This window comes from Lactuca saligna, chromosome 9 (assembly GCF_052625555.1).
Source record: "Lactuca saligna cultivar CGN05327 chromosome 9, ASM5262555v1, whole genome shotgun sequence".
Taxonomy (NCBI): domain Eukaryota; kingdom Viridiplantae; phylum Streptophyta; class Magnoliopsida; order Asterales; family Asteraceae; genus Lactuca; species Lactuca saligna.
The window spans coordinates 171,673,390-171,745,478 of NC_136425.1; positions in this window are offsets into that span (position 1 = coordinate 171,673,390).

Sequence of the window (72,089 nt, forward strand, 5' to 3'; positions counted from 1 at the left end):
AAACAGTACAATATAAGCCTTACTACATTATTTCATATCTACAGGCCTATATCCGTAATCTCTCATCCAAAACATCACACCTATGCTCATGCGCCACTACCTGTAATGCATAAAACTAAGTGGGTCAGGCTTGGGAGCCTGGTGAGCACATAGGGTTTTCAACCCACAATAAATAAGTTTATTAATTTCATCAATCAACAATAACCCGATTACCCGTTCCCGTTATCCTCACTTTACGTCCCTAAACACCTATCATAAGGGACCTAGCCTAAGGATCATCATCAGGACAAACACTACTGCTAAGGGGATTCCTCAGCAATAAATGTCCTAATAGGCAACCATGTGGGGGATGGAGTACACCGGTGAACACATCGTTCACAACACCTACAGGTTGCGAGCCTGCTAGTGTTCCACTGGACTGTCTAGAAGAGTCCGTGGTCGTCATCTATACTCCGCTAGATGACTGGATCAACAACAACAACATCGAGGCCTCTCATCATTTTATCACACATCACCTATTACATCTACCCATGTTTTACCCCAACATTTTCGTAGATATAAAATACATATACAGTTTAAATCATTGAAAACATGTATAACAACGTTCATCTAACGTAGATAGCAAGTATTCAGATAATATGCACACATAGCACGTAATTTATATAAAATACTTCATATCTATGTGTAGGCTGAAAGTAACTATGCACTCACCGGAAAAGGTGGTGATTCCGAACTCAGACAGCGCTTCGCTTCTTAAAAAGAATTTTTTTCTTCGACGAAACCTAGTATTATTACCACTAGAGTTTAGTTTATTATTCGTCGAGACTAATTAATAGTCTAGCTATTATTATTATTATTATTATTATATAAGCGTCAAAAAAATACTTATATAACCCATAATAATAGCCCAAGTATTTATTATAAGTTCCTAATAACGTTACTATAATTAAATAAAAGTTATATTAAAAATAGCGTAGGCATAGCTCACTTACAGCGGGTTTTATAGAAAACCGGGCTTTGCTTGGAGCAGCGTTCCCGAGCCGAAAAGCTCTTCTTCTCAGAGCCTTCGAGCACTCAGGGGCTTCCGCCTCGTGCTAGGGAGGTTTCCTAGGCTTTTCGGGGGATTTCGGGGCTAGAGAGAGGTTCTAGAGAGAGAGAGAGAGTAAAGAGAAGAAAGAATGGGAAAGGTGTGAAGAAAATGAGGGTGGGAGAGGTGGTATTTATAGGGTGAAATGTGGCTGAACTTGGTGCCACATGTCACCATCTGGTGGCAAGCCTTGGGGAGAAAGCAATGGCCAAGATTATGCCACATCACCCATTTTCGCACAGCACACTTCCGATTTCTAAAATCCGTAACTTTCACATACGACCTCCGTTTTTGACGTTCTTTATATCCACGCGTAGGTAATAATAAGATCTACAACTTTCATTTTGACACCGTCAGCTAATTCTCGACCGATCTTAAATTTAACAGTACAAGGAGATTATACTGTTAAACGTCTGCGTAAAATTAATAACTTCTACATACGGATTCTATTTTTGTCTGTCCTTTTACCGTTGATTTCCTATTAATGAGATCTTCAACTCTCATTTACGTTGCGTAAGCCAAAAACCGCTCGAACTAAAATTCGAGTTTCAGGCCGTGCACTGCTAAGCCAAATCATAGAAAAATCATAACTTCTTCATACGAAGTCAGATTTGGGCGTTCTTTTTATCGATGTTCTTAGTTTAACATATTCTACGACTTTTGTTTAGATTGCTAAGGCTAAAAAGTCTTCTATCGTAAATTCACTATTTACGTCTCCCGGTGTCGTGCCGGTTTTGCCGTAAAACTTCGGCGGACCATAACTTCTTCGTTATAGCTCGGATTTCGGCATTCTTTATATATACGGAAACCTTGAGATATATTCTACAACTTTATGTAGAGATATCGGGATTATCTCACACTTTAATTTTGACGCTCATTTTTATTCTTTATTAATTATACATTTATAATTAAATAATAAACACATAAACACACATAATTCACATAATACTCAAATATTTCATATTTATTACTTCAAAAAGAGTTACAATAGTTGACCTAGACTATTACATTGACAAAAATGCTTAGCCCTGAAAACCCGGGCGTTACAGATTACATTGCACAATATCATAAAAAATTAATATATTGTTCATACGAACTATGTTCATGACGCTCTCAATATCAACGTGTTGGTATTTAAAAGATATCAAATTCTCGTTTAGATTGTTTTGGCTAACAATAAACTCATTTTAATATTGATTTTTGTGTTGCTTACTGCTGCACCGAAACTTCAAAAAATCATAACTTCTTCCTAGGAAGTCAGATTTAGGCGTTTTCTAGATGTACACTTTCATTTTTACAATTACTACGAATTTCATGTTAATTACCTAGGCTAATAAGTGACCGATCTCTAATTCACTTTTTACGATGCACTTTTCCATGTAGGGTTGAACGTGAAACTTTGAAGAATCATAACTTCTTTATGCGAAGTCAGATTTAAGCGTTCCTATATCCCCGAGATCTTCATTACGACTACCTAATCTTTACTTATGATTTATCCTAAATAATCCTCTAATTAAAAAATTATGTATTTCTTTGAACGTTCATGCCAAATAATTCTCCAATTCAAGGATTTGAATTATAAATAATTATCCATAGGCGTGGCCTTCTCTAGCTTGCTGAGCACGACTCCTTACCGAAAATGTGACATGTGGCAGGCAGCGACCGGTGCAGCATCGCAAATCGCAGGTAATTTTCTCAAACTTTGAAAAATCGTATCTCTTTCATACAAGCTCTTATTTCGACGTTCTTGATATCCATACATAGCTATCGATAGGTACTACAATTTTCATTTAGACTCTGTCGGCTAGTTCTCATCATATCTTAAATTTAGCAGTCTATGAAGATTACACTGCAAAAGACCATGCAAAATTCATATCTTGTTAATACAAACTCTTTTCTTGACGCTCTCTATATCAACATGTTGGTATTTACAATATATTGAATTCTCGTTTCGATTGTTTTGTCTAACAATCAATTGATTTTAATTTCAATTTATGTGTTGCATATTGTTGCACTGAAACTTCGAAAATCATAACTTCTTCATAATAAGTCAGATTTCGGCGTTTCTATATGTACGCTTTTGATTTTACAATTACTATGAATTTCATTGTGATTACCTAGGATAATTGAAGGTTTCTATCAATTAGATACACTTCAAGTATAAATAACAAAAGTAAACTAATTTAAGAAAAACAAAGAACAAAAAGTAAATAACACAGAGAGTTCTTCCAATTATTCTTTCACTAAGAAAGGGTTTTGTCTTCACTAAGGAGATAGGTTGTCATAAAGACGATTACAACACCAAGCTGTGTGTTTGTGTGTGTACATTATGGTTTCACTCTAATGTTCAATATATACTAATCTATACAAGTATATCCCTTTGTTGAAGGGATTGTATCTTGTCTATACTAAGAACCGATCTTCATAAAAAAGATATTGGATCTGCTATCTATTCTATACTTATCTATATCAATACCTAATGTACAAAAGATTACATAGAATAACTATACTGAGCGCTGACGTTGATAGGCTTGATATGTTGGTGTTGACAGTATAGATGTTGACACTAATAGATAGCATGTAGGAGTGTTTGACTCATCAGATTATAAGGTGTGACCCTAAACTAATAAGTGAGCAATCTGTAATTCACTTTTTACGATGCAGTTTTTTGTAAAGGGTTGAACATGAAACTTTGAAGAATCATAACTGCTTCATGCGAAGTCATATTTAAGCATTCCTTTTATCCCCAAGATCCTCATTATGACTACCAAATCTTTATTAAAAAAATTTTATCCTAAATAATCCTCGAATTAAAATGTTATGTATTGCTTGTAGGCGTACGCTGAATAATTATCCAATTCGATGATTTTAAGTATAAATAAGTATCACTTATTATATTTTAAATATCTAGTGTAGCACCCTGTTTCGAATCATTTCCCATTTCGGGGTGGTGATTAAGGATTGGGTATTAGCAGACTTAGGACCCTTTAATAATTAAGATTTGGACTCATTTGGGGGTGGAAAATGAAATTTGGATGATTCTGGTATTCAGATTCTGTTTTGGACTCAAAGGGTATTTCGGTAATTAGTCAGCTAGGGCTTTTATGGAAATTCGATGTTTGTTCGGAAAATCTTAAGGCAAGTATAATTTTTTAAAGCATAGAGCTTCTCGTTACCTTTTCATGGATATATGGATCGTCGAAATCATATTTATATCAAGGAAGTTATGGCCTTCGGGATTTGTTAGGGTTTGAGGGGAAACCCTAGTATGCAAGGTGTACCTAGGGAGTGTGCACAGCATATTGATGTGACGGGCATTACATTGGGAATAATGTGGTGTACGCTTAGTATACTACGAAGGTGTAATCATGGATGCAATACCTCGTATGTTGGGCGTACAAGGGGTACGCAGGGCGTACGAGGGTTAAAGGAAAAACCCTAATTTGGAAGTTGTACCCTATATAAACACATTAAGTCTTTTTGGTTGGCCACTTTACCAGCCTCCAAGTCCCCAAAATGCTAGAAATCGACTCTAAGCCTCCATGGTTGTGATTTTGAGCTCATGGTGTGCATTTTGGTGTTTTTGGGTCATTTCCAAGAAGATGGAGTTTGGTGTAAGGTTGGGGATCAAGGAAGAGCTTGTAGATCTTTATTATGTGCTTCATTTCTAGCTTGTTTGAGGTGAACTTTTTTGACCTTGTTCATTGTTAGCTTAGATCTATGTTGTATGAGTTTTGGTTCATTTTGGTCCCAGTAATGAGATCTAGTAGTTTGGTACCACTCCAGGAACTACGAGTTGCCACTCTTGGTGTTTCTGAGGTTCTAGATGCAAAAAGTTGCCTCCTTTATGGTTGGCAATCCCCTATTCATGAGATGGTGTCCGTTTGGTGAAAGTATAATGCTTTATCTTGATGTTTGGTTCTTTTAGGTCATGTAAACTCATCAAGTCAATGACTTTATGGTTCTAGATGTTCATTAACTTGGACTCTTGCTCTTGAGTATTAAGATCTTAAGAAGGGTTTTTGCTTAATAGATGAGTAAGTTGGGTGTACAAGTCTGTACGTGTAGCGTACAAGACAAATAATGAGTATGCTTAACATATAGCTGAGTATGCCCCACATACTCAGTCGGTAGGGATTTTGTATGTTGGGTTTCGGTTTGGGCCATCTTTTTAGCTTAGTTGTCTTGGGCCCTACTGGGCCATCAGGTTTTGGGCTAATAATTATTTTTAGAAGGCCTAGAATGGGTTTGGGCCCAATTTGGAAATTTGGCCATGGATTGGGCTTTGGGTGGTTTTTAGTATCCGGGCCATGTAGAATATATGGTTTGGGACTAAGTCTTGGTCCAAACTAGGTGAGGGGTAAATTGTTCATTTACCCTAGTAAGGGATTTATGAATATGGATTGGGACCCTAATGTTGATTGGGTGTTGTTTTAATTTATTATTTTTTTTATAGTTCAGGAATCGGTTAGCTAGTAGCCAGAGATCTATCTGTAGGATTCAGCAGTCCGAGGTGAGTTTCCTAACTATGTTTAGCGGGTCCAATGCACTAATGTCGGCCCATAGATTGCTATATGTCTGCATGACTCTTGAATGTGTATGTGTTTGTATGCTTACTGCGCGGAGCCCGATGGTTATTTTGCATGCTAGTATCGGGTTATGTATATATGATTTGTATGTGGGTGGGGCCCGATGATTGTTCAGTATGCTACTATCTTTGTGATTTTTGAATATTTTTGAATGTTATATGGTTATAAGTTTAGTGGGCAGGTCCTGTTATGCGAGTGTGGGCGGGGCCCTTGTCTCAGTGTGCAGGGCCCGTTATGTGAGTGTGGGTGGGGCCCGTATCTCAGTGGGCGTGGCCCGTCATGTATGGCATGTGGTATCTTGGGGAAATCACTAAGCTTTGTGCTTACAGTTTTTAGTTTATGTTTCAGCTACTTTGATTTTCAAATGGAAGAGCTCAGGATGGTTGTAGAGCACACCCCACATGTTTTCCTCATTTCTGTGATTTACTCTTATTCGATGATGTTTTGCTAAATCTTGATTACCATGGTTTTACGGAAATCATATGTATTAATTATTTATTTATTTGATAAACGAAAATTTATGTCCTTATTGTGGGGATGTTACATCTAGCTCGAATTTGCAGGCGTTACAACTATCGAATTGGTTGTAGTTTGGAAGTTTTCTCATTGCATTTCTAAAGGATCCGTTTAATCCCTTCATAGTCACATAGAATTCAAGGATTGGTCAGATCGTGAGTGCATAGCAAGTTTCCGTCCGATTATGTCTTCAAGGATGCATCTGTTGTCCTCACAGAAAAAATATGGTGGGAAAGGAACTCATTGTGGTCAATAGTTCCTTTCGGAAGCGCCAGGAATCTTGATAAAGTATTTTTTAAGCCACTCAGGTTGTGCATTATACATCGAGAGAATAGTTATCTTGTTGTATGAATCGGTTATCTTTAGTCAAGTTGGGCAATGGTTTATCTGTTGATCATTAGGTTTAGTTTGTTAGTTCATTTATGATCCATTGGTCATTTCGTTCCTTATCAGCATCTAGTGGTCGTTCGAGAGTTCCGAGCAGTAATAGTTGAAGGTGAAAATGGTGTGTCAACCCTTTATCAATTTTTTTTCCATCTGTATATCAAGGTTTTTGGGTATGTGTACCCTTGGTTGATTGCTTGAGGTATTTTTGTTTCTAGCGAGCTCGGGTTAGGTGGTTGTCTTGGGATCGTGAAAGTGTGGATGTTGCAGCGACATTGTTTCATTTTTCACGACTTGGGCCTATGCAAAGTCTAGTTTTCGCATGTTGCATCGGCGAAGTTGGTATTTGAGTTGATCCGGTAAGGGTTCTAACGACATTTTGGGAGATTTTGGACTTTTTCCACTGAATTTGAGAGTTGTATCAGGTTAGTTGCGCATTGTAGGGATCCGTTGAGTGCCATTTAGGGCATAGGATCTTGTTACAGTTGTTTAGGAGATTGTTTATGTTAATGGTTGAGGTTCATCTGTTAGTTGGATCCATTTGTAATTCATCCTATGGGCAAGGTTGTGATAAATAAGGAACACATTCGACTTGAGGCGTTCTGTTTGTTCCCCGGGTGAGTGAAAAATATTAGAAGTTCAACAAATATTATTGCGAGGGGTATATATGGACTGAATAAGATAGCCTAAGAACACTTGGTACGACTTTAGGGCATACCTCTTGTTTGATTTATTTCTATCGAGTTGGAACAATCATTCAACTATCTATTTTATTTTCTAGTTGCATACGACCATTTATTCATCTGATGTTGCATTGGTAGTCGCCTGGACTGTGGAAGGGTTTTGTGTTACAAAATTGTACCACTCGTGTTGTGTTTGGTATGTGATGAAAGGAATGTTGATTGGGTTCATGCAGGTCGATAGGAGGATGGTTATGTTCCTATAGGCCCATTGAGGCATTAGTCGTGAGTCTTAATGTCCGTGGTGGGATGATGGCAAGAATGGTGTAGAACCGTGACCATCTTATTTCAATGATTGTGTGGTGTCACGACATATTGTGAACCATCATGGATACAATTTATGTGAGTTGGACCCAAAATATGTGTAGTGGAGACGTATATGTTGGCTTGTTAGTCGTTTGGCATAGTTAGGTGTTTGAGTAGTATGGAAATACTAAGGATGGCTCAGTAGTAGCCATGTTTTGAACAAGCATTGTTAGAATGTTGACTTGTTGGAAAATCCATTGTTGTATATCATTAGTTCCTCATTGGGTTTCTTCTTAGTGAACCCTTTTTATTATATAAGAATTGTTCCATATGAGATAAGTCACGAGTGGTGGGGTTTGTTGTAGGTATCCAGAATGATAGGCAGATGTGCACCTATGGGAGTTTAGATGACACACAAAATTTCTCCTTGAGGTTGAGCATTATATGCTTGTAGGGGTAGTATGATACTGATGACAAGTCAGAAGCCAAGTGTGCATTTGAGGTCTTTTAGGCATAATTTCAAGATTTAGGACTGGTTGAAGTTCATGATTAGAATGTTTTGAGAGTTCATTCTGCATGGCTTGGTGGTGTTCCTAGTCAGAGACTAGGGATAGGTATAGCGAATGGATTATCATTAACCTTTAATTATGGTTTATGGAGTTTAGACTGATGGATTCCTGGTCCTTTGAAGTATATTGATGGAGTTGGTTTTTAATTTCGGAATTGAAATTTTCTTTGTTTGATTGGTTTTTGCTATGATTTGCGTAGTAACATTATGGAGAAAGAGGTAGTTGTTGTAGTTTAGTGTTTTCAAGTGACAAGGTTGTTTGTTGCCATCAGTTGGATTCCGATTGGTCTTTCGAATTTTCTTATGAATGCTTTGATTTTATGAAGTGATTGGAGGAAGAATATGGATTGTATTTGGGTTGTTTTCAGAAATTCTAATCGAGACAGATTTTGAGGATGAAATCTAGTTTAAGTGGGGGAGAGTTGTAACATCTAATTTCAGGATGTTTCTATTTTTGGGATAACAGATCGCAATTTGATCAAGTAAAGGTCTTTGGCTACGAGGGAATAAAGTTTAGACCTTTTTGGATGTTGATAATGTTGGTTAAGTGATTTAAGCCCTTGAATTGGATTTGGAGCCAAAAAGGGTAAAATATGAAGAAAAAAAAAGGTGATATTTTAGACGTCTTTGCATGAATTAATGAATTAAGTTTGTTATGCACTAAGTCAAAAGTTATTAAATAAAATTTTAGGGCCTGTTAATACCTTCACGTGCATATAGAGATAATTTGAATTTGGAATGGAAATCTAGGAAACCTGTCACCACAGCGAGGTGAGCTGTGGATTCCAAGCCTATAAACTGAGGGTTTACCTCATGTTTAAGTGGAGGGCCTCCAATTTTTAGATCATTTTCATCCACCATCACATCAAAATCTCTTTGGGAGCAAACCATAGCCTCTATTTTCATAGTTTGAGCTCCTTCTCTCCCCTTGAACCTCGTTTAGTGCATATCTTGGGTGTTTTGGTGAAGAAAGCATGAAAGGTTGTGCTTTGAAGCTTGAGGCTTGTGTATCTATACCATCTCTACTAATATGGACCCTTATAAGTTATATAGATTCTTGATTTATTGCATTTCATCTTTGGATCTAAGATTATTTGGAGTTTCAGTGCTTTATATGCTTGTTGTGGCCCTTTAGACTGGTTTGAGTTGGAGTTTGTACAACTTTAGGTTTTAAGGTCTATCTTTAAGTATTCTAGATCCATTGTGGTGATAAGATCTTGAGTTCATCTTCATTTAAATGGCATGCATGATCTTAGTGAAATTTTTGGTCCCTTTGATAATTAGGGTTAGACATATCAATGGTTGAACCCTTGGAATGAACAAAGTCGAAATCTTTATCCATGAGGATCATCAGACAAATATGATATGAGCTTTTGAGATCTAGGGAATTAATGGTTAAGTGCTTAATCCATTAAGTTTTCATGAACGCTCACCACGACACGATGCGTAGTAGGTCACGGCATAGTGGAAGGTTTCAACCATGTATATTTTGTTGCCTTGTTGCAATGACGCGATCATGGTTTGCCACGACACAGTGGATAAACCGTTGACTTTGTAACCAGTTTGACTTTAGTCAAAATTAGGAGGTTTTGAGTTATAGTCTGGTTTAGCGTGTGATTGATTTATGTGGTTCATATAGTTTATTATTTAGGACTTCGAGTGGTCGGATTTATCTTTTGATTCAGGTGAGTCTTCTCACTATACTATATAATATGCTAGATTTTCTTTGTGACTTTTGCATGAAAGACCATGGGAGGACCATATAAATTGTATGAAAGACTATAGGAGGACCATAAAAATTTTATGAAAGACTATGGGAGGACCGTAGGAATTATATAAAATACTATGGGTGGACCATATCTTAGAAACATTGCAAGATGTCTGCAACAACTATAGTGATTGTAAGACTATGGGAGGACCATAACATTCATTAGTTGAAATAGATCCATTGGCTAAAATATGTTGTAATATTATGAATGTGACATTTATGGTATATGGTATTTTTGGGAACTCAGTAAGCTTTATGCTTACAGTTTTAAGTTTAAATGTTTCAAGTACTTATCATAGCAAAGGGAAAAGCTACGCTTAATTGCATTTCATCCACCAAAGATTTTCGTACTGTTTGTTTTATGTTTTTACCATGATGTTTTAAGACTATATTTTATACTTGTATTATCTTTTGATGGAATGGAATGAATGGTTCTATCTTATATAAATAGAAACTTTTACTCTAAATTTTGGGACGTTACATAATATTTCTTACTAAAATCATTACATATCTTCTTTATATCTTTAATCATGTCAAGAAGGTCTTCAAGATACTTAAGTTATTGTTTTTCCAACTAAATCTCCTCATAATGGTATTTGCAAACAACATCATAGTGAATCAAGTTAGTTGACTCGATCCATCTTCCCTTCCAGTGATGAAGATGATTGGCAATATCAAGCCTTGCTCTAATTGTCTGGACATAAAGTTGTGAGTATACATCATCAATACTTTTGGTGAATGCGAACTTCTCTACTTTAGAAAAGATATCCAAAGAATTGTTATCATTCGAAGAAGATGCCATTTTTTGGTATGAAGTTAATTAAGAATGAAATTCTTAGTAGATGTAGTGTGAGAAAATTTTCTGATATCGCCATATATAATCATACATTTTACCCAATATCTTACTGTTTTTAGCTACATATTGGTCTTAATTAGAGATAAAAGATACTTATTATGTTTATATTTTCGCTGTACAGCAGCAAAGACATACTAGGGATAAAAGGAGTTGAAAGGTGGTGTTGGAAGTTGGATTGTTGAAAAGAATCAAAAACAAGGAAAAATCGTAAAAAAAAGACCACCGTGGCACGGTCAGATACTTTCCACGCCTTGATGAGGTGTCCTAATGGATATGCTTATAAGATAAAATAAATTTCGTGTTTCTTAGAGGGCACACGAAGGATTTGATATCGCAACATGGTCATACACTTGCCACGGTGTGTTGTTGTGATTTTTGGAAATATTATAAATATGAACCTCTTTCATTATATAGAATAGGCTACAATTATTACTCGACTTTTGACGACCAGAGAACCCTCAGAAACCCTAAGGAGACCAGAGATTGATATTAGAGCTAGATACTAATATACCAAGAGTCAAAACATGTTTAATCATTCATTTTGCATTTTTTAATCATGTTTAACAGAGTTTACTTCGTTTTTATCTATCTTTGTTCTTTATTTATGGGATAATAATCATTTACTTTCGTTTAGAGTAGATGAACGTCAATACTATCCATTGATTTCAATAATTCGGATTTATTATTTGTTTAATATTAGTGCTTTATTTATCACTTTACCTCACATGTTAAAGTTATGATTTTTATTGCCTACTGTCGAGTTATGTGTAGTTAAGATGATCAATCTAATTACATTAAGTTGAATCTTAACTGTTTTATGATCATATGTTGTTAGGACTATAGATCGATCTAATCCTTGGGTTAGGTAATAGTAATTGTTAACTTTGATTTTGTTAGAGAATATTATATATCCATTCTATGCCTTAATTGGTTATCCTGACTATTGATAAGAAATCATTATTTCATATAACTCATAATATGAATATATTAAATTAATTATGTGTTCAATAATTACATGACAATTATGCTAGTTGTTCATTAATTATTAGTACTAGTAAATCCAAATAAGGTAACTAGTTATTATAAAACTCGATAACCAAATTATAATATATTACACTATTAATGAAATCAACCAATGGAGAGAGGTGAAATGAATGTAAACGGAAGTACTATTTTAATCTTGATTTTATTTCATTATTTATTTTGTTCGTTTAGCTTAAAGTAATTATTTGCTAGTTTATTTGCTAATAAAGTTAAATTTAGAAGTTTTTGAATTTTAAAATATATTAAAACTCCCTTTTACAGGTATTTTCTTAGATTAATTAGTAATAGATATTTTAGTCTTGAATCATACATGTTCCCCAAGCGTTCAACGACCTATTCTTACCATCATTATATTTTCAAACAAATAGGTACAGTTGCATGCTTGTGTAGTAGTCCCTAATTGTGATTAAGTACATTTTATAAATTTAAAAGTAATAGTAAAATACACATCAAATTTTTGGAACCGTTGTCAGGGAACAGTTTAATTCTAGTTAGAATTACTTGCCATTAGTTATTCAATCCTTTTTGCGGGATTAAATCCATAAAACTTTATTTTATTATCATTTAATATTTTTTGACTTTAAAGTTAGCATGACACATTAGATAGCCTACCGCGATGCAGTTTCTCTATTTCCAGTTTTCATTTTCTTATCGTTTATACGTGTATTTTTTTTGTTTCACTAGTTTATGATCAGAAAATCCACACTAGAGTCAGTACCTCCTTTCAAAGAAACAGAGAAGGAGTTTCAAAAGTGAAAAAGAGAGAATGAAAAATAAGAAGTTTACAACCTTGATTTTTTATTCGAAAGAGAAGAGGACAACATGGATGATATGCCAGACATGACAATGGAGGAATACCAAACTCGTATCAGGGAAGGAGTCAGACTGGGCCTTCTATGATCGACAATCCAAGAAGAAAAAAATTTCAAGTTAAAAGGGCAATTCACATGCTTGTGAACACTCCATTGTACGAAAAAGACAAAGAAGATGCCTACCAACATATCAATGCATTTGAAGAGATCACTAATTATTTCAACATTGTCTGGATGAATAACATGTCTTAAAGCTTAGAATCTTATCAATCACATTCAAGGATGCCGCCGGAAGATGGTTAAATATGTTAACACATGGATTGATCACGAAATGGAATGATTTAAAAGATAAATTTATACAACAATTCAGCCCTCCAAAAAAGGTGGCCAAGTTGAAGACGAACATCCTAAATTTTCAACAACTCACCATGTAATCATTATACGAAACATGGGATAGATACGAGGATATTTTAAGAAATTTCCCGCCACACGATCTTAACGTCCAACAAGAAATGCCAAACTTAACACTATGGATCATAGCATCTATAAGATAAACCTGAATATTCATGTCATTCAACTTAGGTGTAACAATTGTGATGGTCCACATTTGACAAAAGTCTACAACTTGGATGAGAATGGAAACAAGAATGCTTAAGTGTGTTATTCAATTGGTGACAAATATGATGAATATTAGAGTAAACCAAAGAGTTAACATAAACCCTATAACGAATATTAAAAGGAGAAAGCAGAGAAGTAGGCAACAAGGTCGAGGTCTATATAAAAAGAGCAAGTGGTACAAGAGAAGAACCCAAAAATGGAAGAGATCTTAGATCTATTTGTCGAAGCAAGCAAAAATAATAATAATGATACAGATATAGCACTAAGAGAACATCAAGTTACTCTACGAAATCAGCAACCTTCGATCCTCAATATCGAGAAGCAAGTGGGTCAGTTATTTAAAATCCTACATGATCGATTAATAAACACTCTTCTAAACAACATAGAAGTCAACCCAAGTGCTCAGGTATTAGTCGTTATAACTTAATAATATGAAAAGATTTAACCTTTAGTTCTCATACATGCTACCCATCCATCTGATGATCAACAGCTCAAAGAAGAGGTTAAAGAGATTGAAGAAAATAATACCTCGTTACCACAATGTTGTGAGCCCATTTCCATGTCATTGTCATTTGAGTACACTTCTAAATCTCTAGTTGAAAACCTGTACCAACTGCCACCATCATATCCCAGAAGACAGAAGCAATCTCAATAAGAATAAGAGCATAAGAAGTTCATGGAACAAGTCAAAGCACTTTCTATTAATATGCCATTTATAAATGCAATTGCTCAAAAGCCTACATATGTACAATTTCTCAAGGGTCCTCTTAGAAATTGAAAGGAGTTAGAGCAAGCATTAAATGTTTTTCTTAAGGAGCAGTGTTCAGAAGCAATGATGCATAAGCTTCCAAAAAAATGGGAGATTTGGGCAGTCTTACAGTTCCTTGCGAGTTTGGAAATCATACATAGAGAAACACTCTAGCCAATTTTGTAGCCAGTATAAATTTGATGCCATAGTTGCTTTAAAAGAAACTTGAACTGCCATAATTGAAGCTAAAAAAGATGGCTATCCACACAACAAATCATTTTGTCACATATCCTCGAGGCATAATAGAAGACTTAATTGTTAAAATTGGGAAATTCATTTTTTTACATGATTAGTTGTCCTCAATATGGAAGAAGATGGTGATATTCCAATCATTCATGGAAGGCCATTCCTAAGCACCATGAGAGATCGGGTTGATCTTCATGATTCTAAGCAAACACTAAGAGTGGGATCCGATGAAATTACCTTTGGAGTCGATCAAAAAAAAAATCTTTACAATCAAGCGACAAAAAAGTTTGTTTGTTCAAAGATTTTAATCTAAGGAAGAAAGTGCTAAAATATGTGATAAAGTTAGAAATGGTTTCGATGAAAATCTATACCTAACCACATAACTTAACCATTTCTACAGAAACACCAAATGGTATATGGCTAAAGGACATCTTCAGAGATGTAGGAAAAAAAGACACACCAATGTTTGTGTGTTTTCTAGCTATTTTTGATCTTATCAATGAAATGATTAAATAAAGAAAAGTTTTTCTAAAGACACTGTTAAAGGATGTTAAAGGAATGAAGATTGTAACACATGTTTTCCAGGATTGATCAATTTAGTTTTTCAAGGAGTAAAAAGGTTGGGTTTTGGAATAAATAGGATCTCACGACATAATCTCTGAGTGGTCACGATGTGAGGAGGGTGAATATGTAAATTTTGTTCCAGACTGATCTCACAACATGAGGCATATAGGCCCATGACTTGAGATCTGATGTTGCCCAAACCCATGATCTTTTAGGGTTTCCTTCATAATTAACCCCCTCTGGAACCATTTTAGGTTTCATTATCAGCCTCCAAACCCCCTTTCACCTCAGAAACCCCAAGCCTTCATTCCTTGCTTGATTCTTGGCCTTTTTGGAGAATTTCTTAGTTTGAAGAAGAAGAGAAGAAGAAGAAGAAGAAGAAGAAGAAGAAGAAGGTGATCTTTTGGAGGGGCTTGCAAGGAATCATCATCATCATCACCTCATATTATTTCTAGACCCTTGTAAGTCTCAAAGCTTCCTCCTTTATTGTTGTTTCTCGCTAGATCTAAGTTTTGTCCCGCTTTTCTCCTTGATTGAGCAAGTTCGAATGAATGGAAATCATAAAGTTAGCAATTTTATAGGTTATAAGGCACTTTAGAGTGTTATGAAGTTCAAATCTAGTGAATGGTTGGGTTTTGGAACCTTGCATGAAAGTTGGACGCCTCTTTCTTCAATTTTGGCCCCAAATGAGATCTACACATTTATAGGACATTAATGCCCGTAAAGCATTGACTTTTAAGTGTATTATAGAGTTATAAGACCTTCTGGAAAGTTAGAGTAAAAGGCTTAAGGGATTAAGGACTTAAATTGCTGGATTTTTGGCTTCAGATTGTGCTCACGACGTGAGACATAAGGACTTATGATGTAAGGATTAAATTTCCCCATTCCTATTAAGCTTCTTAGGACTCACAACACGAGAGAAGGCTGCTCACGTTGTGAGGTCAGCTCCAGTGACTTTTTATATTTGAGTCGGCTGAGTTGAGTTGAGATGAGTTGGGATCAGACCAAGTAGGCTCTCCCGACTTGACCAAGGGTTGGTCATCACGTCAGGCTGAATATTTGACATTATGGGTTGTTGACTTTGACTATGATCGTTGACTATTGGATTGCATTAAATTTGATGGTTTTTTAGCATAACATACAATCATATGTGTGCATGCAACCCTAATAAGATCTATGTCTTCTCTAATTGAACATATAATATGAACAACATCTTCCAAACCCAATATCTATAGGTAATAATCGAAATTCACATAATAAATAGTTAAGATACATACCTTTGATTGTTATATATTAATAACAATCCAAAACCTTGTAGATCATGAAGCTTGAGAGCAAGTGTCACAAGTGAAACACCTTTAATGAATCATAAACACACTTAGCAAGAGGATGAGATATGAGAGGGAGGAGAATGCTTCAAAATTTTGGCTACAACTCTCTAGGGTTTCCAGTGGCTGAAAATACCAAGGGTGAGGTTCCTTATATAGTGAGGTGACTTAGATCCATAGCTAGGGTTAAGAGTAGGAAACCCTAATTGCTTTGCTTAAGAACCAAGAAAGCCTTAAACATTCCATCTACAAGCCCTTGGACAAAAATTCTAGGGCTTTTCTACAATATTTTCATCCAAGCCTCTTTAGTACGAAACCCGATTTCTAGCCAAGCACTTCAGATGTCGACATTAAATCATCGAGGGGTCTATCTTTTTCCTTTAGGTAAAAGGAACGAATAAACTTCGATTTATATGCTCGTACTATTTACTTATCAAATCACACACAACAATATAGTTTATAACATCAAGTTATGAATGCGTTTACACATTATCAATGCACAACCAACTCGTAAACAACAACTCATATATCTCCTTTTCAAGAATATAAGATATTATCATCTCAATATTACTTGTGATAAAATCCATGAAGTAATTCTTTGAGCGTGGGTTTATCCAATACTCAAAAATCACCATTTTCTAAGTACTCATGAACATTGCAGCAAACAATTGCTATGTCTAATCCCCATAGACAATCTACAATTCAGTTCATGACAGTCTTGATTCATTACTTACTTCCAAAAGTATCATCGATTGTGGATGTTTGAATAATCCAATTATTCGGGAAGTAAAGCATGTGAAGTGAAACACAAGGATAACCTAATTAACTATGGTCTCAAGCTATTAAATATAAATATAACTCTTATTATTAAATCACCATGTTAGTTAGACTTTATTCGTTGTATAATGTTTCAAGTAATCAACTAAACACTTAAATTAAACATCAGTCATGCCATGTTATAAACATGCATACTATGTTTCTCTATGATCCTTCCTTTGTGAACAGATCGATTAGACATTCTTCCAATGATACTCATTTCATAATTTCAAATTCTTGTTACTACTAGAATGTGTTAGAGTTCTACCTTACATGCAATATCCTTTTTGAGATGTCGAGGCTTCAAAGTCACATAGACTTTTCTAACAATATTATAAAATGTTCCACTAAAACAATTCCATGGAAATGAATTCTCAAATTCAAGGTACACATCTCGAACACCTTCCTTTCATTAAAGTTTCTAACTCATATGTAGATTCTAATCATCTCCCATTATGGAAACATTTCCATATTCCCACATGACTATCAACTCTAAAATAGAGTCACCTCCACTTATAATTATGTCAATATGGTCCATCCAAATACTATACTATACTTCTAACTGTCCATAAGCAACCAATCGTCAGTAAACCACAGAGTGTTCTTGACAGTTGTTTGACAGCTTTACTCACACCAAGTTCGAGTCCTTTTTCCTTTTCAATACCCAAGGCATTTGGAAATATTTAGAACAAGTGTAAACTATAGCATATGTAATTAATCCTATATCTGAAGCATATGGTATTCGATACATAATGTCTTACATAAAGGCATGATATCTAATCAGCCTCTTGCTATAATATTTCCATATATCGAATTTCATATGTTAAATCATTTCAACACGATATTCATATATGTTCAATACTAAGTTCCATTAAAACTTCAATCTACACTTTTATATTTGTAACGAAGTATGAGTGCCCTCTCCCCTAAATCCTTTATATGGTGAAACAATTCCCAAGCTTTTCAATTTGAAATTTTGAAATCTTTGTTTCCTACAATTGGTATTGCCAACTTGCAACACTTAGCATAACAATTATGCTCCACCTAGCTTTGACATGTACCAAGAAATAAACTTGACCATTAGAAATCAATACTTTTTGACTTCCTTACTAAAATGTAGATTTCTGATACATGATGCTTCAATAAGTCTCATCTAGACTTCTTAATCTTATACACCTTCATTAGATAGTATATCTATATATGTTTAAACCCTTTCAAAACTTATAGCTATAAATCATGAACGTTCGAATAGTTCCTTGCCATTTCTCACAATTTGAACTATGAAAAGGGATGTCGTAATCATATTGCGAATTTTAAGAATGCAATTAACACAACCACTAACCAAAATGATATTTATCAACCTTTTAAATCTAATAGAAAAAGTATTTCCTCATAATCATTTTCATGCATTAGAGCGAAACCTTTTGCCACCTAGATTTTATGGTATACATGTCCCTATCCATGTAAATCCATCATATCCAACCTACAGTCATAAGACAAGGTTTATGATAAAAAAACAAATTCAAATTTAACTTTCATGGATTGAACTTGTTTTTAATTCCTTGCCTTCTGGTAGCACAAGGGCCCACTGGTGCTTCCATGTTAAGCAGGTCACCCATATTGGTCAATGTCCTATCACTAATCAACATGCTCTGACTTTTGAAGTCAAATGAGAACCATATAACTCATAAGCATTGCCAACCTAACTGTAAGGTGCACAGAAACAAGAATGTGTCAACTTTAATACGATATGTTATTAACCTCACGTCGTGTGCTAGTGATAACTAAAAGGTTAATTCTTGATTGACTCCTGTAACTTTTCAATATCAATAAGACTCCTACTGACTTCTTGACATATAAGTTTCTCTCTCAACGAACATTCCTTGACGACCAACTGTGGATTCCCGATAAGAAAACACTTCATGGAATTGGTATTAGTTCATCCTTTTTTTAACCAAAACGTCACAACTTCCAATTCTAAATGTGCTAGAGTAAGAAAAACATTATTAGTCTATATTTTATAAGGTGTCATAAACCTACTTAGTATGAAATAAGTTTGCAAAATACGACTTGAAGTAACTAGAGTATAACTCTAAAATTTGATTGGATATAAAGTGTGACTCATCCTTTTGATTTAAACCATTTCAACAATAACTTATTCCTCTTCTTAGTCAACCAATTTTACTAAGATGTTCTACGAGGATCAATAATTCCAAAATCATTAAGATGATCATAAAACATGATATTATAGTACTCTCCTTTCCTTTCAGATTGGAGAAACCTTTATCTTTCCGCCTAATAGATTCTTCATATTGCTACTCTTTGAACCTTTTCAAAATATCAAAATTGTGTTTTATCTTATAAACATAACCATATTTACTAGTCCATATCAACATGTACTAGATCCATTAGTCCTTCAATTTGACTCACATAAATATGTGATCAATGAATTAGTCACAATCTTCCAGTGATCAGGATTCGCATACATCACCCAATTCAAATTGCATGATTCCAAGTTTCTATCCAACTAAAACTTGGGTGACTAGAATTCCTTTTTCACTTGGTTAATTATTACCTTACAACAAATGATATAATTAAGAATCAAATCCATATTTAACATTGCTAATAATAGAATTATAACCACCAATTTTCATAAATACCATTACAATGAAATATAAAGTAAATAAATCAAAATTTCACTTTTACTGATAATAAGCGGAAAAATTTGTCCTTACAATGAATATGTATGAAAACTATGCTTCTAGATATTTCCTATGCAATCTATTAATCTATCATAACTCCTAAATTGCAGCTTCCAAAATCTGATCATCAAACCATGCGACCAAAATCCATCTCTCACGATCAGATTCAGCTTACTCTTGTTAAGATTCCTTCTTTCTCTTAGATCCTGCAAAATATCAAAATGTGACTATCACATTATGTATTAAGAATCTATGAATAGGAACTTAACAACATAATGGAGTTTGATAATGGATATACCTGAAGTAGAGTCACATGACTTGACTTTACCATCTCTAAGATCTTTCAGGTAGTCAGGACAGCTTTGCAACCAATTCCCCTCCAAATGGCAATAGAAACATATGGACCTTTTAGGATTAGCACATGAAACTATCTTACAATTAGCCTTTCTCTTTACCACATGGTCAAATGGTTTGACCTTGGCTAATCTCTTTCCATTGGGAAGAGAAAACTTTACTGGACTACCATTGTTGCCATTGTTATTGTCCATGGAAATTTGGGACTCGGATCCTTCAAAACCTTTTGCTTGACTTGTGCTCTTAAGCATTTCTGCTTCAGAAATAATCAACATATGTGTTAGATCAATTAGGGTCAAGCCGTGGTCCCTCATATAGTAGTCTTTAATGAACTAACTATATGACTCAGGAAGCGAAAGTAGAACCAAGTCAATGGCCAACTCCCTTGAGAAAATAACACCCAACATACCTAATCTGTCAATGTGTGATTTCATTTTCAGAACATGCACACACACAAACTTTCCATCTTGATGTTTGCATGCCAACAAGGATTGAGTAACTTTGTATTTTTCAGCTTGAAGGAAACATGACTTAGGGAGAGTCACTAGAAGAGTTGGAGGAAGTCTTGTAGAATTGTGATTTCCAGTTCCACCATTGATTGAAGAAAGGAACATTCTTTCACCTTGATCAACATGTGGAAGATCATCTTTAGATACAGAAGGAAAAACATTTCCATAAGGACAAGGAAGACCATTGTTGTCTGAACTTGACATCTATAAAAAGAGGAAAAATAGTTCAAGTTAGTTGATTTTAATCCTTAATTATTAGCCAAAAAAAATTAATTAAGGCTAAGATCCATATTTTCGATTCGAAATTTGAAGAGAGATGTCGTAATCAAATTCGAATCTATTTTAGATAGGTAAAGCATTTACCAATTTCAATCATATGAAACTCCTAGATTTTTTAGATTCATTGAACTATTCAATGGCACATTTAATCTTGATTATGCTCTCACTTTGTGATGGGGATTCTAAGGATCACAAATGAGATATGAATAACCATGCAAATTAGCTTGGTATTATCGATCTCATTCATCATCTAATCAGTGTGCCAGTTAGGCATACACACTCCATTAATCAATGATAATTTATGAGACACCCATTGCCACCCTTTATTAGTCCATATTAGTGTGTTAGTTAACCACAAACGTTCCACTAACGACTTATATATAGTGCAATATGCAATTTCATGGATTAGCATCAAATTCACATTTTTCCTAAAGTAACTAAGAGTAAGATTTTAGAAAACAGTTTAGTTACTTTGTATCGCGGTAACATTTGGAATTTATAAGGTACTTATCTTGTAATTACTTAGGAGTATTAATTTTAAAAGTTGGACTTGGGCCTTTGGCCTTGTATATTTTGGGCTGATAAGGCACGTACACGGGGAATACCCTCCCATGTACGCCCGGCATACTCAAGGGATTAAAGCACGGAGGTCATACACGTATGCCCAGTGTACCAAAGAGTACGCGTAACATACGCGGGCAGAACCGAAAACCCTAACTTCTAGGGTTTGATCCCTATCTAAAGGACATTATGCCCTTGGACCAGCCTCCCTAACACCCTTAAGCAGTCACCAACAAAACCCTAACCCACTTTGGTGTGTCTTTGTTATTTGGAGGCCAGTTGAGTGCCCTTTGGTGTAATTTTGGTGCTTTAGAAGAGAAAGGAACTTGAAGAAGGAGCTAGGGTACACCAAGAACTTGTAGATCTAGAAGATTAGCACCATTTCTGACCCATTTAAGATATCAAGTTCCAAACTTGGTCATTATATTCTTAGATTGCTTATGGGGGTGTTTAAGGTTACTTTTGGACCCCATTGTTGAGGCTTCTTGCATCTTAACGATTTCGAGCCATAATAACTGTCCTTTTGGACTCTTGGAGGCACTAAGAGTCATAAAAATCTGACCTTGGTGGTTTAGCCACAACCATGCAAGTGTTAATGGGTTTTAAAGTTTGTTAAAAGGACCCAAAACCATGTTTGACCCCAAACATGCATGCAAGCACATAAAGTTCGTGACTTTATGGTTTAGGAGGTCTCAAAAGACCTAGATCTACATTTTGGATGTAAAGGCTTAATGGATTAAGTCATGAATAAGGTCCCAAAGGAAGCTGACCAGTACGTTGGGCATACTCCTTGGTACACCGTGCGTACTAGGTCAACTTCCCGTATGCGGACAAGGCCAGCGTACGCCAGGCATACGTGACAGGTTTGCCGCACGTATGCATGCAGAGTGGATTCATTTGGGCTTTTAGGCCTTAGAGGGTTGTGTCTGGACTGTTGGGCCTCATAGCCCACTGTAAAGCATAATTTGGACCTGGGAATCTGGAATCAAAAGTATTGGGCCCTTGAGGTCATATTGGGGAAATTGGGATTATCTTGTTTTGGGCTAAAGACTTATTGGAAATTGTGAAAAGGCCCATTTGAAGGGTTGGGCCCAATTTGGAAAATTAGGCCATTGATGGACCTTTAGGGGATCTTGATGGACCATGGGTGTGTTGGATTTAATGTGTTGGAGTGGGGTCTTATGAATGTTCCCAAATTGGACCAAAGGGTAAAATGGTTATTTTACCCTAAATAATGTTATAGACTCTGATTTAGTGTTAATATGATCATGATAGCCAGGACTCATCGAATTAGCTGTTAGAGACCACTTTCCGTGTGTTTGGACATGCAGTATCACGAGCTGAGTTACCTTCTAGTAGTGGTGGATCTACGGCCACAATGTTGGTCCACTAGTAGGAGTTGTATGCTAGGTGATTGTCTTGATGCTGTTCATCTAGGTTTTCTATTACCTGATATGCTTGTGCGTTAGCATGATATGTTATATGTGATAGTAGTAGTAAGAGGTGAAATAGTCCTCGTATGTCGGTCGTAAGGACCGACGGGTAAGTCAAGCACCCCAGAACGGCTTGACCTGGGTAGGTCAGGAACCCCGGAACTCCCTGGTAATATATGTGTGTTATATTATTACGTGGTAGTGGTAGGGGTGCAATAGTCCCCGGTAGTTGGGTGAGATAGACCGAAGGGTATGTCAAGCACCCCATAATGGCTTGACCTGGGTAAGTCAGGTGCCCCAGAATTACCTAACAGTATGTTATTGTATGGTGTGTGGTATGATGGGGGAACTCACTAAGCTTTGTGTTTACAATTTTCAGTTTTGTTTCAGGTACCTCTTCAGCGAAGGGGAAAGAGCTGGCGCGGTAGCTACACATCACACGAACATCGGATTTCCGCACTATGTGATTCATGGGATTGTACTCTAATTTGTTACTATTTGATGTTTTGATTTTGAGACATGTTCATGATGGTTTATGGATTGATATGATGTCGACAATGTTTTCAGTAAACGGTTTATAAATTACTTAATTAAAAACAAAAATTTTGGACTCGAAATTTGGAATGTTAATCACATTATACTTATTAATGACATTTAATGTCCTATCAAACCCATTCAGCTAATGACCCTCCATCAATCAAGGAAGCGGTGGGGGAGAGTGGACACCCATTCAACTACTATTTTATAGACAGTTTCCTTATACCCCCTTATAGATTGGTTTCGTGAATGAGGCGTACAAGTGGTTCGATTGACTTTTCTTTTATATATATATATATATATATATATATATATATATATATATATATATATATATATATATATATATATATATATATATATATATATATATATAAGACTTTTAGTGTTACATATAATACATAAGTGTGTATTTTAAAACATTCTAAAATAGCAAGAGTTAAATATTTTAATAAATTACATTTTTAATTTAATTAAATTTAAACCATTTATGGATCTATTAATTCTCCTTTAATTAAACATTTAATTAAATTATTAATAACTTCCATATAGATATTTATAATCACATAAATTCATCATCATCTAATCCATAGTTATTTCCTAACTTTTAGGTCTTATTTAGTTATCTAATATTACCAAAAATCAGATTATAGAAGATTTTATAAAAGATAATTACCAAATAATAACCAAATAAATCAAGTTAGGCAAGAAAATCCGAAAATAAGGATGTGACAGGCCAACACTCTGTGTTGCAGGCTACCACTCCGTGTTGAAGGCCAACACACCATGTTCGAAGAATGTCACAGCGTGTTTGAAGAATAGAATGACGATTCTGTTTTCTCCTCTTTGTTCAAGTTCATATTAGTATCAATTCAGCAGAAAACTAAACCTAGGCTCTAATACCACAGATGGGTTTTGAGCACAACATATAATCCTATGTGTGCATGCAAACCTAATAAGATCTATGTCTTCTCTAATTGAACATACAATATGAACAACAACTTGCAAACCCTAGATCTATAGGTATTAATCGAAATTCACATAATAAAGAGTTAAGATACATACCTTTGATTGTTATGTAGTAATAACAATCCAAAACCTTGTAGATCTTGAAGCTTGAGAGCAAGTGTCACAAGTGTAACACCTCTAATGAATCACAAACACACTTATCCAGAGGATGAGATATGAAACGAAGGAGGATTCTTCAAATTTTTTGCTACAAATCTCTAGGGTTTCTAGTGGCCAAAAATACCAAGGGTAAGGCTCCTTATATAGTGAGGTGACTTAGAGCCAAAGCTAGGGTTAAGAGTACCCTAATTGCTTTGCTTAAGGACCAAGCAAGCATTAAACCTTCCATCTACAAGACCTTGGACGAAAATTCTAGGGCTTCTTTAGAAGATTTTCGTCCAAGCCTCTTTAGGAGGGTTCTAGAGCTTCTTTCCTTAACTATCAATAAATTGGCAAACATCCCTTGCACTTTTAATTAATTTAATTAATCCCAAAATTAATTCCAATTAATTTCTAATTAATTATTAATTAAATAATATGATTTCTAATTAATATATTATTCACATAATACATTAATAAATCATTTATTTCAATTTATTAATCAAATTAATAAATTATTCCTCTTTGTTAATAAATCATATTGTTTAGTTGCTAGTATGAAGGCAACCCACAAGAACTGTGCTACTATCAATTCAAGTATATACCAATTATAGTTATGAGCTTAGACACCTAATCCAACAAACTTTTGGTCAAAATTATATTTTTTAGAATGTAGAATTAGGTTTTACCTTCTGTGAATTGATAAGAGGTGTTAAGCACCCATCATCTGGCAAGAATGTAGTCAGTTGTGGTCGACACGGTATTGAGTTGAGCGTTATCCGACTTTGTGATTCAGGTGGGTCTCCTTACTGTACGCGGGGGGTCGAAGGCATCAATATCAGCCCACTTGTTTATGTTATATAGGAATACCAGGGGGTGGCCCCTGACATTTGTATAAAAGATCTAGACATAGCTCTCGTGAATTTGTATGCAAGACTAGGGTGTGGACCTAGACGGTTATATGTAGAATATTAGTTATCTTTGTGATACTTGTATGGAAGACCAAGTGGTAGCTCTTAGCACTTATTTGTAAGACCCATGGTTTTGTTCCCCAGCCTAGCAAGGAAAGACCATGATATGGCTCATGTCATAATGGCAAGACTATGGTTGGCACATAACAATCTCTATTGTACGTATGGTATGTAGTATTTTGGGGAACTCACTATGCTTTGTGCTTACGGTTTTAAGTTTATGGTTTCAGGTATTTCTAGTACGAAAGGGAATGGGCCTGATGTGTGACTGCACAACATCCCTCATAGTTTTCTGCATTGACAATTTATGATCTTTACACTGATGTTTAAATAATGTATTCATTTTGATCGGTTTTGGAGCAACTTGTTTATATGGTTTATTGTTTTAAAAATGAAAATTTTACTATGATTTTTTAGGACGTTATAAAGATGTTTTATCTTTTATTATTTTTAAGTAAATTTTGTTTTGTAATATAAGAAGTTCATAGCGTTATTAAAATACATTTTGTGATATTTTATTTATGTATGTTTTAATGCAAATACAAACTAAAAAACATGTGAGATGTCATACCTTTCTAATTATATGAACTCTTTCTCATTATATTTTTTTAACATTTTCAAAATGGAACTTATCCTCACCAATGCAAGGACATTTTACTAGTGTATATATATAAAGTTAGGTTAATGTGTTTCTTACATTTATTGTGTGCCACAATGTACCAATAGAAATTTAGTAAAATAAAATAATTATTCAATTAAATAAAGATAGATATTAAATTATTTTCATAATTGTATATATATATATATATATTAAAGGATATCTATAATTTTAATTCTCTTTTTAGGAAAGCTAATTAAATTCGTCATTAATGTAAAAATATTATTCTTTCAGAATCAATATTTTTATGTATGGATTCGTGTTTTGTTTCCGGACACATTCACATAAAATATAATAAAGTTGCATTGAATATAAAGAACGAGAGTGTATTCTACTATAATGCACTCTCATTCTGCTAGAATATAACCTAATTCATAATGAATTCATTCTGAAAGAATATTATTGCTGACATTAATGACGAATTTAATTACTTTCTATAAAAATGAATTATAATTATAGATATCATTTAATATTATGGAAATCATTTAATATATATCTTTATTTATTTTAATAATAATTTATTTAGTACTAAATTCTTATTGATGTATTCTACCACCTAATAGATTTGAGAAACATTTGAACCTACCAACATATATAAAACTGATTTATAAAAAAAATAAAAAAAATAATAAATTAATAAAATTGATTTTTTTTTTGTTTTTTAAATTTAAATAAATAAAAATAATAAACTAATGAGATTTAATTAGGAAATTTTGAAATAAGAAGGTAAATCCATTAATGAAATTGTATTCATTTATTACTACATTTATTATAATTATTATATTAAAGTATTATGTGGAATTTATTAAACAGAAAAACCTATAAAATGACATGTGGAAAAAATATTAGTTCAAAATAACCACAAAATTTGGCAAATGAATGAGAGTGTGACATGTGATAAAAAAAATCCTTCATTTATTAGAGTAGATATTATACGAAATTTATTAAAATAGAAAAATCCATATAAAGACATGTGGAAAAGAAATTAATTCAAAATAACCACAAAATTATATTTGACAAATTGAATGAGAGTGTGACACGTGATTAAAAAAAAAAAACTTTCATTTATTAGAGTACTAGGTGTAAGACCCATGTATTATATGGGTTAATTAAAAAAAATAAATATAAATATCTAAATATTTAAGAACTTTGGATTTATAAAAAAAAATAGAAAAATAATAAATTATTAAAATTGATTTTTTATCTTTTAAATTTAAATAAATAAACAAAATAAACTAATTAACTTTAATTTTGAAATTTTGAAATAAGAAAGTAAGTTCATTAATTAAATTGATATTTATTTATTACTACATTTATTGTAATTATTACATTAAAGTATTATGTGAAATTTATTATAATAGAAAAACCTATAAAATGACATGTAAAAAAATATTAATTCAAAATAACCATAAAACGACATATGGGAAATTGAATGAGGGTGTGACATGTGGAAAAAAAAAACATTCATTTATTAGACTAGATTTATTGTAATTATTACATTAAAGTATTATGTGGAATTTATTAAAATAGAAAAACCTATAAAATGACATGTGGAAAAAATATTAATTAAAAATAACCACAAAATGACATTTGATAAATTGAATGAGAGTGTGACATGTGACAAAAAAACATTCATTTAATAGAGTATATTAGGTGTCAGACTCATCTATCAAATATGTTAATTATATATATATATATATATATATATATATATATATATATATATATATATATATAAGAACTTTGGATTTATAAATAAATAAAAAAAATAAACCAATGAGCTTTAATTTGGAAATTTTGAAATAAGAAGGTAAGTCCATTAATGATATTATATTCATTTATTACTACATTTATTATAATTATTATATTAAAGTAATATGTGTAATTTATTAAATAGAAAAACCTATAAAATGACATGTGGAAAAAATATTAGTTCAAAATAACCACAAAATTTGGCAAATGAATGAGAGTGTAACATGTGACAAAAAAATCCCTTCATTTATTAGAGTAGATATTATATGAAATTTATTAAAATAGAAAAATCCATAAAAATACATGTGGAAAAGAAATTAATTCAAAATAACCACACAATTATATTTGACAAATTGAATGAGAGTGTGATACGTGGCAAAAAAAACTTTCATTTATTAGAGTAGTAGGTGTAAGACCCATGTATTATATGGGTTAATTAAAAAATTTAAATATAAATGTCAAAATATTTAAGAACTTTGGATTTATAAAAAAAATTAGAAAAATAATAAATTATTAAAATTGATTTTTTTATTTTTTAAATTTAAATAAATAAACAAAATAAACTGATGAACTTTAATTTTGAAATTTGAAATAAGAAAGTAAGTTCATTAATGAAATTGATATTTATTGATTACTACATTTATTGTAATTATTACATTAAAGTATTATGTGGAATTTATTAAAATAGAAAAACCTATAAAATGACATGTAAAAAATATTAATTCAAAATAACCATAAAACGACATTTGGAAAATTGAATGAGGATGTGACATGTGACAAGAAAAAACCTTCATTTATTAGTGTAGATTTATTGTAATTATTACATTAAAGTATTATGTGGAATTTACTAAAATAGAAAAACCTATAAAATGACATGTGGAAAAAATATTAATTCAAAATAACCATAAAATGACATTTGACAAATTGAATGAGAGTGTGACATGTGACAAAAAAAAACCTTCATTTAATAGAGTATACTAGGTGTAAAACTCATCTATTACATATGTTAATTATATATATATATATATATATATATATATATATATATATATATATATATATATATTTAAGAACTTTGGATTTATAAAAAAAATATAAAAAATAATAAATTAATAAAATTGATTTTTTTTAAATTTAAATAAATAAATAAAATAAACTAATGAGATTTAATTAGAAAATTTTAAAATAAGAAGGTAAGTCCATTAATGAAATTATATTCATTTATTACGACATTGATTATAATTATTATATTAAAGTATTATGTGAAATTTATTAAATAGAAAAACCTATAAAATGTCATGTGGAAAAAATATCAGTTCAAAATAACCACAAAATTTGGCAAATGAATGAGAGTGTGACATGTGACAAAAAAATAACCATTCATTTATTATAGTAGATATTATATGAAAATTATTAAAATAGAAAAATCCATAAAAATACATGTGGAAAAGAAATTAATTAAAAATAACCACAAAATGATATTTGACAAATTGAATGAGAGTGTGATACGTGGCAAAAAAAAAAAAAAAAAAAAACTTTCATTTATTAGAGTACTAGGTGTAAGACCCATGTATTATATGGGTTAATTAAAAAAATTTAAATATAAATGTCAAAATATTTAAGAACTTTGGATTTATAAAAAAAAATTAGAAAAATAATAAATTATTAAAATTGATTTTTTTTATTTTTTAAATTTAAATAAATAAACAAAATAAACTAATGAACTTTAATTTTGAAATTTTGAAATAAGAAAGTAAGTTATTGATATTTATTTATTATTACATTTATTGTAATTATTACATTAAAGTATTATGTGGAATTTATTAAAATAGAAAAACCTATAAAATGACATGTAAAAAAATATTAATTCAAAATAACCATAAAACGACATTTGGAAAATTGAATGAAGGTGTGATATGTATAAAAAAACTTTCATTTATTAGAGTAGATTTATTGTAATTATTACATTAAAGTATTATGTTGAATGTATTAAATAGAAAAACCTATAAAATAACATGTGAAAAAAATATTAATTCAAAATAACCACAAAATGACATTTGACAAATTGAAATAGAGTGTGACATTTGATAAATAAACCTTTATTTAATAGAGTATACTAGGTATAAGTCATGTATTACATATGTTAATTATATATATATATATATATATATATATATATATAAGAACTCTAGATTTCTAAAAAAAAAATATAAAAAATAATAAATTATTAAGATTGATTTTTTTTAAATTTAAATAAATAAAGAAAATAAACTAATGTGCTTTAATTTGGAAAATTTGAAATAAGAAGGTAGGTCCATTAATGAAATTATATTCATTTATTATTACATTTATTATAATTATTATATTAAAGTATTATGTGGAATTTATTAAATAGAAAAACCTATAAAATGACATGTGAAAAAATATTAATTCAAAATAACCACAAAATGACATTTGACAAATAAGTGAGAGTGTGACATGTAACAAAAAAAATCCTTCATTTATTAGAATAGATTTATTGTAATTATTACATTAAAGTATTATGTGGAATTTATTAAAATAGAGAAACCTATAAAATGATATGTGGAAAAAATATTAATTCAAAATAACTACAAAATGATATTTGGCAAATTGAATGAATATGTAACATGTAGCAAAAAAAATATTAATTTAAAATAACCATAAAATGATATTTAGCAAACTGAATGAGAGTATGATATTTGAAAAAAATAAAAAAAAACTTTCTCTCTCTCTCTCTCTCTCTCTCTCTCTATATATATATATATATATATATATATATATATATATATATATATATATATATATATATATATATATATATATGTTCAGGTTAATTTGAGACCATTCTAATTTTGTGAGACCGTGAAACCAAATCTAAAAATAATTTTAAAATGCAAAATAAATGGAAAAATCCAAAAATTCTTTTTTTAAATATTATTTTCGGAACTTGAATTAACTAAAAAAAATATAAAAAAATTATAAAAAAAAAAAAATTCCGTTTTTTTTTTTTTTTGAAAAATACGTGAAATATTCTAAATAGAATATTACACTGACATATTCTAAAAAATAATTTTAAAATGCAAAATAAATGGAAAAATCTAAAAATTCTTTTTTTAAATATTATTTTCTGAACTTGAATTAACTAAAAAAAATAAAAAAAATAAAAAAAAATTCTATTTTTTTTGAAAAATACGTGAAATATTCTAAATAGAATATTACACTGTACATATTCTAAAAATAATTTTAAAATGCAAAATAAATGGAAAAATCAAAAAATTCTTTTTTTAAATATTATTTTCGGAACATGAATTAACTAAAAAAAAATTTTAAAAAATAAAATAAATAAAATAAAATAAAAAAATGCATCTCACGGTCTCACAAAATATAGGTGGTCTCAAATGAACCTAACCTTATATATATATATATATATATATATATATATATATATATATATATATATATATATATATATATATATATATATATATATATATATGAAAAAGCAGTTAATAATAATAATAATAATAATAATAATAATAAAAAAAAGAAGAAAAGACTAGTACATCTATTTGAACGGTAAATATTTGTTTATATGAAAGAGAAGAAAGGCAGAAAGTAACAAACAAAGTACGTGGCGCATAGGTCTCGGACTAATAACAAAATACAAAAAAACAATCCCACAACAGCATATTCTACGAATGTTCTCCTCATCATCCTTCCTTTTCGAAAAGCATCAACACTCGTATCATGCAAAAAGTATAAGAAAATTGGTCAATAATTTTATTTTAAAATTAAAAAATTAAAAAAAAAAAAAATAGATATAAACTTAATTTACTTATATTTCATTATTTTGGACATGTACACGGGGTAAGACAGCTAAGGTAATAAACTAAAATCATGTGAAATATAAGTGAGTAAATTTCGATACGCGTATGGTCGAATATTATGTAAATCGATGTTTAAGTAATTCTTAAAATATTTTACCGTTAATGACATATAATGTAAATCGACTTAATTTATTCAAAATTATTAACTTAAATTTGAATTTTAGTTAAAAATATCGTTTGTAATTAATTATAATATTTCAAAATCTAATATTAAAATAATTAAATAAAAAATTAAGTAATTTTCATTTTAATAAAAGATTAAGTAATTTTCATCATCAAAAAGTTGTATGGAAAGTTCGTTTTTATAAGCTTTCGACTTTCGCAATCAAAAGCATTAAATCCCACTAATACAACATTAGTGATCAGGAAAGCATACTTCATGCCTAGCCTAGATAATACTCTATAAAATATTTAGAATTATACAAATTAAAAAAGGAATAACCATACAAAAACCGAAACCGACATAGATCAATCACTAGTTCTTTTTTTTCTTCCTTTCATCAATTAGGAACACCAATCCCATTGAAGGTATATGATTTTTTAAATTAAAGAGATTAACCCTTTATTCTTGGAATGGTCAAAGTTATTAAAATTAACTAATTCAAAGGTGAATGAATATACGCGAAGATTTGTTTGCTTGAAAAGTCACGTCACCAATATATTCGTTCTTTTCCAAAAGAATTTAAAGAAAATATGCTTCAAGTGACGAGTCTTTTACTATGGATTAAGCTGATGGATATGAGTCATATTTTTCACACCATATTTTGTTATCTTCACACCATTTGATATTTTGCTACACACCACACCATTTTAATTTCTATGTGGTTGGTTAGGGGAATGAATAGATAGTTGAAAGTCAAAGTGGGTAGGGTATATTTCTTTCTCACTTGTGTTGCCCGATGGTGTATCCTTCAAGAACTACAACCATGTTTTTGTGATAACTCTAATTAAAATAAATATATAAATATATGATCTAAATGTATTATTATAATTATGATTAAAGAATCAATGAGGAATAAATAGAGAAATTATGAAATTTTAATTCTAAAACTCGTCACTTTGATTAGAATCATAAATTTGGACTTTTGGATTAACTAGAAAGGTTACAAACTTAAGTATTATAAAAGGCATTGGGAATAGAATGCCCATAAAAATTGCAAGAAAGGTTGTACAAACAAAATAGAAATTAGGGTTTGAAGTTCGTGAAGGTTTTCGGAGCTATTTTAGAAATTAAGGTATGTCTCTTCGATTTGAGCTTAATTAAGTTGTTTAAGTATGTAACGACCCAAAAATTTAAATAAAATTTTCACTTTTAATTAATAAAACATAAATGTAAAAACCATGAAATTCCACATAATTGTTTTCAAATCAACGATTCACTACAACTTATTCAAAACATCAGTGTCCCCAATTCCTAATAGTAAAAAAGAGAGATAGAGTACACGCCGCACTCTTGCCATTGAGCTCAAATGTACCTGAAACAAATCAACAACCTGTAAGCGAAATGTTTAGTGAGTTCCCCAGAGCATACTATACACCACACATGCACATATCATGCTAGCTAATTAAAGCTACACACATATCACATAAACTATGCATACATAAAACCTATAATAGTGTCATGCGCTACCCCCACATGGTCTTTACCTAGGACTGCCATGGGTTACCCCACATGGTCTTACATCAAATGTCATGGACTACCCCACATGGTCTTTACCTAGAACTGCCATGAGCAACCCCACATGGTCTTACATCCAATGGCACGGGCACCCCTCGGGGTCTTCATGCAAAACACATAATCACATATCATATAAAAGCACATAATAGCTAACAATTATATTATAAACACATAATGGGCCAGCCTTGGTGCCTCGGACCCATGGGTATGGTGAGAAGACTCACCTCAATCTGCTGAATACAAACACTGCCCTCCTAACAGTCTGCAATCCCCCGAGCTGGACAATAATAGAGGTAATATAATCGATATTAGAACTTTAAATCAACCAAGGGGGAAACCAACCTCTAAACCCCTCCCCACGGCCTAAATACCCTTTTCTTACTAATGGGCCCCAAGTCCAAGTCCAATATCCTTCATGGGCCTCTTGACCCAATAAGGCCTAACCATTGCATCCATGGCCCATACAGGTGAAGAAGTCCATAATTCACAGAATACGACCAAGCCCTAAACCCAAATGAGGCCCACAGGCTTGAAGGCCCAAAACAGATTAAGGCCCAACTGCTGTTGCGTACGCCCAACGTACCATCTTGATTCGTGCAGCGTGCTGGGGGTTTGTGGCTACGCATCACGTATAACTGGTTACGCCCAACGCACACCCAGTTTAAGCACTTTCTCCATTAAGTGCTTAATGCTTGGTTTCCTCACGACCAAAAGTCAGATCTATGTCTGTTAAAACGTCCTAAGGCATAAAATTGCCAACTTTATGCCCTTGCATGCCTCAAAATCGTCCAACACCTCCATTAAGACCTTTTCAAGGTTCTTAATCCATGCATGAGGCCTAAACATCCATCAAGATCCCATTTTTATGCTTCTAAACAACCAAGGGACCTCAGATCTATCATCCTCATCTTATGGAGTTGCTTAACTCACCAAAAGAGGTCCAAAACCAACCAAATGGGCAAAACTAGAAAACCCTAGCTAGATCTAAGGATTTAGATGGAAAGGTGCAATATTTTTACCTCTAGAAGCTCTGTAAGGTGATTTTAGTATAGGATCTTGAGGCACCTATATGATCCAAGCTTGCTTGACCACTTTTTCTTATTGCAATGAACACTAAAAGGTCACAAATACACTCTTTCAAGCTTAAGAATGACCTCACAAGGTTCTTTAGGGGTACAAGGACGCTCTAGGGTTATGGAGGCTCTATGGGGTTAAGTCCAAGGGGCTTAAGGTTGTTTAAATAGGCCTCAAGTCTGAAGATTAGGGTTTTGGCTCTCTGACGCGTACGCCCAGCGTACGTGAGGCTCCTTTGCGATCAATTATGCAGAATACACTAAGCGTACTCCTAGGTATGCCCAGCATAGTTGAGGGACCAAATACACTCATAAATGAAATCTTAAGGGTTTCCAAGACATAACAAATTAGGGTGTTACAGAGTAGGTTTATATGAACCCATTACGTATTTTGGTTCAGTCATATGTCTCTCTTCGGCCAAGGAATAACCAAATTTGGTGAAAAAAAATGTTAATTTTTGCTAAAAGAAATGGTGAATTTTAAACCAGCTTTAAAAATAAAAGAAAATTAGTAGTCTCATTTGTCGATGGTAGTGGCAGTACCAAGGTCTATAGTTCGATACGTTTGGCATAATGCATCACTTATCTTTTCTTTTTCAAATGCGACGTACAAACCCACCTCATTTTCTTTTAATTAAAGTGGTATTTATATGAGTAGTCCCTATTGTTTTTGATAAGCTGTCATTTCTAATTTTCTACCAAAAGGTGTATAACAAATTTCAGATGATATTAAAAGTTACGAAAGTGATCCCTATAGTTTATATGATTTTTCAGTTTCCATTTTTCCTAAACTAAACTCATGTTTTCTTTTAAACGTGGAAACATAAACTACATAAACATCCCCAATTGTTTTCAAATCTTCTAATTAATAGTATTTTTAATTATTGTTATTTTGTGATTTATTTGTTTTAAGATTTGAGTATTAGTTTATAAATCTAAAATCTTATCAATATGAGGATTTTAAAAAATGAAATATTTTTATAAAAATTATTATGAATATTGCAATTATTGTAATTGAATGATTATTAGTTGGCCAAATGAGACACGTGGATAGTTGAACCAAAATTAACTCATAGGATGTTTTCTAGGAGGTTGTTTTAGAAATATTTGTTGGTGGAATGTAGGGTACAGGTTAGCAACAAAGCTTTGGTTAGAACTTATCAGTTACGAGGTGAGTTTCTCGTGTTCAGTGGTTGCTCGCACGTAAATGTTTATCATGCGATTTATATGCGGTCTTCAATTATTTATTCACAGTATATTTTATGATAAGTATGGTTGTGTGCAAATGTTATTTTGAGTTGTTTATCTATTGTGCGTTTTTTTTGGTGACATGTTTAGTGGGAACGAGTGGGGTGTTTAATCGCCATGAGCATGATGGATGCGTGTGATCGGCGGGGATGGGAATTGAGATTTATACTTATTTCCTTGGATATTTAAAATACTTGAGTACAATAGATGATGAGTTGTATCAAGGAGAATGGAAATGAACATTTGGTTCTTTCTCTGGACAATTAATTGTTTCCCTAAATTATGTCATCGGGTGATATATTTGTTATATGATTTATTGAATATATATGACAAAACAATTTTTTTGTAAGTGTTGGACATGTATGTGTAATACGAACTCACTATGCTCTAGGCTTACTCATTTAGAAACTTTAAATGTACTCAACCCGGGAAACTATTTAGCTAGTGGAAGTAGGAAGGCCAAGGAGAAGGATTTATCAACAAGACAACAAAGGAGTTCCGCAAAGACGTAACACCCAAAGTTGTTCAATTGAAGATTTTATTTTATTTTATTTTGCTTCTATTGTAGTTTAGTCTATAAGTAAGTTTAGAATTGGTCTTGGAAGATGTTGGAACGATTATTTGTCATTTAATCGATATTAGAAAATTAGGATGTTACAGTTTTGCCCTATGGCAGTGTTCCTGTGTGGATCATGATGTGGAGGGAGATCACCTCAGCCTTGTCAGAGACGTTTAGGACCCATGCCTACTGTTAGGTACATTTCATACATTTATTTTGTAGTTTTATTTCATAAAATTGCATTGCATTTAGGCTTAAGCGCATGAATTTTATATGTTTTTCGGGATTTTCCATGATATTATTTCACTCGCACACTTTTATGATTTTTCAGGGAATCTTGAAGGTGAGATATTTCTTAAAGAGGTGAATAAAAGGAACAGACAAGATTTCAGAACTTTCGTAGCATCGAGAAGGAAGATTTGAGGATTGCGGCCATTCAGGGACTTACATGGCTGTGTAAACTATAGCCATGAGTTTACGTGGGCAATGTAATCGAGCATACTTTAGCAACGTACTTTGAAGATCCAAACAATTTGAGCAGTCTACTTATTTCATTTACACGGGCCATGTAAACATCAGTGCAAATTTACACAGGCCGTCTAAACGTGGACGTAAGTTTAAAAACAGTTTCCCATCTTTGTGATTCTTATTGGCCATTTGAATTAGGGTTAGATCATTCAAGTTATCTAATTGCAATATCTGTAATTTTTTTTGTAGATTGCACTAGGTAACAAGCACTAAAATGATTTTTATCGAATAAATTTAGTGTAAATATTATTCACACATGCTTGTGCTCCCGAGCTTGTGAGGAGTATTGAATGTTGTTGGGAGCATTCACATAAATCCTATTGTAACCTTTTGATTTCTATCTAAGTGCTTGTGTAGACTTAAATTAGAAGGTTAGGTTATTTTCAAAGAGCTTGTGTTGAATTTGACAATTTGGTGAATGAGAAATGTTAGAGCTTGTTAACACTTTCAAGTACTGACTTAGGTAGAATTGAGTAGATATCATATCATCCTTGGAAACGCATTGCTAAATTGTCTTCCATAGAGTTGGAGTTCTCACAAATCTTGAATTTATTTCATTTAATCGATCATTTACTCATAGCTTTAGCTTCTTATTTAAATCATTACACACAACCCCCCCTCTTTATGTGACTATTATTGTACCTTTGTTCCGTGTCTATGGATCGACCCTACTTACCTTGTATGACATTTTTAGTGCAAAGTAGCAGTGTTTTTGGAGTCATTTTGTACCCCTTTATTTGTTGGGTTTTACAGTCCTAATGCCTACCCGCCTTATCAACATATATATACTGGTATCAATATTATTAGTATCTTTCAGAGTGTGAATTGAAATTTGGTGATCCAAGTAAATAATACGATTTATGGCGAAGTATATAAGCCTGAATGACGATTTCACAGGGATACGTATTTGAAGTAGGTTGAAGGTTTGTTTTGTTAATCTGGATTATATTTATATGGGCTCGACGCAACAAATGTAATAGTTTTTCGATTATACGTATTCATATCTAGATTTTCCTATGTATCATTTTTGAAACAACTGAGTAATCAAAGAGATATATATGATTCATATCTGTGAACGTGTAACATCCAGTTTCAGGACGTTTCTTATTTTGGGATTTCAGGTCGTAATGTGATTAAGTAAAGGTCTTGGGCTTCAATGGAATAGATCTTAGACCCTATCGAATATTGATAACCAAGATCCAATCTTTTTGTTTTCTTGTTGCTAGGTCTAAGGTTTTATGCATGTTTACCCATGGCTTTAAGAGTTAAAGTCTTGGGACTCCATAAAGTTAGCAACTTTATGGGGTCCTTAGGGTCCCTTAGTGATTATATGTTATGGATCTAATGTTTGGATGATGTTTAAGTTCATGCTTGAGTTTTGATCTCCTTTTTCTTCATGAATTCCCTAGTTTGAGCTCAAGTATTTTATTGGACATAAAAGACCTTAAAGCATTGATTTTTATGATCCTTGGAGTGTTAGGAAGCCTCCTGGAAAAGATGGATTTGTGGCTTAATGAATTAAGAAGTTTTTGGATCAAAATGGAATTTCGACCGATCTCACGATGTGAGGATATGCCTATCACGTAGTGAGGATTATGAGACTCGTCTATTTTGTCATGTAGTAGCTCACAACGTGAGCCATAGATGGTCACATCATGAGGGGCTATTGACTGTTTACTTTCATTGATCGTTGACTTTTTGACCAGTATGACTTTAGGTCAAACTTGAAGGATTTGGGCTGTTGATTAAGATTCTTACATGTTTTGGTGTTAGAGGGCTCTAAGGAGAAAACAATATAGAAAGGGAGAGTGTTGTAGTGTTTTTGGGTTCTTTGATTGAGGTGAGTTTTCCTCATTGTACCCATGGGTCAAAGGCACCAATGTCATCTCACAAGTTTTCGTTATCATTTATTAGAAGGGTGCCCTAGGGGCTATATGTGGCCATGTAGAATAGACTGAGGACTCTTGATATAGGCTTTCTTGCCTGTTCCTTGTTTGATTTTGGCTCTAGAGTAGGATCACCTATCCGGGTGTCTATCTCACCTTTGGATACATGTAGTTACACATTCTTTATAAAGTTGGATATTTATCCTTGTGTATAAGATGTTGCTATGATGTAGTGATCTACTAGATTTATATATATTCCCTAGTGTAGTAGGGTGCAATAGTAGTGGTATGATTGTTAGAGTACCAGTTGGCTGGTTATCGTCTAGTGGAGTTCCCTAGAGGTTGTATGTAGTCATATAGGATAGCCTGAGAACTCTTGATCTAGGATTTCTTACATGTTCCTTATTTGGTCTTGGCTCTAGAGTAGGATCATCTGTTCAGGTGGTTATCTCGCCTCTGGTTACTTATGGTTACGCATTCCATGGAGGTTAGGTGGTAGTGGAGTAGTGTACTGTGAGAGATCTAGTAGGCGGTAGTGAGCAGTATGATTGATAATTGCATGTATTATGTGCCTACTTGATCCTTGAATGTTTATATGTCGATATACGGTAGTGGATGGGGTTGAGGTGGTCCCGCTATGTGTTGTAGGTTAAGATACCACGTACAGGCCGATAGTAAGTCGTAGGTATGGAGGCTCGGGAAGAACGGTTGGGTTGAGGCGACAATCCAAAAAACCTGGGGTATTCCAGTCTGATGACTAATTGGGCTTGTTGCATGTATGACAATCCAACTGGGAGGTTGTGGGCCAGAGTAATCCAACTGGAAGGTTGTGGACCCATCATGTAATGTGTATATTTATTTTTTGTGTGTGGTATTTTGGGGAAACTCACTAAGCTTTATGATTACCTAATTGTTTATGTTTTAGGTTCTATAAGTGATCGTGGGAAGGCAAAAGCAAGACTGTACACATGCATCAACAACGTTGAGGATTTCACATTATTTATATTACTCTGTTTCGATAAATATAGTTCAGAATAAATGGTTTTCTTAAAATGCATTTATAATTGGAAAGTATTACCTTAATAAAAATTAAAATGTTTGGGTGTAAAAATGGGACGTTATAGTACGCAAGGGTAAAGCACAAGATAGAGACAGTGGAAGATACATATGATGACTAGTTTTATAGAAACTTAGATGTTGAACACATACGCTTCTCATCATATGAATTTTTCTTAAACGATTTACTTGTTTCTTTTAAGGAATGTAATGATAAGGTAAAACTGGGAGATGATAGGATACATGGTCATATTCAAAGGCAGGAAAACATGGTAAAAAATCTAGATTTCTAGTATGTTATGGGTCTCCAATATAATTTAATTTCTCTTCGATCTTTAGCAAATAGGGACTCAAGTACACCAGTGAAGATGATGGGGGTAAAGGTCTCAAAGGGTGCTCTCATGGTAAAGAAATGGAAACTACAACATGTAATTCATTTTCTAAACGAAAGTTAGGTGTCATGAAAGGTGGTTGTATCTCAGTCTTTGGAGTGACGTGATGACAAAATAGATTGATGGCATCGTCAACGGTTATGAAATGCATATTTCTAGGGTATGCCATTGAAGTTAAAGGATATCAATGTGATGTAAAGAAGAAGGAAAAACTCCAAAATTTATTATTAGCATATATATTACCCAAGATGAATTTTCTATGTATGACCAAAGATGAGAGAATTTGGTTTTTATTAAGAAAAATGATTATGATGCTAACAAGAAGTTGGTGTTGAAACACGAACTATGTACAAAGTTGCGATAGATGAAGAATATCAATTGAATGATGTACATTCTACATGAGATGTGTCTCAAGAAAACATGTAGAGGAAGAGCATAAGGATGATGATGTTGTGGTTTAGAAAAACAGATCATAATCTGTAGCAAGAAGGAAGCCAAAGAGGAGTACTTAGATGCTTGCCAAGTATGTTGGTTGTGTTAGTACTTGTGACATTATTTTAGTTCCATATATATTTGCAATTGGAATAATGGAACATTGGATCTAGTACCGTTACCAAGGAGAAAAAAACATATAGAATGCAAATGGATATTTTACAGGAAAGATTGAATTCTTGGGGTTAAATCAATAAAATTAAAGCATATATGGTGGCAAAAGGGATCTTACAAAATGAATGGATCGATTATCACGAAATTGTCTCACATATTGTGATGTATAAAACGATTCAAGTTCTATTAGCCATGGTGAATGCAATTAATCTGGAGCTTGAGTAGTCTAATGTCAAAATTGCATTATTAAATGGTAATTTAGAAGAGAATATCTATATGCATCAGCTATTGGGGTTCCTTGATGCTAAGGAAGATCATGTATGACTGTAAAAGAACTATCTCTATTGTTTAAAACAGTCTTTAAGACAATTATACAACAGGTATGTTTCATTTATGATTTCTCATGGCTATCATCAAACAAATTTGATAATTGTGTCTACTTGAAGAAATTATGTGGGTTTGCTTACATATATTTGTTTATATACGTACATATTAATTACATCTACGAATATGTGGGTTTTCTACGAATATGACTGAACTTAATAATTTAAAAGTTTTACTAAAAAATTAGTTCGAGATGAAGGTTTGGGTGTATTGGGTGGAGATTTGGAGGCAAATGGTATTGTAAAATTTTACATGACTTATACTCACATATCAAAATATAGTTTAACAAAAATCTAAAGTATTTAAAAGTTTTACAACTTTCTTGGTGTTACAAATCAACATCACAACAATAGTTGAATGATAACCTTCATAAAAGCTAAGTCCCAAGAGTAAATCTTCTTGGAAGTTTGCTTATCCCTTTTTTTTTTTGTCATGGTCTCGAGTACATATAATTTAAAATAATAAATACATAAGAAAATATGTCTCATAAGTTACATGGGTTTTAGACTCAACAAGTAATAAAATTTTAAAATAATATATCAACTGGCTCATGTTTAAATCGTCTGATAAAAGTATTACATATTTCCATCCTTAGGAAAGAAAGTATGAAACACAATGTATAATCTTAACTTTCACAAGAACTTTATTCAAAACAACTTATGCAAGGAATAACAAAATTGCAATGCCTTAAAAAAAATTTCAATGAATTCACTCAAATCAAACCTCAAACTTTTAATAAAACTTCACTCAAATCAAAATTCAAACTTTCAATAAAACTTTACTAATAAAACAATCACATGAAATTATAACTCCAAGTTACAGTCCACCTTCGTAACCAACTAACCATAATAGAGAGGACAAGTCCACTCTGTTAAGGTAAATTACCAAAGACTGAAGAAATGAATCCAACATATCAAGTTAAACACTGGTTACCCAAAATAAGAAGGAATAAATTCAACGCATTAAGGTAAACATTAGCTAGATATCTACTTCACAATGAGAGGAGCCATCCCATTATAGTGTTCGGTCACCTCAATTTACGGATTAACTTTTTCTAGACATATAAACTATGAATGCATTCATGACTTGAACTCAAACTTGATCAAAACATTACTTTGCCAAACTCAATAAGAATCAACTAGCGTGCTATGTACTTTTATACAATAACTCATAGTCATGCTTCAAACTATTAATATAAGACAAATTCATATTTTAAGTTGAAAATTGACCATGAATCTTATTAAGGTTCCATAAATAAACCAAAAGAACAAATATAACTCAAGTTCACAAAAACTCAATTCCATAAGAAATCCTAAAACCTTGAAATTCAATAAATTTGTAAGCGTTTCAACTTGAATATAAATAAAAAAAATATCTTATAAATTTTATAACAATAAAGCATAACTAAAATTAAGAAAAAAAACCAAAATGGAAACTCAATTAATATTACGTAAATTCTCAAAACCAGCTATAAACACTTTTCATGTTTGCTAAGTTCCTAACATAAAGCAACAAGCTTAACTCTTTTTTTGTAAAGCTTGGTTACCTGGTACGCATTTAATTTATTTATTTATTTATTTCGAAAGAAGGAATCAACAAGTTTGTGGCCCTAACTCGTCGAGTAGAGGGCAGCCTATGCGCGGGGTTTAAGTTAGCGACTCGGCGAGTAGCCGGGCCAGGGTGAAAACCTAATTTCGGGGTTTTGCACCCTATTTAAGCATCATAATCCCCACCCCTTGGCCTTATTTATAGTCTCCTTGTCCCAAACCCTCATCCATAAAACCATAAAGTGTTCTTTGAGTGTGAGAGCCATTTTGAGTGTTCTTTGTGTCTTTTGAAGCTTGTGAAAGAAGAGGAAGGTGGATGGCTCAAGAGAGAAGGAGTAGATCCAGAAGCTTCATCCCTTCAGCTATATTTTTTGGTAATAAAGCCGCAAAATTGATCATTCGTTTCTTAGATCTATTCATTTCCATTTTATGTGGGTTTTTAGTCCAAGTTTGGTAGTTTTTGGCAAAGGATCAATCCAGGTGGGTATTCTTCCAGATCTAGTGTCTAGAGGGGCTATAAGGACATAAAGGTGCAAACTTTATTCCCTTAGAGTCCCCATGCAAGTGCTAAGGACGTTATAATGGTTTTTTGAGCTTAAAAAGGCCATGCATGGAAGCAAGCTTGAGACTTTTGGTGGTTAATGGGTACCTAGGCCCAAGATCTAGGTTTGCATGTTTTGGTTTGAGTTGCTAAGGCTTTTTGGACAAGATCTATGTCCGAAAGGAATTAGGGTTTTGTCTAAACACTTTAAGAAGAGCTATCAACGGGTAAAGTTGGAAACTTTACCCTTAGAAAGATCATTTCAGTGAACAGATGAGCTATGGACCTGGATTCTAGAAAATAAGGGGTTAATCTGTTAAGATGGCTAATTCAGACAAAAGGACTCGTTGAGTCCATGAAGGAAGTCGACGAGTCGGGTCGTGTTGTCTCATTCTAGTTTATGGTAGAACTCGATGAGCTAATTCGCCAAGTCGTGATAATGAGCAGCTCGATAGGACTTGACAAGTTGGAGGACGACTCAGCGAGATGCGTCGCGATTCCAGGATTTTTGAGTTATAGAACTCGGCAAGTTGGTTAAGCCAGAATGTTGACTTTGACCAGAGCGACTTTGACCAGGGTTAAAGTGGTCATTTTTCCCTTAGATGGATTTTTAGTTTTCTAAATAAGTATTATTGTATATAGTTAGTCGGGGAGTAGCGGGACCAGTCATCAGAGATTCCTCACGCACGAGATCAGCATCCAGTTTGAAAGGTGATTTTTTCTTCAGTAGGAATGGGTCAAAGGCACCAATGTTGGCCCGTTTATGTATGTTAGTATCTTTCGGGCTTCAGTCAGATGTCGGGGCTAGCCCGATGTAGAGTATGTGTTCCGGACTTCGGTTCAATGTCAGGGCGGTCCTGAGAAGTAGTTATGTATGCTTGATGTTTTTATGGTTCATGCATGTTATGTGATATGTGTTTCGGGCCCAAGTCTAATGTCGGGGTAAGCCCAATGCATGTTAGTTTATATGTTATGTGTTATGTGTTCCGAGATTCAGTCCCATGTCGGGGCGAGCCCGATTTATGTTAAGTGTTTATGATATATGTTATGCAATGTGTATGTCGGGGTAAGCCCATGCCGGACATGGTCTGATGCCTGGGTGAGCCTGGTGCTAGACAGGAGTCTGATGTCAAGTAACCGGATGTCGGGTTCGTCTCGATGCAGCTGGTCGTAGTCCTAAATTATGTTATGTTATATGTTATGTGTATGGTATGTGGTAATTTGAGGGAGCTCACTAAGTTTCATGCTTACAGTTTTCAGTTTTGGTTTCAACTACTTCTACTAGTAAAGGGAAGGGCTTGGGATGATCGCATGGCACACACCACAATTTTATAGCCTGAGATATTTTACTCTAATATTTGAGATGATACTTTGATATTTTGACAGTTGATATGATGTTTTTGAGATACACTTTTTATGATGTTCATTTGATGATGTTATTTATGGTTTTATCAATGAATTAAAAATGAAATTTTTGGACTGTATTTTTGGGATGTTTCAAGTTGGTATTAGAGCTTTGGTTTGAGGGATTTGGGCACACTTTTGGGTGTGTCTGAACTCAAACTAAGGAATTGGTATAGAATTTTCAAAAGAAAACCATTTTTCTAAAAGGGTTTTTGAGAAAAGAAAATAATTTTAACAAAAGCAAAAAAGAAAAGGATTTTGAAAAAGAGAAAAGGGTGTGGTGCATGCAATCAGCCGAGCTCAAGTAAGTACTCCCAAACTACCCACGCAAGTTTATGTTATTATATGTTTATTAGTTTTATGAGAACTACATGCTAGATTAGGACTAAGGATCTAAGTAGGATGGCTTATGTGCATGGTATATGTGTATCAGCTATATAAGAAATGCATGTTAGTACAGAGCAGTCAGTATGATGGCCTGATTAGAATATGCTTGATTATGTGTACTCAAAGCTCGAATGCTGCTTGATTTGTGCCTTTAGGAGTTCTAGTTGTCTTTTTACTAAATACTAATACATAATTTCAAAAGGTTAGGTTTAGCCTTATTTCACAGCTCTGGTTTGAGTCTAACGGTAGTAGGGTAGAACTTCTCATTTGAAGAATTATCTAGTCTTAGTGATATGTTATGGTATTCACGAGCTAGTTATGGGAAGATAGCAGGGACTTCTTATGCAGTTGATGGCGGAGAGTTGGTTGGTGATTACCCTAGGGCAAGCCTAGGATGAGAGTAGCGCATGAAGCAATAGTAGTAGAAGGGACTTGGTGAAGTAGAGGTAGTTCTTGAGGAAAGTATGAATAGATGTGAAAGGTAGTATGGGCCCGTACTACTGAAAGCAGAGGGTACGTACTCGAGTCAAGGAAGGCTGAGATGAATCCAAGGAACTTGTAGTGTATGTGATCCCTCGAGAATTGATTAGTATTATGATGTTTGCTATGATGTGTTTTTTAGAATAGCCATTTTACACAGCAGACCGGTCGGCAGTTCAGGCATCGGTGAGGGATCAAGCTCAGGCTTGGGAGTCATGCAACTAGATGACTAGACTAGGGAGTTCATCTCCTCTAAGATCACGCGTAGTATCCTGGATCAGACTCTTGTGATCTTTGACACAATCAAGGAGGGAATTCTTGAGCTTTTGGATGAGAGGTTGAGTGCTTTTTACACTGAGGTGGCGGCCATGATGGGGTCGTGCACACCGACTTTCAGGGAGTTTAGGGCTTATAGAGCTCCCGACTACCATAGGACTTGGGACCCCATCGCAAGTACTAGATGATTGTCAAATTTTGCCAACGCATTCCACACCAGCAGATGTCCCGAGGGGGACAAGGTTAGACTTGTGTCCTGAATTCTGAAAGACAGGACACATGGCTGGTGGGAGGAGGTCAGACATGCCATGGGTGATGATGCAACTCTTGATGCCATGACAACGAGTGGATTTACGACCCGGTTCAGGGCCGGGTTTGCACCCGTGATAGAGGTGCAACAGCTTGCCAAAGAGTTTCAGGATCTTGAGTAGATGACAGAGACAGTGGCAGAGATCACCGCCAACTTTAGGGAGAGGGCCCTTATCGTTCCGCAATATGTGGAAGACGTGGAGATAAAAAGGCCTGGTATCATGAGATGTTGCGGAGTGATATCCACCAGTTTGTGAGCTGCTCCAGCTGCAAGACGCTGGAGACATGAGTGTTAGGGCTCGAGAGAGAGAGAAAAGAGAGAGAGAGAGAGAGATAGAGAGAGAGAGGTAAAGAGAGAGAGAGAGAGAGAAAGAAAGAAAGAGAGAGGGAGAGAGAGAGAGAGAGAGAGAGTTGGATTTAGAGATGGAGAGGAAGAGGAAAACAGAGGTGGGTCAGTTAGGGAATTCAGGTAAGAATCCCACTCGGATCCAACAGAGCCACGACCATTATGGCAAATGCTGAAGGATGCACGAGGGAACGTGCAAGGCAGGAGTTCGGGCTACTACAAGTGCGGCCGAACTGGTCATATGTGTTGAGATTGCACAACCACTACCACCACCATGACAACATCATATCTGGTTTGCTTTCAGAGAAATCAGAGGGGACACAAGCGGTCCCAGTGCCCGAGTGTAACAATAGCAGGGAAGGTGGCAACACCTTCACTTGCCACATTGAGGATTACAGATGGCCTACAGGGCTGGGTTGAGGCACCTACAACATGGAGCAGGGCTTTTCAGCTTACTGCAGTGGAGGCATGAGTAGCTCCTGATGTGGTGACGGGTATGTATATTTCTCTTATTTCGTTATTGATATTGTTTTTTACATATGTTTATAAGTTTTGTTATAGGATCGTTCTTAGTGAACGATATATCATCTTTGGTACCGTTTGATTCGGGTGTCACCCGATCTTTTGTGTCGCTCGAGCTCAGCAAGCAATTTGTAGGAGCTCCAGGGGAGCTGGATTGCCCAATGGATGTGGAGATAGCAGATAACAGGACTGTCAGGGTTATGAGGGTTCATAGAGGATGTACACTACAGTTATTCAATCAGCAGCTTTCAGCAAACCTGGTTCCTATTCCCATGCGTAGGAACAAGGTTATAGTACATATGGATTGGTTGAGCCCCAATGGGGAGGTGATTGATTGTGAGAATAAGCTAGTAAGGGTTTTCACTCCTAGTGGGGGAGGGTTAGTGATCCAGGGCGAGAGGCCACAGCATGGATCGGTGTTCTATTTAGCAGCGAGGGCGAAACACCACCTTCAGTAGGGTTGTGCAAGATACGTCGCCTATGTCATGGATACCCGAGATAAGGGTAAGGTGATAGTTGATGATGTACTGGTAGTGCGAGAGTAATCGGATGTATTCTCGGAAGATTTACCTGGGATACCCCCGGAGATACAGGTTGATTTTAGGATTGACCTGGTCCGTGGTGCGGCTCCAATAGCCAAGGCACCTTATTGGTTGGCTCCTCCCAAGATGCAGTAGATGTCTATGCAACTGCAAGATCTACTAGAGAAGGTTTTATCAGGCCGAGTAGTTCACCATGGGGAGCCCCAGTCCTGTTTGTGAAGAAGAAGGATGGGTCACATCGCATGTGCATAGACTACCGGGAGCTGAACAAGGTAACAGTGAAGAACCGTTACCCACTTCTGAGGATAGATGATTTGTTTGATCAGCTTCAAGGAGCATCTTGGTTCTCCAAGATTGATCTACAGTCAGGGTATCACCAGATGCGAGTCAGGGATGATGATGTGCAGAAGACAACTTTTAGGACTTGCTATGGTCATTATGAGTTTGTGGTGATGCCGTTTGGGCTCACCAATGCTCCAGCCGAGTTCATGGACCTGATGAACCATGTGTGCACACCAATGATGGATCGAACTGTAGTAGTCTTTCTTGATAACATATTGGTTTACTCCAAGACTCAGGAGCAACATGAGGAGCACCTGATGGAGGTACTAGAGACACCAATGAGGGAGAGACTTTTTGCGAAGTTCTCCAAGTGCGAGTTGTGTTTGCACGAGGTGCAGTTCCTTTGGCATCTTGTCAGCCATAAGGGTATTCTGGTCGATCCGAACAAGATAGAGGTTGTGATGCAGTGGGAGATTTCGAGGTCTCCAAGTGAGATTGAGAGTTTCCTGGGTCTGGCAGGGTATTACAAGAGTTTTATTCAGGACATCTCCAAGATTGCGGTTCCTTTGACCTGACTGACCAAGAAGTCGGTGGCTTTTTGTTGGGGACCTGAGCAGCAGACAACCTTCGAGACACTTAGGCAACGGTTGTGCAAGGCTCTAATTCTCACTTTGCCAGAGGAGGTAGATGATTTCGTAGTTTACTATGATGCTTCGATCAAAGGCATGGGAGCAGTGTTGTTGCACTAGGGTCATGTGATAGTTTATGCTTCGAGACAGCTAAAGCCTCACGAGGCTAACTATTCGACACATGACTTAGAGCTGGGGTTTGTGGTATTTTCCCTCAAGATTTGGCGGCATTACCTCTACGGGGTCCGTTGTACCATTTACACGGACCATAAGAGTTTGATGTACCTCATGGATCAGCCGAATCTGAACATGAGGTAGCGTCGGTGGTTAGATGTGGTGAAGGATTGCGAATGTGAGATCCTTGACCACTCGTGCAAGGCCGATGTAGTGGTTGACGGCCTGAGCCGCAAGGGAGTAACGGCCCCAATCCAAGACATCTAATTAAGGATGACAGTGATTACTCCATTTCTGGAGGAGATCCGGGAGGTGCAGGTCGAGGTCCTGAATGAAGAGCGCCAGAAGTGCGAGCGGATCATAGGCCAGGTGGCCTCCTTTGATTACGAAAGCCGTGGATTTTTGACCCTACATGGAAGGGTCTGGGTGCCGTACTAGGGTGGAGTATGAATGATATTGGTGGATGCAACCCACAAGTCCAGGTTCTCAATCCATCTCGGTGTGAAAAAGATGTACAGAGATCTTCGACCCGACTACTGGTGTCCCTGCATGAAGCAGGATGTAGCATGGTATGTGGAGAGATGCCTGACCTGCAGGAAGGTCAAGATAGAGCACCAGAGGCCTCACGGAAAGACGCAACTGTTAGACATCCCCGTATGGAAGTTGGAGGACATTACTATGGATTTTCTCACTAAGCTTTCCACGACCACACGTGGGGTCGATTCGATATGGGTCATAGTAGATCAGTTGACCAAGAGTTCTCACTTTATCCTGGTCCAGGAGAGTATATGTAACATCCATAAATTTTACTCCAAATTTAAACTTTTTAATCGTAAATAAAAACCAAATAGCATTGTTTACAAAAATGTTTTCAAAGCATTATCCGTTAGAGTGTCCCAAAAATCATAACATAAGGATGAGGAACGGTACAGTCATGCCTTCGACTTCCCATGATCTCCTGAAGTACCTGAAACAAAAAACTGAAAACTGTAAGCTCGAGAGCTTAGTGAGCTACCCCCAAAATACCAAATACCACACTAACAATACCATATCAGTAATAATCAATCAATCAACATGCATACTGGGCCATCGGCCTGAGTGGACCGCCCTACAGGGCCTACAATCTATCTGGATCTATCCCAAGCCTTCGGCATGACTGGTCCGCCACGTGGGCCTACAGTCTCCCCGGACCGCTCATAGGGTGTGTTGGCCTACCACACAAAGCAGGGCCTCCTCAACCCAACCAACAAGCAATACTATGTGCACATAACTATCATATACTAGCATATGTAAACATCAAGCATATATATCACTGGTCATCAATCATAGAATTCTCTCGCAACTAGAGTACCGACCTAGCAGGTCACCTAGATACCAATCCCTACGGATCATAAGAGCATAGGATACTTTCTACCCTGATATAGCATACCATAACAATAACAACTAAAAGGCCAACCTTGGTGCCGTAGACCCTATCGATATAGTGAGGATAACTCACCTCGCAGATGTCGACTCGGAAGGTAAGCTCCAACTCTCGGATCACTTAACACAGGCTCCACCACCTATACCACAATATGCTCGTAAGTCCTTAACCTTATAAGGTACTCCATAATCTACTAGTCAACCCCTGATCAAAGTCAAAGTCCTCAGTCAAGGTCAACATTCTATGTTGACCTCGACTCGCCGAGTTCCTTGAAGTACATTCCAACTCGCCGAGTCATTAGGGTGACTTGTCAAGTTCCTTCGATTCTTGATCAAACTTTAAGGCCACCCATCGAGTTCCCTCTGTGAAACTCAACGGATACACACATATACATATCCAGGAGAAAACTCATCCGACTCACCGAGTTGTTCTTCAACTCGTCAAGTCTATGGCAATCATCATCGGACTCGCTGAGTTGTTCATCCAACTCATCGAGTTCACGGTCATCTTCATGTGACTCGCCGAGTTAACCTTGCGACTCGCCGAGTCCATTCAATCTTGTTTCCATACAGACCTATTTTGAGCCATGAAGTGACTCCAAATCACAGATCCAAGATTCTAGGGCATGCTTTTCACGTAAAGTTGCAAACTTTACTTGCATGCATAGCTACAAAGGTTCTAAATGCCAAATCCAATCTCTTAATGGGGTCTCATGCCCAAGGAGGGCCTCATTGACAACCAAATACAACAACTTTATGATTCTAAAACTTAAGGAGGGTCTAGATCTGAAGTTACAACTTCAGATCTAGCCCATAGCCCACCTTATCAACCTCAAAATCCATAAAAACCTCCAGAAAACTCAACAAAAGGAAAAAAAGAAGTAAGGATGGCAACTTGATACCTCCAAGGGATGCTAGCTGAGGTAAATTCTGCTTCCCATACCTTCCTTGCTTCAATTCCTTTTCACTTCTAGCTTTTCTCTTCTAGCTAACCTTCTTTCCAAGCTTAAGACACACCAAAATGGAATACCACATGAATTAGGGTTTTAAGGAGCTTTCAAAGACTGTAAAGAGGCCAAAGGAGGCTGAGGCTCCTTTAAAAAGGGGTGCAAACCCTGGGATTTTAGGGTTTCATCTGCCAGCTCCTACTTTCCGAGTCCCAATATGGACTCGTCGAGTAGGTCAATTAACACGCGATCCCACCCCATTGCTACTCGACGAGTAGGGCAGTTAACTCATCGAGTAGAGCTTAACCCAATACATCTTATTTAAAAAAAACCTGAGAATCGAGGTGTTACAACATATCGACCGAGAAGTTGGTCGAGATTTATGTGCGAGAGGTAGTGGCATGTCATGGAGTGCCTATCTCAGTAGTGTCAGACCGAGATGTCTATTTTACTTCCAGATTTTGGAAGCGGTTCACGATGAGATGGGTACTCGTCTCCACTTTAGCACCGCTTTCCATCCCCGGACAGATGGACAGTGCGAGAGGATGATTCATATTCTCGGGGACATGCTTCGTGCATGTGTTTTGGATTTCAGTGGAAGTTGGGATACATATCTTCTGTTAGAGGAATTGTCATATAACAATAGTTACCACACCAATATAGACTAGCCTCCCTTCGAGATGCTCTATGGGAGGAAGTATAGGACCCCAATTTGTTGAGGTGAGGTCGGTCAGAGGGTCATCGGAGTACAGAGGTAGTACTCAAGACTATAGAGCGGATCCAGTAGGTCAGGAGCAGGCTCCAGGCTACTCATAGTTGGCAGAAGAGTTACGTCGAAAAGCAGTGTTCAGACTTGGAGTTATAGGTGGGCGATATGGTCCTCCTAAAGGTGTCACCCTGGAAGGGTGTTATCAGGTTTCGGAAGCGGGGCAAGCTGGTCCCCATGTATATTGGCTCTTTTAGAGTCATTGCCTAGGCAGGCAGGGTAGCGTATCGATTGGATCTTCCTACAGAGCTCAGCCAGATTCACAACACTTTTGATGTTTCCCAGCTATGGAGGTGCATAGTGGATGACACAACAGTTGCACCCTTGGAGGATATTTAGCTTGATGACAGCCTGAATTACTTGGAGAGACCAGCAACGATTTTGAATCACAAGATGAAGGAGTTGAGGAACAAGAGGTTCGAGCTAGTGAAGGTGTAGTGGTAGCACCGTAAGGGTTTGGAGTAGACATGGGAGCCTGAGGAGGAGATGAATGAGCACTACCCGGAGTTGTTTCCTAATGCATCAGACTTCGAGGACAAAGTCTAAGACAAGTGGGGGAGAATTGTAATGCCTGGATCCCTAGTACGTATTTAATATAATTATTTATTTATTTTTAAAGATGAACTCGACTAGTTGGTGGCCCTAACTTGTCGAGTTGAGGGCAGCCTATACGCGGGGTTTAAGTTATCGACTCGGCGAGTTGTGTCCCTGACTCGATGAGTAGCCTGGCTAGGGTGAAACCCTAATTTCGGGGTTTTCACCCTATTTAAGCATCCTAATCCCCACCCCTTGGCCTCATTTACAACCTCTTTGTCCCAAATCCTCATCCACAAAACCCTAGAGTGTTCTTTGAGTGTGAGATCCATTTTGAGTGTTCATTGTGTCTTTTGAAGCTTGTAAAAGAAGAAGAAGGTAAATGACTCAAGAGAGAAGGAGTAGATCCAGAAGATTCATCCCTTTAGCTGCAGTTTCTGGTAATACAGCCTCAAAATTGATCATTCGTTTCTTAGATCTATTCATTTCCATTTTATGTGGGTTTTTAGTCCAAGTTTGGTAGTTTTTGGCAAAGGATCGATCCTGGTGGGTATTCTTCCAGATCTAGTGTCTAGAGGGGCTACAAGGACATAAAGGTGAAAACTTTATTCCCTTAGAGTCCCCATGCAAGTGCTAAGGATGTTATAATGGCTTTTTGAGCTTAAAAAGGCCATACATGGAAGCAAGCTTGAGACTTTTGGTGGTTAATAGGTACCTAGGCCATAGATATAGGTTTGCATTTTTGGTTTGCGATGCTAAGGATTTTTGGACAATATGTATGTCCTAAAGGAATTAGGATTTTGTCTAAACCCTTCAAGAAGAGCTACTAATGGGTAAAGTTGGAAACTTTACCCTTAGAAAGATCATTTCAGTGAACAGACGAGCTATGGACCTAGAATCTAGAAAATAAGGGCTTAATCTGTTAAGATGGCCAATTTAGACAGAAGGACTCGTCGAGTCCATGAAGGAACTCAACGAGTAGGTTCGCTTTTATCCCATTCTAGTTTATGGTAGAACTCGACGAGTCTGTAGTGGGACTCGATGAGCTAATTCGCCAAGTCGCGATTATGAGCAGCTTGATAGGACTCGACGAGTTGGAGGATGACTCGGCGAGATGAGTCGTGATTCCAGGATTTTTGAGTTATAAAACTTCGCGAGTTAAAAGGTTGACTTGGTGTGTTGGTCAACCCAGAATGTTGACTTTGACCAGAGCATTGACTTTGGCCAGGGGTAAAATGGTCATTTTAACCTTAGATGGATTTTTAGTTTTCTAACTAAGTATAATTATATAGATTTTGCCAGAGAGTAGTGGGAGCAGCCAGCAGAGATTCCTCATGCACGAGATCAACATCCAGTTTGAAAGGTGAGTTTTTATTCAATAGAAACTGGTCGAAGGAACCAATGTCGTCCCGTTTATGTATGTTAGTATGTGATGGGCTTCACTCCGATGCCCGGGCTAGCCCGATGTAGAGTATGTGTTCCGGACATTGGTTCGATGTCGGGGTGGTCCCGAGAAGTAGTTATGTATGCTTGATAACTTTGTTATTCATACATGTTATGTGTTATGTGTTTAGGGCCTAGGTCTGATGTCGGGGTAAGCCCAATGTATGTTAGTTTATATGTTATGTGTTTTATGTTCCAAGCTTTAGTCCGATGTCGGGGCAAGCCCGATGTATGTTATGTGTTTATGTTATGTAGTGTGTATGTCGAGGTAAGCCCGATGTTGGAGCAAGCATGATGCTAGACATGGTATGATGTGGGGGTGAGCCCGATGCTGGACTGGAGTCCGATGCCGAGTAAGCCGATGTCGGTTTCATCCCGATGCAACTGGGCATAGTCCCAACGTTATGTTATGTTATATGTTATGTGTATGGTATGTGGTAGTTTGGGGGAGCTCACTAAGCTTCGTGCTTACAGTTTTCAGTTTTTGTTTCATGTACTTCCGCGATTAAAGGGAAGGGCTCGGGATGATCGCATTCAACACACCACAGTTTTATAGCCTGTGATATTTTACTCTGATATTTGAGATGATAGTTTGGTATTTCGACAGTTGATATGATGTTTTTGAGATACACTGTAACATCCGAGATTCGCAGGTATTAATATTATTTATTTTATTGAATAATGGGTTGTTGTTGGTTTGGGCCTTAATTTTTGGATGCGAAAGGCATTATGTGGGGTGTACTATGCCAAGTATGTGCAGCATACTCAAAAGGATGGGGGGGGGGGGGGGGAGGCCATGCATGTACGCCAAGCGTACCAAAGAGTGCGCTTAGGTTCTAAAACCCTGCCTTTTACGGTTTTATCCCTATTTAAAGGACCTTATTCCTTTGGTCCAGCCTCCCTCTCACCCTTATACAGCCTCCATGAAAACCCTAACCCCTGTTTGTGTGTCCTTGTGATTTGGAAGCCATTTGAGAGTGCCTTGGTGTAGTTTTGGTGCTTTGGAAGAGAAAGGAGATTCAAAAAGAAGCAAGGATCCACCAAGAGCTTGTAGATCCAGGAGATTGGCATCATTTCTGACTCTTTTGAGGTATCAAGTTCCATACTTGACTATTATATGCTTAGATTTGTTTATGGGGGTGTTTAAGGTCACTTTTGGACTCCATTGTTGAGGCTTCTTGCATCTTTATGATTTCAGACCATAATAGCTGTCCTTTTGGTCTCTTAGAGGCACTAAGAGTCATAAAAATCAGGCCTTGATGGTTAAGCCACAACCATGCAATTGTTAGTTGCTGTTAAAGATTGTTACAAGGACCAAAATCATGTTTTGACCCCAACCATGCATGCAAGAACATAAAGTTTGTGATTTTATGGTTTAGGAGGTCTTAAAGGACCTGGATCTACATTTTAGATGTAAAGACTTAATGGATTAAGTCATAAATGAAGTCCCAAGAAAGATGGCCAGTACGCTAAGCGTACACCCTAGTACGCTGCGCGTACTGGGTCAACTCCTCGTTTTCGTCAAGGCTAGCATATATTGGGCGTACATGCCAGGTACGTTGCGCGTACGCATGAAGAGTGGCTATATTAGGCTTTTGGGGTTTAAGGGACTGGGCTTGGACTGTTAGGCCTCGTGGCCCACTACAGGGTATAGTTTTCGACCTTGAAAATAGAATTAGAAGCATTGGGCCTTTTGGGCCATATTGGGCCACTCAAGATTATTTAATTTTGGGCTAAGGACTTATGTAAATTGTGAAAAGGCCCATTTGAAGGGTTGGGCCCAATTTAGAAAATTGGGCCATTAGTGGTCCCTTAGGGAGCCTTGATGGGCCATGGGTGCATTGGATATAATAAGATAGAATTGGACCTTAAGATTATTTTAAGTTATGCCAAGGGGATAAAATGGTCATTTTACCCTAAGTAATGTTATAAATTCTGATTGAGTGTTATTATGATTAAAGTAGCCGTGAGTCATCGGAGCAGCTGTTAGAGATTACTTTGTGTGAGATTCGACACTCAAGTTTACGAGATGAGTTACATTCCAGTAGAAGTGGGTTAAAGGCACCAATGCCGACCCTCTAGTAGTTGATTGTAATTTAGATAATTGTCTTCGTCATAATTGTCTTGTTTTCCGTTGTCTGTTATGTTTATGTGTTAGTATGATATGATGTATGTGATAGTGGTGGTAAGGGGACTAGTCCCCTTATCCGGTCAATAGGGCCAATGGGTAGGTCAGACACCCCAGTATGTCTGATAGGGGTAGGTTAGGCTCCCCGGTATGCCTGTCATAGGTAGGTTGAGCACCGCGGTATGCTCAGCACGGTAGGTCGGGCACCCAGATATGCCTGGCAGTATGTGTATTGTATGGTATGTGGTATTATGGGGAAAATCACTAGGCTTCGTGCTTATAGTTTTCAGTTTTGTTTTAGGTACCTCTTTAGCAAAGTGGAAGGAGTCGGCGTGGTAGTTGCACATCACACACACACACACACACACACCAGATTTCCGCATCATGAGATTCTTGGATTGTACTCTTGCATTTTTATTATTCCACAACATGTTTTATGACTTTTGTCTTATGGGATTATGGATTGATATGATATTGATGATGTTTTTCAATATACTGTTTTACGAGTAACATAATTAAAACAAAATTTTTGGCCTTGAAAATTGGGATGTTACAAGTTTGTATCAGAGCCTTCGTTTAAGGGATTCGGACACACCTTCGGGGGTATCTGGACTCAAATCGATGGTTTGAAAGATTTTTTTCACAAGAAAATGGTTTTCCTAAAGTTGAAGTAAACAGTTTGAGAAAGAACAGGGTGTATGATGTGCGCGACCGTCCGAGCTCAAGTAAGTTTTCCCCAAGATACCCATACATTTTATGTTATAATATGATTATGAGAACTGCATGCTGGAATAAGGTTAAGGATCTAGGGAAGATGCTTGATATGCTTGTTGTATGTGCTTTTTGAGCTACATGATAGTACTGATTAAACAGTAATATGATAGCCTGAATATGATATACTTGGCTTGGGTTAATCGATGCCTGAATGCTGCTTGCTTTGTGCTATTAGGTGTCCTATTTGTCTTTAAATAACTAGTAAAGGAATACGTTAAGTTACATATTACGAGGACTAAATAATTTCAAATTTTAGGTTAAGCCCTATTTCGCAGCTCTCGTTTGAGTCTAACCGTTGTAGGGAGAGACCTCTCATTCGAAAATTATCTGGTCTTAGTAATATGTAATAGTGTTCGCAAGCTAGTTAGGGAGAGATGAAAGGGACTTCTTGTGCAGTTGATGGCGGAGAGTGGGTTGGTGTGACAACCCGGAATTTCCATTCGGTCAAACCCAAAAAGTCAACCACTTCGTGTCATAAGTCAATGTCATTATTTCTTTTTTTAAGAAAAATAATGTTCGTTTGATTATTTAATATTATTTTTAAGCGAACGGGTGTAAGAAAGTGTTGTCTCGAGTTTTGATTTTTGAAAACCGCAAACACTTCGCGTATTAGAAACACCCGACCAAACTTTTATGTTTGGGTCGAAAAATCATCCAAAAATCCGTAAACTCATGCTTATACATGAGTTTACTCCCCATTTGTGTTTACTCCCTATTTATCAAAAGAGTAAACTCCAAAATATCCTCTCAAGTATCATCCAAGATTTAATTCCAAATCATCAATCTTGTAAGTGTTTTAACCCTTTCAAGTTAGTAAAACACTTAATCTAGTGTTTGTGCATCTATTCATCCATTCATTTCCGGTTTTTGTTTAGATTTTCCAAAACACCAAGAACACACACTAAGTGTTCTTGGCCTTTTAGCTCAATTCAAGCTTCCTTATGTAAGTACTTCTATCCTAGAGTCATTTAAAGCTAGCTATGCATGAAAATACCAAGGAAAAATGTCAAGAACACAAGGTTGGAGGTGTTCACGGTCCAAGAATGTTCTTGGGCCGTAAACACCATAAAGAGGCACCAAAGTGTGCCTAAGTCCCAAATCTAAGCCCTAGTTGATGTATAGAACATCCTTGACATGTTTAAACCCTTCCTTCTTGTGTTTAAGCCTTGAAAAAGCACCAAAACCCCCAATTTTATGTGTTTATGGTTTAGGGATGTTCCAAAATCGTAAACACCCCAAAAGGTGGGTAAATGTCCATTTAAAGTCCCATAGTTGGTTCTTATGGCTAAATCTAACCTAGACTAGTGCCATCATTGAACTAAGGACTTGAAAACCCCAAATACCATAAACTTAGGAGTTTAAGGTAGTAAACTCATGAGTTTAAGGTAGTAAACTCATGAGAAATGGTCCTTAGACCGTAAACTCCATTGAGGAGTGTTTTGATGCCACACAACACTTCCTAAGGCTAATTTGTGAAGTAGGAATGCTTGGAATAGCCTAGAAGACTTCAAATCACCAAATGGTCAAAAGATTAGGAGTTTACGGCCATAAACTCAAGAGTTTATGACCGTAAACTCAAGGGGTGTTGATCCTTAGGGAGTAAACTCATTTAAAGAGTTACCCTTGAACCCCAAACACACTAGCCTTTCCCTACAACACTTAGATGCAACCCTTGAGACTTTTAACACTTGTATAAAGTGTTTAGCATGTCTTAGAGTGTTTTAACTTTGTTTATTAGTTGTTTAAAGACTAATTGAGTATATACATATATCCTTATATGTTATTAGGATCTTTGTGCGTGTCTAAGTCTTCACTTGACACCAAGCACTTATCCGACACTTCCTTCCGATCCACTTACTACAGGTGAGTTCATACCCCTTAACTAATGTTTTAAATGTTTTTAAATGTTTTATGGGGGGGGGGATACAAGTAGAATCATGCTAATTATTTTATCAATCACAAGTGATTAATAAGTAGAATCATGCTAGTTATTATATCAATCACATGTGATTAATATGCAACATTCAAATGATTCACTTCACTTTAACCATTCTTACCAAACAGGTTCCTTAAATGATTTTCTTAAATGTTTTATATGTTTAAAAATCCTTATTAAATGGTTCATTACACACTGTATGATCCTATTTCAAACCATTTTACTCCGATCTGTTTTACTCCAAGCTGTTATCAAAACGTTTTACTTCAAACTACTTTTACTTCAAACTGTCTTACTTCAAACTGTTTTTACTTCAAATTGTTTTATAGATTGACATCAAGTCGATCTTTTCTTAAGATAATAATTATGTTCAAAGGTTTTACAAAACTTACTTTATGCTTTTATATTATAAATCGCATGCCTATATATGTATAGTTATATTAGAAATGTTTAAAAGACTTACGAAGGCTATCCACCCTATTTCCTTTTTGCGCTTGAGATGTGGTCTGGTGGGATATCGGGTATCCGTCCGAAGGTCGTTTAAATATTAGTTATATATTATATGTACATATATAGTCATAAAGGCCCTTCCAGTTCATCCAATGCCCTTGGGTAGCAAGGGTATACATCCATGTTCATACGTACCAGTTATATTACTAGTAAGCTACCATATGGGTAGTTTAGGAAGATACTAGAACTATTACTAGAACACAATATCATACTATGAGTCAGTTCATTCATGAGTCAATACTCACTACTATGAGAACATATACAACAATACTAGAGAAGAACATATACAACTATACTAGAGAAGAACATATACAACTATACTAGAGAAGAACATATACAACTATACTAGAGGAGAACATATACAACTATACTAGAGAAGAACATATACAACGATACTAGAACGAGTACATTACTATACATGCTAGATAGAGAGAGATCACACCTTACAGTTATCACACGTGGAATATTACAGTACAATAATATACTATTACATAGATATGTTTACATGATCACATGTACATGAGTACACTTACAGGAATTACTAGTACATGTTATATGTACAGATTCTGTTATATAATCCTCATTCTTATCTTTACCTTGTGATTCAATCACACAATCAACGAGATAGATTGGGATCAATATCCTAGTACCCAAGGATACATTGCGGGACTGACCATTCCTAGAATCTCTATTAGCTACAGAGGTAAAAGCACATCCACGGATGTCAACGGTTGATACCATTACAGGTATACTTTTGGGGACTGACTATTCCTATACCCAGCTGTTAGCAACAGAGGTAAATGTACATCTACGGATGTCTTCAGTTAACATTGTTAGTTTCCCTTGTTCCAAAGGGTAATACTAATGCAGCTTGGTCTTGGTAGAAGACTACATTCAGAACAGTTAGGTCTTGGTAGAAGACTACATTCAGAATAGTTAGGTCTTGGTAGAAGACTACATTCATAATAGTTAGGTCTTGATAGAAGACTACATTGAGAACGGTTAAGTCTTGGTACAAGACTCCTTTTATTACTAATAGGAATCATAGGGATTTCTAGGGTTTTTCAAACGTTTATAGTTGTTTTACAAACCTCTTCATACTTACAGTTCATATACAAATTCTTACATATAAATACTTACGTAAAAATTAAGACACTAAATACTTATGATCTCACCAGCTTTAAAGCTGATACTCGCTTTCAAAATTACTTGTATCCTCAGGTCATCATAGACAGGTACCGATGCAAGGAGAAAGGAAGATGGAGCTTGTTCAAGACTCATCTTTCATTTTGATTTATGCTTTTGTGTTTATCAAAATTTGACAGGACACTTGTATAATAATTATATTATTAATGCAATGGATGATGTTGTTGCTTGTTTACTACTTTTCATTGTTGTGATACTGTACATGACGTCCTCCGCCCCAGAACGTTTCCACCGTTCTTGGTTTTGGGGTGTGACAGTTGGAGAGTTAACCTAGGGTAATCCTAGGATGAGATTAGTGTAGTGAGCAGTAATAGTAGAAGGAACTTGGTGAGGTATAAGCAACCCTTGAGGAAAGTACAGATAGATGTGGAAGGTAGTATGGGCCCACACTACTTAAAGAAAAGGATCTGTACTCGAGTCAAGGAGGGCTGAGAAAGAACCAGGGAACCTATAGAATGTATGAGACCTCTTAAGGTTATATTTGGTCCTGACGATTATGTGTTTTGTTTTAGAATGGTGATGATTACACGTCACGGAGTAGGAGGATCGGGATCAGGATCAGTATCAGGATCGGGTTCAGGTTCGGGATCCAAACCAATTGATGAGTGACTGCGTGAGTTCATTACGCGAGTTCATCCTTGAGGCGACCCCCAGTGATTTTCGGATTGATCAAGGAGGGGATTGCCGAGTTGATGGAGAACCTCCTCAGGGCGTTCAGGAGTCACATGGCACCCATCTAGTCAGGATCGACATGGCACCCAGCCAGTCAGGATCGCACACATTGTCCTTCAATGAATTCAGGGGGTGTGGTGTGCCTGAATTTCGCGGGGCGAATGAACCCATCATTGCCAGGAGATGGATTGCAAACATGGATTCTGCTCAGTTGACTAGCTTCTTCCCTGAGGGGTCGAAGGTTCGGTATGCGGTTGGATGTTTGAGAGATAGAGCCAGAGATTGGTGGGAGTTAGTGGTGACTCTCTAGGAGCCTCAACCATTGAGCCTATGACTTGGTCGGATTTTGTGACTAGGTTTAGGGCAGAATTTACACCGACTGTGGAGCTCAAACAGCTGGCTAGAGAGTTCCTTGACATGAGACAGACGATAGAGACAGTGGCAGAGATTACCGCCAAGTTACGGGAGAGTGCCTTGTTGGTGCCTCAGTATGTGGGAGATGAGGACATGCGGAAGACTCGCTATCACGACATATTGAGAGCTGATATTCGGGAGCATGTCAGCTACTCGGCAGACCCGAATCTGGATTCTATGATTGCCAGGGTGAGGGAGAGGGAGATTGACTTGGAGCACACAAGAAAGAGGAAGGTGGAAGAGGGGCAGGTGACTGGGGTTTCTGGTAAGAAACCCAAGGGATCCAATGTTAGGTCAAATGTCCATTAGGGTCAGAGTCGCTACAAGAAATGCAGCAAGCCACATGATAGGGTGTGTAGACTAGGGTCATCGGGCTACTATAAGTGCGGCAGGACTGGGCACTTTTGCAAGGATTGTACTGCTACCACCCCACATTCCAGTCATTAGACCTGATTTTCTTCCATTTCAATTAGAAGGGCCATATAAAGGCCGATTGCACGAGATTGGCAGCAGCAGCAGCGCCAGCCCCAACGACCTTGCAGATTACTGATGGCCGGCAGGGCAAGAAAGAGGCTCCTGTAGTTAGGAGTTGAGCCATCCAGTTAACTACCAAGGAGGCACGCGCCGCACCCAATGTGGTGATAGGTATGTTTTCTTCTCCCTAGCTCTTATTTTATGTTGCTTACGGTATTTATATATATGTTTGATGTGTTGTTTAGGATCGTTCCATGTGAACGGTATTCCAGTTCAGGTGTTGTTTGATCCGGGGGCTACCCGATCATTTGTCTCTCTTGGCTTTAGCAAGAGGTTCCCTGAGTCTTCGGGCATGTTGGATTGCCCTATGGAGGTCGAGATTGCAGACGATCGGTTAGTACGAGCATCAAAGGTTTTTTATGAGGCTGTATGAGGAGCGTTACCTGGTAGACTTGGTTCCCATTCGGTTGTGTGGGAACAAGGTTATTATATTCATGGATTGGTTGAGCCCCAACGGGTTAGTGATCGACTGCATGTAACAGTTCGTCTGAGTCAAGACCCCTAGTGGGGGAGAGCTGGTGATTCAGTACGAGAGACCACAGCAAGGACCGACCCTTTGCTCAATAGCGAGGGCTAGACGTTACCTACAACAGGGTTACGTAGGGTATGTCACCTATGTTATGGATACCCGGGAGGCGGGTAAGGCGACTGTGAATAATGTGCTAGTGGTGCGAGAGCTTATATGTCAAGTTCTCCAAGTGTGAGTTCTGGTTGCACGAGGTGTAGTTTCTTGGGGACCTTGTCAACCAAAATGGTATTTTGGTCGACCCGGCCAAAGTGGAGGCCGTGATGAGGTAGCAGGTTCCGAAGTCTCCATCTGAGAATTAGAGTTTCCTGGGATTGGCAGGCTACTACTGGAGGTTCATTCAGGACTTCTCCAAGATAGTCGTGCCCTTGACCCGACTGACAAACCAAGTCGTTGTATTTCACTGGGGGCTTGAGCAGCAGACATCATTTGAGACTTTGAGGCGGAGATTATACGAGGCGCCGATTATAGGCCTGCCAGATGGCGCGGAGGATTTTGTAGTATACTGCGATCCGTCCATTTCGGGCTTGGGTACAGTGTTGATGTAGAGAGTGCATGTCATTGCCTACGCCTCGAGGCAGCTGAAGCCTCGCGAGGCGAATTACCCGACGCATGATTTGGAGTTGGCGGCAGTTGTCTTCGCCGTCAAGATTTGGCGACACTGCCTCTATAGGGTCCGATGTACCATTTACACGGACAACAAGAGTTTGAGGTACCTCATGGATTAGCTGAATCGAAACATGAGGTAGCGTCGGTGGCTAGATGTGGTGAAGGATAACGATTGTGAGATCCTCTACCACCCGGGGAAGGCCAACGTTGTGGCCGATGCGCTTACTCACAAGGCAGCCCCGATATGAGCCATTTGCTAGACAATGACGGTAGTGACTCCGTTGTTGGAGCGTATCCGAGAGGTGGAGGTCGAGGGTTTGAAGGAGGAGCGCTGGAAATGCAAGCGGATCATAGGTCAGGTGGCCTCGTTTGATTATGACAGCTGCAAGCTACTGATCCTGCATGGGAGGGTCTGGGTCCCATACTGGGGAGGAGTATGGCAGGTTTTGATCGATGAGGCCCACAAATCCAGGTTCTTTATCCATCCGGGGGCGATGAAGATGGACAAAGATCTTCGTCCTGACTACTGGTGGCCCTTCATGAAGCGGGATATAGCCTGATATGTAGAGAGGTTCCGAACCTGCAAGAAGGTCAAGGCGGAGCATCAACAGCCTCACGACAAGACGCAACCATTGGATATCCCCATGTGGAAATGGGAATATACTCCCATGGATTTCATCACCAAGCTTCCCTGGACCACATGGGGGGGGGGGGGGGGGGCTGGATTCCATATGGGTCATCGTGGATCGGTTGACCAAGAGTGCCCATTTCATACCCATCCATGAGAGCATTTTGGCCGAGAAGGTGGCCGATATCTATATTCGAGAGTTTGTAGCTCGATACAGAGTGCCAGTCTCTATGATTTCTGACAGAGACATGCGCTTTACTTCCAGATTCTGGAAGAAATTTCATGACGATTTGGGTACTCATCTGCACTTTAGCACTGTGTTTCACCCGTAGACAGATGGTCAGAGTGAGCGGACCATCCAGACCTTGGAGGATATGTTGCAAGCGTGTGTCGTATATTTCAGTGGTAGTTGGGATACCTACCTCCCATTGGCTGATTCTCCTACAACAATAGCTACCATGCGAGTATCGATCGACCTCCCTTCGAGATGTTGTACAGGAGAAAGTGCAAGACCCCAATATGCTGGGATGAGGTTGGGAAGAGAGTTATGGGGAGTACCGAAGTGGTACTTAAGACGACGGAGAGGATCCAGCAAGTCAGGAGCAAGCTTCAGACTGCTTAGAGTTGGCAGAAAAGTTGTGCCGACAAGCGCCGTTCGAACATGGAATTCCAGGTCGGGGATATGGTTCTCCTGAAGTGTCACGTTGGAAATTTGTCATACGATTCAGGAAACAGGGAAAGTTGGGACCCATGTACATTGGTCCTTACAGAGTTGCAGCCCAGGTGGGCAAGGTGTCATATAGGTTGAATCTGCTATCCGAGCTTAGCCCGATTCACAGTACTTTCCACGTCTCCTAACTACGAAAGTGACTAGTAGATGACTCTACGGTGGTGTCTCTCGAGGATATTCAGGTGGATGACAACTTGAACTACGTCGAGCGACCTATAGCCATTCTAGATAGGAAGACGAAGGCACTGAGGAACAACGAGGTAGAGCAGGTGAAGGTGCAGTGGTAGGACCGATGGACGTGGGAGTTGGGGGATGAGATGAAGCAGAACTACCGCGAGTTATTTTCAATGATAGCAACGGACTCTGAGGACGAAGTCTAATTCAAGTGGGGAGATTTGTAACATCCGGGATTTGTAGGTATTAATATTATTTATTTTATTGAATAATGGGCCATTGTTGGTTTGGGCCAAGATAGTTGCAGGTATTAATATTATTTATTTCAGACCATCATAGATTTCCTTTTGGTTTCTTAGAGGCACTAAGATTCATAAAAATCAGGCCTTGATGGTTAAGCCACAACCATGCAATTGTTAGTTGCTGTTAAAGATTGTTAAAAGGACCAAAATCATATTTTGACCCCAACCATGCATGCAAGAACATAAAGTTTGTGATTTTATGGTTTAGGAGGTCTTAAAGGACCTGGATCTACATTTTAGACATAAATACTTAATGTATTATGTTATAAATGAAGTCCCAAGAAAGATGGCCAGTACGCTAAGCGTACACCCTAGTACGCTGCGCGTACTGGGTCAACTCCTCGTTTTCGTCAAGGCTATTGTATGTTGGGCGTATGTGTGAGGTACACCGCGCGTATGCATGGAGAGTGGCTATATTGGGATTTTGGGCCTTAAGGGACTGGACCTGGACTGTTAGGCCCCGTGCCCACTGTAGGGTATAGTTTTGGGCATGGAAATTAGAATTAGAAGCATTGGGCCTTTTGGGCCATATTGGGCCGCTCAAGATTATTTCATTTTGGTCTAAGGACTTATACGAATTGTGAAAAGGCCCACATGAAGTGTTGGGCCCAATTTCAAAACTTGGGCCATTAGTGAGCCCTTAGGGAGCCTTAATAGGTCATGGGTGCATTGGATTTAATAAGATAGAATTGGACCTTAAGAATATTTTAAGTTATGCCAAGGGGATAAAATGGTCATTTTACCCTAAGTAATGATATAAATTTTGATTGAGTGTTGTTATGATTACGCTATATGGGAGGCATCGGAGAAGCTGTTAGAGATTACTTTCCATGAGATTCGATACTCAGCTTTACGAGGTGAGTTACCTTCCAGTAGAAGTGGGTCGAAGGCACCAATGCCAGCCCACTAGTTGTTGATTGTAGTTGAGATAATTGTCTTCGTGATAATTATCTGGTTTGTCACTATCTGTTATGTTTATGTGCTAGTATGATATGATGTATGTGATAGTGGTAGTAAGGGGAATAGTCCCCATATCCGGTCAATAGGGCCAAGGGGTAGGTCGGACCAGTGTTGTAAAACTCGCCGAGTTGGCCGATTACTCCTCCGAGTACTCGCTACTCCCCCCTTGCTGAGGTGAGTTACATAATCCCGAGTACTCCCCGATTGGCCACTTACGAACTAAGTAGTCTTGTGAAATTCGGTCAACTCGGTGATTAATATGTATAATATACTTAATGATTTATTATTTAACACACACACACATGTGATTATTACTACATATTTATCTTATATTTTCAGTAATTATTCACAAAGTGAGACCATTATGTGTTTTTCATTTTTTGTGTATTCACATGTATCCAATTTTGTTATATATTTCAATCAACTTATGATTTTATCTTATGATTTTGACATATATAATATACCTAAAAATATTTCTACACAAATTTCCAAATCCGAGTACTCCCCGAGTACTCCCGAGCACTCGCTGCTCGATAGTCGGCCAAACAGGTACTGAGTAAAGAGTTCTACAACCTTGGGTCGGACACCCCGGTATGTCTGACAGGGGTAGGTTAGGCACCCCGGTATGCCTAGCAGGGGTAGGTTGAGCACCCCGATATGCTCAGTAAGGTAGGTCGGGAACCTAGATATGCCTGGTAGTATGTGTATTGTATGGTATGTGGTATGATAGGGAAACTCACTAAGCTTCGTGCCTACAGTTTTTAGTTTTGTTTTCGGTACCTCTTCAGCAAAGGGGAAGGAGTCGGTGCGGTAGCAACACATCACACGCACACCAGATTTCCGCATCATGAGATTCTTGGGATTGTACTCTAACATTTTTATTATTCCTCGGCATGTTTTATGACATTTGTCTTATGGGATTATGGATTGATATGATATTGATGATGTTTTTCAGTAAACTGTTTTATGAGTAACATAATTAAAACAAAATTTTTAGCCTTGAAAATTGGGATGTTGCATACACGTTTTATGATGTTCACTTGATGATGTTATTTATGGTTTTATCAATGAAGTAAAACATAATTTTTGGACTGTATTTTTGGGATGTTTCATTTTTACAAACATTCATATTTATATGCAAAAATTAACATTTTATTTATAGAAAATAACTGGTTTAGCCATATATCCCAAGATACAAGTCCACATCTACCCACCTTAGTAATATACAAAACTTCATTTCTTCATTACTTTTGATCATTGATTTGATCTTTGATTCTTTCATCTTCAATTCCTACAGAATTGATAGTAAGTTAATCATTCAACTTATTATCACAAAACTCATGCTTATATCATGTCTATACCCACAGTATGTAACCGACTCCTTATTTTACAATTAACTCAATTCTTTTCTTTTTTGTCACTTTATATGTTATCAACATTGTGGTTATCAACATAAACCTTTTCGACTATGCTTATAAGTTCTATGAGCTCATATATCACATATCAATTTATTTCAACATTTGTATAGTTGTCCCATTATTTTCGTATCAATACCATTCCAGTTATCATTTTCTATCTTTAATATATCTACATAATCAAACCTTAAAAATAGGGTTCATGAGATAAGCTAGGGTTCACAAATTTATCCCATGATTTTTAACTTTTAATGCATACAAAGGAAAGGGTTTCTAACAGGAGGATTTCCAGGTATATTATTTTATTTAATTATTTTGGAGTTTGTGGAGGAAATCGGTGAGTTGGAGCCAAGACTCACCGAGTAGGGTCACGGATGTTCATCCGGGTTCACGTCCGGACTCGGTGAGTCCACGCTGTTTAATGAAACCCTAATCCCTCACGTTTGGAGCTTATTTAAGGGCACTTATAGCCTCTCATTTCGGCTACCAATCCCTTGAGAGAACCCTAAGTGAGCCAAATCGTTGTGAGGAAGAAGAAGTCACTTTTGATCCTTGTACCTTTGGTTTAGCAAGAAGGAGGTGAACAAGAGCAAAGGGGAGGTGCGATTCTAGCAGTTCCAGAGTTCAGAGACTTCAGTTTGAGGTAATAGTTCAAACCTCCTTCAGTTTTGGTGTTGATCATTAGAGTTAGGGTTTTCTAACCCCTTTGGAGAGTGATTATGTGGAGCAAATGGTCCCTCTTCAAGTTTGTGCCTTGGATCTAGACTCAAAGAGATCCAGAGACCTTAACCCTTGGAGCTTTATGAATCAGTTTGGGGTTATTGGACTTAGGTTGCCATTTTGGGACTAAATCTCCTTTTGATGCCTTGTTATTGTTATACAAGCATCAAGTTTCGAACTTTACGTAACATTCATGCTTGGGAAGGCCAGATCTTTGATTTAGGGAAACAGATATGACCTTAGGAGGCCAGTAGAGTTTGTGCATGGCATGAACTCGTCGAGTTGTTCCTGAGACTCGGTGAGTAGGGTTAGGGTTTCACGTAAATTGTTCAGTGAGTAGACTTGTCGAGTTGGGGGATGACTCAGTGAGTCAGAAGGGAGTTAGAGGACTGGAGTTCAAGGCGGTACTCGCCGAGTTGTTCTTGAGATTCGGCGAGTTGAGTCGTGGTGGCCCCGCGATTGATGCCTAGTATGACTTGTCAAGCATAGGGAGGGACTCGGCGTGCCAAGCGGGACAAAGTGTTAGAGAGCATGTGTGAACTCGCCAAGTCACCAGGGTGCACTCGGCGAGTAGGGTCAAAGTGTGACCGTTGACTTTTAGGGTTTGGTCAATGGAGTACTTGTGTCGAGAGGGGGTAAAATAGCCTTTTACCCTCCTAAGGGTGCCAATGGTAGGACGAGTCTAGTTTCGAGAGTTATATTTATAAGAGTATTTACTTTATGTGAATAGGGGGAGACTAGGCAATATTTCTACCGAGTCAGAGATTTACCGAGACGCCTGAGGTGAGTCTTCTCACTATACTTTACCTAGTATGGTAACGGAGTTATGTGATAGAGTATTTTAGAGTTATATGCCAGTGTAATTGCATGTTATTTATGTGCTATGATATATAGTGATATGTGCTATGTATGATTTAGAGTTAGGACCTTCGTGTCCACAGAGTTAGGACCTTCGGATCCACAGAGTTAGGGCAAGAGGGCCCATAGAGATTTGGGGCTGGAGGGCCCCACTGAGACACATAGACCTGAGGGTCAACAGAGTTACAGCCTTGAGTGGCTATTATGTGTTAGAGTGGTATTTTGGGGAACTCACTAAGCATTTATGCTTACAGTGTTATGTGTTATGTGTTTCAGGTACCAGTGATGATCGCGAAAAGGCGCCGGCATGATTCGTACACACGCACACCAGAGTTATATATAAATATATATATATATATATATATATATATATATATATATATATATATATATATATTGATCTTGGGTTTTGTACTAATACAATGTTGATACAATGTTTTATTTATGATTTCAAATGATAATTTTATGGGTTACAAATTGAAAAATTGTTCAAATTTCTACGATGTTACAGGGTTTACCTTAATACCTTATTTTTCTCAATTGATCATCAAAAGGAGTTTAAAATGATCTTGATCAACGATATAGATTAATTACACATAGTTCATTGTCATCATATCATATTACTGATGTGATTCAAATAATCTAATAAAATAAACACAATTTAAACCCTGAATCTAGTTTTAAATTTACAAATCCTAACAAACTGAACTGACTACTAGCACCAGACAATGTACTTGATCACAAGTAGTATTAGTTAAAGTAAGTATGGGTGTCGAACTCAAGGGGAATCAAGGTGTACTAAATAAAATAAATAAAGCAAAATAATGCTGAAATAAGCAAAATACTATTAATTAAAAGATACTTTTGATTTGATTTTTAAATAACTATAGAAATATGGGTAATTCATATAAAGTGACTTTGATAATTATTCACCGATTCCTAAGTTAATTAATGTAACAACTTGATCTACATGTATTTTCATTTTAAAGCCTAAGTATGTAGGTCATTTTCATTTTTACCCTTGAGTATGATGAGTGTTGCAAAATGGCCCATAGTGGCATTTTTGTAAATATTGGGCGGAGTTCACATACGCTGGGCATACATAGCATATATTGGGTGTACGTACCTGAACCTCAAACCTTAATTTTTAGGGTTTGGACCATATTTAAGCATCCTTAAGTCCCCAACCCGCCTTCTTTCATCAACCTCCAACCTACTTTTATCCCCAAGCAAACCCTAATACATTTTAGAGCATTATTGAGCATTTTGTGTGTGTTTTGGTATCCTTGAATGAGAGAGGAAGAAGAGAAGATCATCTTGGAGGAGTGGGGCTCTTTGGATCCAGAATAGCAACATCATTTGGCATCATTTGGAGTTAAAAATCTTTGAACTTGATTAAGATTTTTTATATCTTGTTTATTTATGAAATGGTGTTCTTTACGTCCCATAAGCTTGGTATTATGAGTATGGGTTACTCTAATCTGTATAAGTTGTCCTTTCAGACGTTTTGATGCATCTAGAAGCTTAAAAATGTAATCTTGATTTTTAGATTCCATCCATGCATGACTTACAAGGTCTTACTGGGTTAAGTAGTTAGGGTTTTTGTGTTTGGGCACTTAATAGCCATGTAATACCATAAATTTGGAAACTTTATGGTTATGGACATTAATTTAGGGTCAGATTTGAGAATTGGATGAAAGAGCTTATGGGAATAAGCTCTTAATATGTAACATCCATAAAAATTCAAGCCAATTTAAATTTTTCAAAAAACAACCCAATTTCATTAAGTTATTACAAAAAGGTTTGCAATACATTTATTATCAGAGTATTCCCAAAACCATATCATAAAACAAGAACACGAGGAGCGGTACGATCACGCCTTCGCCTTGCCACGGTCTTCTGAAGTACCTAAAAACATTAAACCACAACTGTAAGCCTGAAAGCTTAGTGAGATACCCCTAAAATACCAACCACACATACCATACACATAATATATCATAACAGCACAGAACAACCATGCACTTCGGGTCTACTGTGTGACTGGTCCGCCGCACCGGGCCTTCAGTCCACCTGGTCCACCCTCCAAGTCTAGCCATATCCATCGAGTCTGTAGTGTGGTTGGTCCGCCCGCACTGGGCCTTCAATCCACCTGGTCCACTCTCTGAGTCTACAGTATGACTGGTCCACCTGCACCGGGCCTTCAGTTGTCCTGGTCTACTCTCCGAGCCTCGGCACGTCTGGTCCGCCCTCGTAGGACCTACAGCCTATCCGGACCACTCGTTGGGCCTTCGGAATATCCGGTCCGCCCTGGGTATGTTGGCCTATAACACAAACCAGGACCCACCTCAACCCAACCCCAGTCAACCAACCATGTGCACATAAACATATAACCACATAACAATTAATCATCAATCAACCGATCTAGTAGATCACATACATAGCATACTCTAAGCAGGATACAGACCTAACCCTTCACTAACATATACCACCCTAACTACCAGGATGCAAACATAGCAAAGCAATAACATAACAACAATACACGGATTACAATCCGATAAAGGGTCGGCCTTGGTGCCTTAGACCCTGTCGATATAGTGAGGTTAACTCACCTCGCAACTACTGACTGAAGAGATAAGATCACGCTGCTCCAACCTCCGACACGAACTCCACCACTGATAATACCAAAAGACTAAACTCAATAAATACTAATAATTACCAAATTACCCCTGGAAGTCAACTGGTCAACTCTTGGTCGAAGTCAAAGTCCTTAGTCAGAGTCAAACTTCCTGACTGACGCTACTCGTCGAGTCCCTATGCTCTGAAAACTCCCATATCGTGACCTAACTCGCCGAGTCGCCCCAAGACTCGTCGAGTCCCACGAACTTTGAGTTACCTCCTACTCAACTCACCGAGTCGTCCCTCGACTCACCGATTCACAGCTCAACCAAAACGGTTAGGACTTCGCGACTAGACTCGCTAAGTCCAAGAACAGACTCGCCGAGTCCAAGGCAATCTTCAACAGACTCACCAAGTTGCTCTTCCAACTCGTCGAGTTCCTGCCTTTCTTCATCCAGCTCGCCGAGTACACCCATGTGACTCGCCGAGTACCTCTAGATCTTAATCCATATAGTGGATTTTAAGCCATGCAGTGACTCCAATCCATAGATCCACCCTCCTACAACCTTCCCCACACGTAAAGGTGTAAACTTTACATGAAACCATGGGGGAAATAAGCCCAAAATACTCTAGGGCTAAGGCTTAAGGCAAAGGGACTTCACCAACCACTCTAGGACAACACCTTTACAACAAACATGATCATTACAAGCTTGGA